This window comes from Apium graveolens, chromosome 3, assembly GCF_009905375.1.
Source record: "Apium graveolens cultivar Ventura chromosome 3, ASM990537v1, whole genome shotgun sequence".
Taxonomy (NCBI): domain Eukaryota; kingdom Viridiplantae; phylum Streptophyta; class Magnoliopsida; order Apiales; family Apiaceae; genus Apium; species Apium graveolens.
The window spans coordinates 23,563,591-23,635,679 of NC_133649.1; the positions used below are offsets into that span (position 1 = coordinate 23,563,591).

The 72,089-nt window shown below is 37.0% G+C and overlaps 1 protein-coding gene and 1 non-coding gene across 2 annotated transcripts; one reads left to right on the forward strand and one right to left on the reverse strand.

Annotated features, from left to right (window-relative positions):
- Window positions 1-33,433: 33,433 nt before the first annotated feature.
- Window positions 33,434-33,540, reverse strand: LOC141716509 (small nucleolar RNA R71). The gene has a single exon (XR_012573216.1). It is a non-coding gene; the product is annotated as a small nucleolar RNA R71 (small nucleolar RNA).
- Window positions 33,541-48,908: 15,368 nt separating this feature from the next.
- Window positions 48,909-53,586, forward strand: LOC141711996 (homeobox-leucine zipper protein HDG11). The gene is made up of 10 exons (XM_074514743.1): window positions 48,909-49,467; window positions 50,026-50,143; window positions 50,243-50,431; window positions 50,599-51,057; window positions 51,176-51,277; window positions 51,359-51,568; window positions 51,662-51,842; window positions 51,939-52,210; window positions 52,292-52,381; window positions 52,721-53,586. Exons 1-10 carry the CDS (start codon window positions 49,346-49,348, stop codon window positions 53,111-53,113), a joined length of 2,136 nt encoding a protein of 711 aa, XP_074370844.1. The 5' UTR covers window positions 48,909-49,345; the 3' UTR covers window positions 53,114-53,586.
- Window positions 53,587-72,089: the final 18,503 nt, after the last annotated feature.

Below are 72,089 nucleotides of genomic sequence, written 5' to 3' on the forward strand. Positions count from 1 at the left end.
ATTCAAATACGGCTTCAGAGTTCTGTTGCTGAAGATTCTCAGGTGGCTCTTCAGCCAGATGGGGATCACCTTGGGGCAGATGGACGCAAGCGGGTTCATCCATATCAACTGCTTCCGCAACCGGTGCCTCCAAGCCGATAGTCAGCAGCTCACCCAGCTCTTCTGGTTCTACTACGACTTCTAAAGGAACCCGAATAGCCCAGTTTTTTAAAACATTGCTCGCCGGGCTGGTCGAGCGGACTGGACGACATCAAATTCCACTAATAAGACCACCTGCATCCACTGGCGCTTAATTAGCGGGACGAAGCTATCCGAGATATCAGTGTGGCTTGAGGTCAACCCTTCAGCGCTCTTGATGTCGAACTTGAGCGACAAGGAGAAGGATTTATATTCGGCCTTAGTCGATGCAAATGTTAACAAGCTTGGTCCTGATGAGTTTCGGGACAAAGACAGGATCCTCAATTTGTGGGGTGGGTGTAACAGTTTTTTTCCTTCATCTTTCTTTTTATCTGCATAACTGCTTTTTATCTTCATTCTACCTTTATGTACTTGTGTACTTAGTAATTGTAGCATTAGCTTGCACTGATCTTTCTTCTATTTTTTTTACATTATTTTCTAGAGAAGCTCTGATTGAGCGTAAAAAGGCCAAGGGGGCCGAGAAGAGGGCCGTCGAGGAGGCGAAGAAGGCCGACGCGGCCGGGAAGAAGGTTGTGTCGGACCCCTCGATGACTGAAGGGGATGGGAAATCCAAGAGGGCGGTCCCACTTCAACAGGCCCCCCAACTTTGGAGGACAGCCATAGGGATGACCTGGAATATATGGGCGAAGGAGCCCCCCAAGCGGCTCTGGAACTAGGACGGGGTCGTTCAGACCTTCGTCCTTAACTGGGTGGTTCTAATGACCGACCACACAGTCTACCCGACAAGGCAAGCTACGAAGGAGGTTGCTTCAGACCTCTGCATGGTCTCCAGCTTCCGTCAAATCGTTCAACCTTTACATCGGCCTCTCCAACCGAAGCCTGCACAGAGCCCAGGTCCTTATTATCCTTTGTAATTTGTATTTATTTTGCTTTACTTGTTTAGTTATTCATCATACTTTACTTCCTTTGGTTATCTGACATATTTTTTGCCTTGTATTTTTTGTAGGCTACCCATTGGGCCGCCGCTGTGAATGACAAGGTTCGGGATATGGATGGACGTATGGCCGGAGTTCAGGAGTTGGAGCGGAGGGTTACCGCGGCCAGGAGGAGCTTTGACGGGTTCAACTGCAGAATTAAACTCTGATCGGCCAAGCTACCTTGCTGCAAAATGATAAGCAGCAGCTAGAGAGGGACCTGGATAGGGCGAAAGGGAGGATCGCCCATAGGAATGGCAAGCTGAAAAAGTCCCGCATGGAGTTTATAAGATAAAGAAGCAGCTGGACCAGACTGAAGAGCGTTGCTTCCAGTTCGGTGTTGATTATATCCTTGGAGAAGGCCCACGGCCTTGGCTGGGACTATAAGCAGTTACTGGATGATAACCTAGAGGACCCCATAGGTCGGGCGGCCGTGGAAGCTCCTAAGGTCTCCTCCGGTGAAGACGAAGAGCTCTCCAATGAGGACCTTCAGTCTTTGATTTTTTAACTTGTAATTTTTATTTATATTTGACACTCTTGTCTTCGGGCTTCGTACTTTACTTGCCTTCGGGATTTTTATACAGTACTTTGTACCTTTCTTCAATATTTTTTGCTTATATTTTCCTCTGTCATGTTTCATTTTGACTCAGCAGTTTTGCATAGTTATTGCATCTTCGGCTTATTTTTAACTTGGCAATTTTATGCAATATTTGTCTTCGGCCCCGAGTGCTAAGGGGGCAAGTTGTTAGCCTGAATAGAAACTTTGGGCCGTTAACACTAAAGAGATACCTTCATTTTGGGTGAAGGAACAAGGAGATGGCCTTCTTTGGGATGTCCCTAGGCGAGTCCTCATTCGTTCCATTGGTCACCAATTATACTAAGAAAAATTTAAGCAACATCTCCCGTGTTAGATTTAACCTGGCAGAGAAAGGGCTCGTTTTTTCGGGATCGCCCCTAGACGAGGCTTCTTCATTCTTAATTTTTACATGTAAAAATTATGTGCAAACCTATAAGTCGAAGACGAAGGGATTGTCTTTTCAGAATCGCCCATAGACAAGACCTTCTTTGTTCCATCAGCGATTATGTGTACTTATCATAAATATAATTTTTTCATAGAAAGAATGAAGGATAATATTTTTCCTAGGGTTGTCCCTAGACATTCTTCGTTCATCCTAGTTGTGTTAAATTTACATTATTATAACCATAGAGCGAAGGACATCATTCCTTTTTTTAGGATTGCCCCTGATAATACTCATTCGCCCTTTAATTTTAAGCAAATCAAACATGGCGGGTGAAGGGTTTATCTTCTTCAGGATCGCCCCTAGAAAATACTCATTCACCCGCTCAATGTATCATAATTTCAAGTAGTAAATTTGTGTGAAGGAAGTGTATTTCATTGATCATTAAGTCATTACACTTTTCATATGGAGTTCAAAATGAAGTACAAGAGAGAAATAAAAGAAATTTTTCTTACTGATAAAATCTCCAAAGGCGACTAGCATGCCAAGTGTTCTTGATGGCTTCTCCGACCAGTGTTTCCAACTTGTAAGTTCCTAGACGAACGACCTCAACTATCTTATAAGATCCTTCTCAGTTTGGCTGAAGCTTCCCTTATTTTGTCAGCATGGACGCAGCTGATTCCCGTAGGACTAAGTCACCAATAGCGTATGACCTTTTCTTAATTTTCGAATCATAGTATTGTGCGGCCTGTAGTAGGTACTTTATGTTTCTTAAGTGAGTAGCTTCCCTCTCTTTCTCTAGCAAGTCTACGTTCACCCTTAGTTCGAAGTTGTTGACTTCCCTATTGTAGACTTCTGTTCGATAGGATTCTAAGCCTACTTCGACCGGAACTAGGGCATCTGTGTCGTATGCCAGTCTAAAGGGAGTTTCCCCGGTGTTTGGCAAGCCCATAAGACCCAGGGTAGCACTTCGGCCTATCTTCCTTTGGCTTCGCCCAATCTCTTCTTACCACTTCGATTGCCCCGTTTCCTTGGGGATGTGCAACTGAACTGAAATTCTGTTGGAATCCGAAGTGATGCAGGAATCTTAAAAATTTATTCCCAACGAACTGTGTTCCATTGTACGAGACACATACCTTTGGGATTCCGAACCTTAGGATGATTTGTTCAAGGAAGATTTTGTTGGCCACTTTTTCGATTATGGCGGATAGTTTCTTGGCTTCGACCCACTTGGTCATGTAGTCGATGTTTGTTAGATATATTTGATAATGTCATGTGTAATATGATTTATGTTTAGTTTTCAGATCTTACCTAACAGGACAAATCAGTACTTAACTGGAAATCAGCACTTATACTGAAGACAGAACTTAAGATATCAGAACTTAAGTCATCAGAACTTAAGTGATCAGAAGATATTTATCAGGAGATAATATCAAGACTTTAGATGACTTTCAAATAAGGAAGGCGGTTGATTGAAAGGAAAGAAGATCGAGACTAAGACAAAAATAAATATGCATGAAGAAGGAATTCTATGAAGAATAGAATACTTGGAAGAAAAGATAACTGGTTGATATATTTTAGGAAGCAGAATTATATTCCATATCAATTAGAATTTATCTTGTAATTGTGTAGTATATAAATACAGGCATAGAGTTTACACTATAAGTGTTAGGATTATCGAAGTTATTATTCTTTGTAACTCTAGCAGCTCTCGTGATAATTTGTTCATCACTGAGAGAGGACAGTTCCATATTGTAACAGAATTTATTGTGTTGAATAAAATCTGTTTTCTGTTACTTGAGTTATTATAATCGATTTGATTGTGCTAAACACTGTATTCAACCCCCTTCTACAGTGTGTGTGTGACCTAACAAGTGGTATCAGAGCTACCTGTTAACACAAAAACAGTTTAAGATCTAAAAACAATCATGTCTGAAGAAGAAACTCTAACCAAGCCCACAAAACTGAAGAACCTCCAAAAACCATAACCCATAGTCGATATGAGACTATAAGAGTTCCCATGCTGAAACCTTCTGAGTATTCCATATGGAAAGTGAAGATGGCTATGTTTCTGGAAGCTACAGATCCAGAATATCTCGACAGGATTTATTAAGGACCACATATGCCAACCAAACTCTCCGTGGAAGTTGCAGGTCAGCCAGCAAAGTCTGTACCAAAGGAGAAAAGTGATTACACTGCTGAAGATATCTCATCGATTGCAAAGGATGCAAAGGTAAGACACTTGCTGCATAGTACCATTGATAATGTCATGTCAAACAGGGTAATTCAATGAAAGACTGCAAAAGAGATATGGGATGCTTTAGAAATAAGGTGTCAGGAAACTGATTCAATCAAGAAGAACATGAAGACGATACTCACTCAAGAATATAAGCACTTTGACTCAAAGCCTGATGAGTCATTAACTGATTTATATAACAGATTTGTCAAACTCTTGAACGATTTATCACTAGTTGACAAAAAGTATGATATTGAAGATTCAAATCTTAAATTCATGTTAGCACTTCCTGAAAGATGGGATTTGAAGTCCACAATAATAAGAGACAACTATAATCTTGACGAAAAAAATCTTGATGAAATTTATGGGATGCTCAAGACTCATGAACTTGAGATGGAACAAAGAAGCAAGAGGAATGGAAGAAAGTTAAGGATAGTTACTTTTGTGGCTGAGGAGGAAATTCCCAAAGAAGCTGCCTCAAAGAAAGGCAAGGGCAAGGCTCTCATCACAAAGTCTGATACTGAGTCATCAAGTTCTGATAGTGATGATGACTTAGAAACTGAAAGTATATCTGAGATAGACCTTGATGAAGAGATGATGAAGCTGTGTGCTCTTATGGTGAAAGGAATCACAAAGATTGCATACAGGAAATTCAGAAGAGGAAAGAAGTTTTCCAGGAAAGGTTCAAGTTCTGAAAAGAAAAGTTTCAGAAAATCTGAAGGCAAAGGAGGAAAGTCTGACAGAGGAGATTACTCAAATGTTAAATGCTACAACTGTGGTGAGAAAGGCCACATATCTCCAGATTGCAGAAAAGGGAAAAGTGACAAAGGCAAGGCTCTTGTCACAAAGAAGAAAAGCTAGTCAAATGCTTCAGATTCTGAGGATGAGGAAAACTATGCCTTAATGGCAAATGCTGATAGCAGTTCTGATACTGCTGACTTAAAGGTACCTCAAACTACTTATGCCTTTCATAATGATGATATTACTGAGTTGAGAAGATATCTTAAAACCATGTTCATTATTTATAAAGATCAAACTTTAACATGTGAAAGATTAACTTCTGAAAATCTTGCTTATAAAAAGAGGAATGATTATTTAGAAAAAGAGTTAGTCATGTTCCATCAAACTCAAAAAGATAGAGATGATGCCTTTTATGTTAGGGAAGAAGTGTTAAAAATGAATGAATCTCTAAAAAACTGAGTTAGAAAAGGAAAGAGAGATTATTAGGACTTGGACTAACTCTGGTAAAGCAACTCAGGATATTCTTAGTAGTGGAAAATGTAAAGAGGGCTTAGGTAATGGAGATGATAAGAACAGTAAGGGAACTGTAGAAACTGAGCCTATAGTTGTTAAACAAAAACCAAAGGTAAATCATGTAAGTTTGTAACTGCAAAGTCTGATATTGAGAAATCAGAAGTTAAGGAGAAAGTAACTTCTGACAAACCTAAACAGGATAAGCCAACTGAAGTTAACATAGGCTTAATGACTAAGAAGCAGCTTAAGCATAAGCTGAAAGATGTTAAGAATGTAAATAAGGTAAAGCCACCTAGGAAAAATAGGAATGGAAAGGAAGGTGTAAACAAAAGTAACAATTATAAGCCTGTTCCTAATGCTCCTAGAAAAACATGTCATAACTGTGGAAATTCTAACCATCTGGCTTCTTTTTGCAGGAAGAATAAGAATATAAACTCCTTACCTTCAAAATCAGGAGTTAAGAGTCAGTTTGTTAGATATAAGCCACAAAATCCTTGTTTTCATTGTGGTAGTTATGGTATTCCATTTATACTTGTAAGGAATATCATAGTTTGTACTATGATTATTATCAAATAAAACCTTCTATAAAGAAAGTTAGCATTATTCCTTCTAGTATAAGTTCTGATGCAAAGTCTGATATTGCAAATTCTGATAAGAAAACTGTTAACATAAACTCTGATGCTAAATCAGCTGCAAATGTTAACAAACTTAAAAAGGCCAAAGGATCCAAGCAAGTCTGGGTCCTTAAAACTAATCATTAGTGGTCTTTGTGATTGCAGGGCAACAGGAAGAACATCCTAGTTCTGGACAGTGGATGTTCAGGACATATGACTGAAAATAAAGCCCTGCTATCAGACTTTGTGGAGAAAGCTGGCCCAGGTGTTTCTTATGGAGATGGCAATATTGGAAAAACTCTGGGATATGGCAATATCAATCTTGGGAATGCCATTATTAAAAAAGTAGCTCTGATCTCAGGACTTAAACACAATCTGTTGAGTGTTAGTCAAATCTGTGACAGAGGTTATCATGTGGATTTCTTTGAAGAACACTGTGAAGTTGTAAGCAAATCTACAGGCAAAGTTGTTCTGAAAGGATACAGGCATGGTAACATTTATGAAGCCAAACTTTCAACAAGTACTGATGATTCTGCAATCTGTCTGTTAAGTAGAGCATCAATTGAAGAAAGCTGGGATTGGCACAAGAAACTCTCTCATTTAAATTTTAACAATATAAATGAACTAGTCAAGAAAGATCTTATGAGAGGACTGCCAAAATCAGTATTTGCTCCTGATGGCCTTTCTGATTCATGTCAGAAGGCAAAATAAAGAAAATCTTCATTCAAGAGCAAGACTGAATCATCAATTCTTGAGCCTTATCACCTACTACATGTTGATCTATTTGGTTCAGTTAATGTCATGTCTATTGCAAAGAAGAAATAGGATATGGTCATAGTGGATGAGTTCACCAGATACACATGGGTGTATTTCTTGCACACAAAAAGTGAAACTGCATCTATCTTGATTGATCATGTCAAGCAACTGGATAAATTGGTCAAAGATTCTGTGAAGATCATAAGAAGTGATAATGGCACTGAGTTCAAGAATTTGATCATGGAAGAGTTCTGCAAAGACCAAGGAATCAAGCAGGAATTTTCTGCTCCTGGAACTCCTCAGCAAAATGGAGTTGTTGAAAGAAAGAATAGAACTCTTATTGAAGCTGCACGAACTATGCTTGATGAAGCAAAGTTGCCAACCTACTTTTGGGCTGAAGCTGTGCAGACTGCTTGTTTTACTCAGAATGCAACACTTATCAACAAGCATGGAAAAACACCACATGAGATGGTGAAGAAAAAGAAGCCAAATCTGATGTATTTTCATGTATTTGGATGTCAGTGTTTTGTTCTTAAGACTCACCCCGAACAGCTATCCAAATTTGATCTAAAAGCTGATGAAGGAATTTTTGTTGGATATCCACTTTCTACAAAAGCCTTCAAAGTCTATAATTTAAGAACAAGGGTTGTCATGGAATCTATCAATGTCTCTTTTGATGATAAGAAGATTACTGGACTTGAAGATTTCAATGATCATGATCAGCTGAGATTCAAAAATGAAGTTTTTAATTCTGATTCTGTAAATCATGACAATCTAAATCCTGATACTGCAAACTCTGATGGATTAAACTCTGATTTTATTGAAACTGTGGTGACTACGCCTAAGGAAAATGCACCTGTGCAGGGGGAGCATACTGAAGATCCAATCACATCTCAAGAAGCATCAGAACCTACAACAGGCTCTTCAAGTTCTGATGGGCCAAATTCTGATAATTCTGGAAACTCATGTTCTGATATTTCCGGAAACTCAAATAATGAAGGATCCAAATCAGAGAGCATAATTTCAGGGGGAGCATCAGAAAATATTGATGAAGACAGCATGGATCATGAGGGAGCATCTAGTTCTAGAGAGAACCTTCCATCTGCAAGGAAGTGGACTAAAGCACATACACCTGACTTAATTATTGGAAATCCTGATGCAGGTGTCAGAACTAAAACAGCTACATCAAATGAATGTATTTATCATTCTTTTCTTTCTCAGACTGAACCAAAGAAAGTGGGAGAAGCTCTTCAAGATGCTGATTGGGTGCAAGCAATGCAGGAAGAGTTGAATGAATTTAAAAGAAATAAAGTCTGGACCCTAGTGCCAAGACCAAGGAACAGGTCTGTTGTTGGTACAAAATGGGTGTTCGGAAACAAAACTGACAGTGATGGCATAATTACAAAGAACAAAGCAAAGATGGTTGTAAAAGGATACTCTCAACAGGAGGGAATTGATTATGATGAAACATTTGCATCAGTTGCTAGATTGGAAGCCATAAGGATATTTTTGGCTTATGCTGCTCACAAGAAGTTTAAAGTCTTTCAAATGGATGTGAAAAGTGCTTTTCTCAATGAAGAATTGGAAGAAGAGGTATATGTTGAACAACCTCCAGGCTTTGTAGATCCCAAATTTCCCAATCATGTCTACAGGCTTGATAAAGCACTTTATGGCCTTAAGCAAGCTCCAAGAGCATGGTATGAGACATTAGCTCAGTTTCTTCTGGAAAGTGGATTTAACAGAGGAACTATTGACAAAACATTGTTCTACCTCAACCATGGAAAGGACTTACTTTTGGTGCAAATATATGTTGATGATATCATTTTTAGTTCTACAAATGACAGACTTTGTAAGAAGTTTGCCAAGCTGATGCAGTCAAGATATCAAATGAGTATGATGGGAGAACTTAACTATTTTCTGGGCCTTCAAATCAAGCAGAATGAAGAAGGAACTTTTATTTGTCAATCTAAGTACACCAGAAATTTGTTAAAGAAATTTGGAATACAGGATTGTTCAAGTGCATCCACTCCTATGGCCACTGCAACAAAATTGGATAAAGATGCTGGTAAATCAGTAGATATTACTGATTACAGAGGTATGATTGGCTCTCTACTCTATCTAACTGCAAGTAGACCTGATATCATGTATGCTACCTGTCTTAGTGCAAGATTTCAAGCAGATCCAAGAGAACCTCACTTAACAGCTGTGAAAAGAATTTTCAAGTACCTTAAGGGTACAGCTGATCTGGGATTGTGGTATCCTAGAGAATCAGACTTTAATCTAATAGGTTACTCAGATGCAGATTTTACAGGATGCAAAATTGACAGGAAAAGCACAAGTGGAAGCTGCCAATTTCTTGGAGGCAGATTGGTTTCTTGGTTTAGCAAGAAACAGAAGTCAATTTCCACATCAACTGCAGAAGCAGAATACATTACTGCAGGAAGCTGTTGTGCACAGATTCTTTGGATAAAGAATCAGTTACTGGATTATGGGTTAGAATTTTCTAAAATCCCTATTTACTGTGATAATCAAAGTGCTATTGCTATGACAGGTAATCCAGTTCAACACTCAATGACAAAGCACATCAGCATAAGGTACCACTTCATAAGGGAACATGTGAATGAAGGTACAGTGGAATTGCATTTTGTTCCCACAGATCAACAACTAGCAGATATCTTCATAAAACCACTGTGTGAAGCTACTTTTACAAGATTGGTAAATGAACTGGAATGGTTTCAGGTTCTTTCTCTAAATCTGCTTAGTTTATGTTCTGATACATCAGACTTTATGATCAGTGTTTACAGATATTACATCTTTGTGTATTCTGTGCTTAATTAGAAATCTTCTAAGTGCTGATTGTTGTCTGATGTGAATTTCTAAACTCTGATAGTGATATGAATGTTTTTGTGACTATTCAATCCAATGAGGATAACTGTGCTAGATGCTGAACTTGTAGTCTTTAATATACTAAAGATCCCATGTTTGAAGTAATTGTTTATGTGGAAATCTTTTAACACAAGCAAATTCTGATATTGAGCTTAGTTAAGTTTACATTGTGTATCTTATTACTAAGTCAAAAACTAGAATAGTGCTTTTTATCTGTTAAATTCTGATGTTAATAAATCTGGTGGATGAACTAAGTGTTGATAAGCCTCACTTATCAAAAGAAAAAGAAAAAGAAAAGAAAAGAAATAAAAATCAGGTACTCCTTTGAGATCTAGAGTAAAAATATGGAAGGGAAGACCCAAGTGCATTGCTGGTATTAAGTAGTATGCATTAGAAAAGCAAAATAAAATTTTCTTGGTGACTTTTTACACTCTATGATTACTGGAGAAATACTCTGATAACAGCATAAATTCTAATAAGCAGTCGTGACTCACTTACACTGAGAAGCTACTGTAAAATAGAATTTCAAAAGATGCATAAAATGAGCACAAAACAGTTGAGGTGGACTCATGCATGAACTCATTCTAAAGTAGACTTCAGAATAATGACAGATTTTGAGCAAAATTCTTAGTTATGCCTTATTTTTAAGATGTACTGAAGTGAATCAGACTTTACTCTTTGTCTGATATTTAGCTTAATGCACACACTTACACTCCATATGAATGATGAAAATTACTGTGGTGATCAATGTTGTTTTAGATGAACAGTCTATGTGTCAGGTTGCATAAATTCTGAGGACAAATTTTAATGGAAGTTCTGATGATTAAGTTCTGATGAAACCATATCAGTATTTGTGTGAAGAATTACAGGAATACACATTCACTTTTCAAGTTAAGGAGCCATATTCTGATGACTTTTAAATCCTGATAATAATCAAGTTTTGATGCTGACGTGGCAGTATTTATTTACTTATTTATTTTTGGTCATTACCTGAACGATAATATTTTTACAGAATATTGGTTATTGTGCGATAAAACAGTCATAATCATTATAGGTTAGTGGTTAGCGTGTATGTCTTGAAAACCTGCACGCGCACAATAATTATTATTATATCCCGTGCCCATTAACTCTGGCTTTAGATCTTTTACTGACTGTTATTATTACACTTTAGTCTAGGGAGTCGAGGGATCATTATTTTTACTTGTTATGTTTAACCAGTCCTCGCGTCCCTTAGTATTCCATTGCCTATTTAAATGATTGATCATTCATCAGTAAAACCACATCTGTTCATTTTTCTAAACAATGACACATTTCAGTTGGTTTTACTCTTATGGCATAGAAACTGTGACCATTTTTTGAAATGGAATTCCGACTCCATATCCTATCAACAATATTCCATTTGTCATCTGGATTCAACTTCCAGAGAACATTAAAAATGATATGTTGTCTTTCCAAAGAGAAGCTCATCTTCGTATTCTTAAACAGCAGGAGCAAATCATTCGTCTTGCTGTTCTCTTTGTTGAAAGTAGGAAGAAGAATTAATTATTATCCATCCGTTTCTCTTCACCGTCAGCTTTGTCAGGCTTCTTAGCTTAGGACTAAGGCTGTTGATGTTAGGAATTGTAGAATAGGACTATCTTGTAATTTTTGCACGTAACTGCTAAATTTCATCGAATGTAATCATCTGATATATCAATGAAATTTTCATTAATTGTAAGATTTGTTCTTTGTTTCTCAAATTATATGATTGTGCATGTTTAATTGTAATTTATTAATCTTTACTTCATCGATTTTTAATTTTATTTTGTGATGAATGTTTTGATTAAATTCTGTTGCTTTGAGGAAACAACTGAGGAATAGGTTCCAATATCAGAACCTGTTGTTGTAGAAGCTGAGAAGGTTTCTTCTCAGAAAGATACTGTAACTGGGAGTTCTAGGCCCCTCAAAAGGCTTAGAAAGTTAAATTCTGATGATAAAGCTCCTACAGTGTCTCCACCTTTGAAGAAGTTTAAGAAACAGAGAGCTCACAGGGACATAATTGAGTCAGATTCAGATGTAGTGGAAGCAGCTGAGGAAGGGGATCGGGAATCTCTGATCTCAACAGAACCAGTTGTTATTGAATCACTTCCTTCTGCACAACCAGAAACTGCACAACCATAAACTGCTCAAGCTAAAATACCTACACTTCCTATGTCACCTATAGTTGATCCAGTACATACTGAAGAACCAGGTACAAGTGCTGAAATTGATATTCATAACTTGATTGTGCCGGAGGTTTTGTACTTGGAAGCTCCACCAATTCAACTCACTCCACCAACAACATCAATTTTGGATGTTGATCAGAACCTGGCTGCAGATCAGAATTTAGAGGATGATGTTGAAGCCTCTATAGCCTCACATACTGCTGTTTTACCAGAGGATGCTGATACTGCAGGATCTACAAGTTCTGATATTGCCAATGAAGAAATTACTGGTGAAGCTGCTGCCAATTTAGATGCTGATGCAGCTGGTCCATCAGGACATGCACCTCAACAAACTGTTCATAAATCTGATTTAGTCAAGAAGTTTGTTACAGGGGAAGCACCAGTACCTTGGAGTGAAACTCCTAGAGGAAAGGAGTGGACTAAGGAATGGAACACAGTTAGTTTTGTTCCTTCTGAAAAGATTCTTGTTGAGCATCTTGCAAAAGCTGATGAAATGTTGATAAATGATGATTTCAAGGCATAGCTGAGAGTTACTGCATTGAGTACAAGCCACCTTCAAGGTCAACACTCAATAACTCATGACAAGGTGAACAAAATTCAGGAAGCTCTAATCCAGCAAGATATGAATGTGAAACTTGAAAAGAACAGATTTTTCAAGCCAGCCTTTGACAGAATTGCCTACATTGAGAAAACTCAGGAGAAGCAACAAACTCAAATTGAAGAAATTCTGAAGAATCAAACTTATCACCAAAGTCAACTCAATGAGATCCAATCCTCAGTGGAATTGCTTATCTCTCTTCTTTTACCTGCAGATGCCAAAAAGGGGGAGAAAGTGATTAAGTCCAAATGCAAATCTATTCAGACACTGAAAGGAAAGGATGATGGAAATGATGACCAGGGAAACTATGATAAGGATAGAGGTCAAGGCAAAGGGTTTTCATCAAGTAAAGCTAGAATTACAAGTCAAGGAACAAGTTCTCATACTGGGAGAAGAATAAGTTCTGATACTGGTAAAAGGATAAGTTCTGGTGAACATCTGGAACTTGATGAAGAAATTTCAAGGGAGTTATTTCTTAAAGAAAATCCAGGAATGGACTTTGAGAGTCTAAAGGAAGAAGAAGCTAGACTTAAAGCAGAAGGTGTCAAGACAAAATCTAAAGCTTCTGTTGTTGAAAGAAAATTTCCGAAACCTAAGGGTATTGTGATAAAGGAAAGAACAAATTTTGAGGCAATCAAAGCCAAATCACAAATGGAAATTGATCCAAGGTTCAAGGGCAAAGAAAAAGTTGATGAACCTGTAAAGGTTTATATGCCAGTCATGGATGAAGAAATAACTGATGATGAAGAAGATACTAGTCTTACTCTGATTTCAAAGAAGATTTCTCAAACAACCTCTGACATGGCTCATGTTGTTTAGAGTCAAGATGTAGTAAGTTCTGATATGACAGTGAAGCAAGCAACCTCTGACTTAGGTCAAGTTGGCTTGATATCAGAAGATAAGGAAAAGGAAACCTTTGACATTGCTCATGTTAAACCTTCAAAGATACTCCTACCAGGATTCACCAAAGCTAAACAGGCTCAACCTTTGAAGACTGCAACTAGTGGTTTTGAAGCAAGAGTTGTTACAGGAAAGGAAGTAAGAGATAAATTTGGATTGGGTAGTTCTGATGAAAGAAGAGTACATAACACTACCGATGTAACAACTTCCTTAAGTGAACCAGGTATTGGAGAAATTCCTGAAAGATTGAATCGACTTGAATCTGTACAAATGGTTTACCATACCTTCTTGAAAGAGCATATCTTGTTATATTTTATGACAGATGGAAGGGTATACCAAATTAGGCAGAATGCTATACCACTGAAGTATTTTGAAGAACTAGAACATGTTCTATTTCTACTTCAAGTGAAAGACAGATTAACAGATAGTGTTGCTGGATATTTAAATTCTCAAATTTAAAGACAGAAGAAGCTTTATTCTGTAAAGTATGACAACACATACTGTCCCAAGTACAGAGATCACAAAGGGGATATTGTCGATATGAAGCCTAACTCTGCTAAGATTATAACTACTTTTCTGGGTTATAAAGTTGTGGAATTCAATCTAGAGTCTGACAAGGCATATCTGATTAGACTAGATCAGGAGATAAGAAAAGCTAAGATAAATGATCTCAGAGCACCTATTTTTCAAACTGGAGAAGATACAGCTGAATTGATAAATGCTAAAAGGAGGATGGTTAATGAACTTGAATATGCTGAGAGATGTTTGTTGAAGAACTATCTAAGGACAACTCCTAATATCAAGGAGATCATAAATTGAAATTGAAGCCAAGTCAAAGATCTATAATTGCTTAAATTCTGAAGTGTATGCAGACTGAAGTTGTTATCAGAAGTTAAAGATGGTAAAGCTGAAAGGATTGTAAGTTGTAGTTATCTAGTCAAATTCTCATGCATTTGTACTTAATGTTTTTGACATCATCAAAAATCTGTTGAACTTGTATATTATGCTAATTTACAAGTTGGGGGAGATTGTTAGATATATTTGATAATGTCATGTGTAATATGATTTATGTTTAGTTTTCAGATCTTACCTAACAGGACAAATCAGTACTTAACTGGAAATCAGTACTTATACTGAAGACATAACTTAAGATATCAGAACTTAAGTTATCAGAACTTAAGTGATCAGAAGATATTTATCAGGAGATAATATCAGGACTTAAGATGACTTTCAGATAAGGCAGGCGGCTGATTGAAAGGAAAGAAGATCGAGACTAAGACAGAAATAAATATGCATGAAGAAGGAATTCTATGAAGAATAGAATACTTGGAAGAAAAGATAACTGGTTGATATATTTTAGGAAGCAGAATTATATTCCATATCAACTAGAATTTATCTTGTAACTGTGTAGTATATAAACACAGGCATAGAGTTTACACTATAAGTGTTACGATTATCGAAGTTATTATTCTTTGTAACTCTAGCAGCTCTCGTGATAATTTATTCATCACTGAGAGAGGACAGTTCCATATTGTAACAGAATTTATTGTGTTGAATAAAATCTATTTTCTGTTACTTGAGTTCTTATAATCGATTTGATTGTGCTAAACACTGTATTCAACCCCCTTCTACAGTGTGTGTGACCTAACAATGGTGATGATGCAGTATTTTGCCTGTCTTGTGCTAGTAGGAAGAATTCCAACGATATCTATTATTAGTGTTTGTGCCCTAGAGAAAACAATATGATGTTTTAGTTTAAGACAATAGGATTATTAATGTTTATGTTCTATCGATTATTCTCTTTATAATTTATTAATTCTTAATTTAGTGCGATAAAAATGTTAGATTAATAAATGTCCTTGGAATATGATATGCAATTCTATATCTCTAAGTACGTGACTTAGAAATGAGATTATGAGAATAGTATCAATATTCCTAAAGATCCCTAGTCGAGTATTATTATTAAGGGATAATAATAATGCATTAAGACTGGTGTGTTTGTTGACTGATGATCACATCTCATTGATCATAGGTATGATGATACTAAAGTCAAAAACACAGGCAGATGTATATGTACATGGTGTTGGACAGACCCAATGTGAGATTCTACATGTTTGTTGTGTCATAAGTAATTCTCACAGTGATAATGATGTAATGGTCCTTAGACCTGAAGTCATTATATTTCTTTACGAGAATTAATATACAATGATTCCATTAAAACTTATCGTTGATCGGGTAATGATAAAAGTGGACATTGGGTATATTATAAATCGTATGAGAAATATGAATGATCTAGATGGGATTTAACCCTCCTATTTTAGGAGTGAGATTATTGGCCTCTTGTGTGAGCTAGACTATGAAATGCGTGGTCACGCTCAAATGTTGATTTGATATGATAGTCTACTCATTGATCAAGGAAACTTGGATTGAACTATGATGAGGATGACACATTACATGCCTCTAGTTTAATCTATAATATTTGGTTAAAGGGATTATATTATATTGTACATTATTCACAAAAGGTTTAATCGATCACCGATTCAATTATTATTACTTGGGTAGCAATGATGTATTACTAGATGCCGCTCATTATTTACGATTTTAAATTAGATTTAAAATTTGTTGCCAACGTAATAATAACCTATAGGATCACACACTAAGAATGTTTGAAGGATTATTTAATTTAAATTGGATTTAAATTATATTAAAATAATTCGAATTATTTATAATATTAATTAAGTATGACTTAATTAATTAGATAAATATTGATATTCGAATTTACTAATATTAATTATGAAATTTATTTGTTAAATAATTAAGTGAGACTTAATTATAATATAAATAGGAATTTTGAATTAATAATAACTCCTAATTAGTTAAGAGTTATAATTCATTTTTCTACTCTCTATATAATATCTCTTGTGTGACTGATTTTTGGTGTGTGCAAGACTTTTACTAAAACCCTAGCCACCAAGAGAGAAGATGGAGAGAGCAAGAAGAAACGAGTTTGTGCTAGTACACATCCAATCCTTGAGTTCAAGCATTCGTGTGGATACCGATAGAGCGTAGATCGCGAGAGCGGGATGCGTGGTGATTGAACAATCTTTGGATCTCCATTAGTCAACTAATTGGTAAAGCTTCTTAAGGTAAAAAATCTGATCTACGAATTAAATATATGTTTTTCGCATGGATCCTGCGGTGGGTTTCTAAAATTCTGATTTTTTACATTTTTAATTATTGTTTCCGTTGCGTTTATGTGCTCGAAACCAACAATGACATCAGAGCTACTTGCGAAAAGTGTTTAATTCATTTATGTGTTTACTGGTTTTATGATCATAACATGTATATAATATTCCATGACTGTTATGTATGCGATTTTGTATGTTTTACATATTGTTATGTTTATATATACGTATGTATATATATGTTTTGAATATATGATATTCATGAGATTTGTATAATCATATGATGATTATATAATCTGTATATATACTGATATATACATGTTTTGTATTTGTTCTTATTATAAGAATCGTATTTGATACGATTCTGAATCGCATGCACCGAATTTGCTGAAATCTGTGTCTAGTGTCCGATTTTGGCGAACGAATACACTATTTTATATGGAATCGAGCGTCTGAACGTAACCGATAGCTAAAGCTATCATCGAATGATCTGTAAGGCATTTGACGTCGTTTAGGCCCTGTAATTTGCGATTTAATGTTATCAGATTTAATTTTGAATTTTCTGATTTTTTTCAGTATTTGGTTTTTATGATTAGATCATGATATGTTAAGATCAGATTATGTGTTTTAACATGTTATTTTGTGTTAATTGAGCATGGTGGATGGTTATGGCTTATGACCTTAGGTTAATGGTTTTGGTTTATTAAATACGGCTTGCATGTCTTTAATCTTGTAATTATTAAATCTCGAATGTAACTCGAGTTCTTCTTGTAAGTTCATTAGATTAGTTTTCATATTTCATTCTTGTAATGTACATGAAGATATGAAGATTTGAAGATCAAGGGTAATCCCACACGGAGGCCATCCAAGGAAGCAATACAAGAAAGAAGACATGTAATAGTTAGCCTATATTTATTTTCCACCTTAGATTGACCTAGATCTTTGTCATTAGCATGATAAAGATCACATAGGATGAAGCCATAACCAACCACGTTTATTTATTGCACTTTACATATATATGCGCATATGTTGAATGTATGTGTAGAGTAGTTTATAAAGATGCATGCTTAATTAGATTAAGGATGTATGTATTAGATACGACACCCATGCCATGTTTGCTAAACAAGATATAATCTGTAACAATTCAAGATTTTAAAATGAACAAACGATTATGAGATTCTCGTGTTTATGAAACATGGAATAAAATACAAATTTTCTTTGTTTCTAACATGGGCGATTTTGTCAAAAGCGAGTTCATTGAACTTGTAAGGTTGTGGGTTTTAAGAGAGACCGTTGTGACTCCCTCACTACCTGGAAATCAAACTGTTGACGAATATTGATTTGAAGTATTTTATTCAAGGAAAAATTGGGAATTTCTTTATGATGGGATCATGATCATTTTAAAATTAACAAAACCCTAAAGTTAATATTAAGTTGATCAGATGCCTTTCAATGAGTCCAATGCGTTAACCCCTAGATCGACCAGGAGTGGGTTCTCCAAAGTGAAGTACTCCCATCTATCGTGGGTGATGTGTTGAAGAATATTAATACTTTTTGACTATTGGGTTTGACTTAACTAATTTACCACAATAGGATTGTGAACTTAGAGGCATAGAGTTTGGCAAGATTTATTAGATAAATGTGAACAAATGTTGTTCCACCAAGCTATCCAAGAGTTATATAGTTGATATAATTGACAAATGTTGTCTACCTAAATAAATAATCATGTTTTAAGAGAAAAGCCAAAGCTAACCTAAAGCATGGTGAAATATGGATCTTGGCTCACTAGAAAGGATATAGAAGATATTTTTTTCGAATTAATAGTTAGTGCTATTGATTTGATAAAAATAGTGGAAGATATATATATTGTGAATATATATATGAATAATCACTTGAACATAATTTAATGATCATCTGTAGACTAAGTCATTTTATGCACTTTAATATTATAGATATCAAATGACAAATAACACAAATTACTTCTCTATCTAATAGTCCTTGATAAGGACAAGCTGACATGAAATAATTTCCTCGATTGACATAGGAACTTGAGGATTGTCTTCGGGTTCAAGGATGTCACTCAAACCCCTCCCTTTTTCTTCTAGCTGAGAATGAAACATGTGTTGAACGAAATGCTTACCAGAAGTAAATTGATTATGCAACTGATGTTTCATGTCTCATGAGTGCTGAGCTTTAGAAGCAACAAGAGCATAATGATGCTTATGATATGATTGAGCACCTTTAAAGGAAGTTTGAAGGATAGGCTCGTCAGAATGATTTGACAATAATAAGGCACCATACTTTTGCATTAATGGGAGAATCATACCCGGTTGGACCACATGTTCTAAAGGTGATAGGCATATGTACCTTGATATTTTGGGTTTCAAGAATGGTCTAGAGACTCAGCTTGATTTGATCAAACGATCTTTGAACAACTTCTATTCTCAGTTTGTTAAGAACAAAAGGAATGAGATAGACAGAACACTCGCTGAGTTGTTAAGCATGTTTAGAACTGCTGAAAATAACACAATAAAGGCATGAATTACATCCATATTGATGATGTACACATGGAATACAAATGGGAAAGGAAAGTGGACAGACAAGGTGAATATTTGATCTTATTCGGAGCCAAACCAAAGTCCAATCCCAAAGGGCTTTTGAAGCCTAATAGTGGTGTTGCTAAAGGAGATGATTGTCATTTCTGTGGTAACTAGATGAATGGAAGTCAAATTGTCGAGCTTATTTGGAAGATCTAAAGAAGAAGACTAGCAATGGTCAAGCTTCAGGTATACGGTTAGAATTGGAGCAAAAGTTGTTGCTCTAGTTGAAGGAACTCGATACCTAATTTTGCCCATAAGGCGAGATTGAGAACTTGATAAATTGTTATTACGTGCATGCCTTTAGCGGATACATTAAGTCAATTTATTGTCAGGAAAAGAAAGGTTTTCATTTTAATTAAATAAATAATAGTTGTTTATTCTATTTCAATGATAAGAATTATAATGTTGCACAATTAGTTAACAATTTATATGTTCTAAGTTGACTTAAATCAAATATTACCTCTTGCATTGTCGTTAAGCCATATTAATGAGAAACGCATTTCTGAGTTACATATAGATAAATACTTGGATAAGTTTGATTTTGAATTATACGGAAGATGCGAACTTTGTCTCATTGGCAAAATGACTAAAGTTTCTTTTACCTGATCAGCTGAAAGGGCCACCGAACGATTATGACTTATACATAATGATGTATGTGGTCGAATGCATATGATGGCAAGGGGTGGCTTATACTACTTCATAACATTTACTGATGATTTCAGTAGATATTGATATGTGGTTCTTATGAAGAATAAATCCGATTCTTTTGAAATGTTCAAAGAATATAAGGCCGAAGTAGAAAAGCAAATAAGGGAAAAGTATAAAAGTTTTACGATCAGATCGTGGAGGAGAATACTTAAACCTCAATTTCAAGAGTTTCTTAAAGGAGTGTGACAGTGTATCATAACTTACTCCTTTTGGAACACCTCAATAGAATAGAGATTCTGAGAGGAGAAAATATACCTTGTTGGACATAGTGCGATCGATGATGAGTCAAGCGGATCTTCTATTCAGTTTCTAGGGTTATGCTTTAGAAACGGCTACATATACACTTAACCAAGTTCCGACTCAAGCGGTTCAAAATACTCCGTATGAGATATAGAGTGATAAATGCCATAGCATGTCATTTATGAAAATTCAGGGACGTGAAGCATTTGTAAAATGTTTAGCCTCTGACAAGCTTGGACCAAAATTAGATATATGCTATTTTATGGGATATCCAAGTGAGACTAGGGTATAGTTTTATAATCCTTTCGAGAACAAAGTGTTTGTTGCTCGGGCCGCTATATTTTTTGAGGGAGAACTACTTTCTAAGAAAATCAGTGGGGGGATAATACATCTCGATGAAGATCGAGAACCACATGATAACATTGAACCAGAGTTGGAATAAGATCAGGATGTATATCAAAATATTGAAAGTAATCATGTTTAGGAAATACAGATTATTCGTAGATCTAGTAGGATTCACCATGAGTTCGGGAGAAATTATGGATTTCTTTTGACTCAAGATGGTGATGTGATGCTTACGGATAAGGATAAGCCTCACACCTACCAAGATGCTATAAATAGTCCAGACTCCGAGAGATGGCTGGAGGCCAAAAAATCCGCGATGAAATCCATGTATCAAAATAAAGTATTGACTTTAGTTGATCCACTCGAAGAGGTAAAATCTATTGGGTGTAAGTGGGTTTTCTAGAAGAAAACTGACATGGATGGTAAAATACAGACCTATAAGGTGCGACTAGTGGCAAAAAGTTTCAAACAAATTCATGGTATAGAGTATGATAAGACTTTTTCACTACTTGCTATGGTCAAGTACATCGGGATTTTGTTCGCAATAGTTGCTTACTTTGACTATGAGATTTGGAAAATGGATGTCAAAACTGCTTTCTTATATGGGAGCCTTGAAGAGGATGTATATATGATACAACCTGAGGGTTTTGTCATTTCAAAGTTTGCTAAGATTGAAGCAAGCCTCAAGGAGAATGAATATTCAATTTGATAAAATGGTCAAAGTGTTTAGCTTTATTCAAAATGAAGATGAACCATGTGTTTGAAAGAAGGTTAGTGGGAGCCATGTGATATTCCTAGTATTTATATGTAGATGACATATAACAAATAAGGAATGGCATACCTTCTCTACAGGCTGTTAAGACTTGGTTGAGAAATAGTTTCTCGGTGAAAGACTTAGGCGATGCTACCTATATATTAGGAATCAAGATCTATAGAGATAGATTGAAAAGATTAATCGACCTAGTCTGAGTTCATACATTGATAATGTATTACATCATTTTATGATGCAAGAGACAAAGAAAGGATATGTTTTGATGTCTCATAGGATAGTGATCTCAAAAGATAATTGCCCCTAAATCATTAGATGATAAAGGCCGCTTGAGAAAGTTCTAGATACGTCAGCAATTTGATCTATAATGTGTACAATGATATGTATTTATCCTGATGTTTCGTATGCTTTGAGCATGACGATCAGATACCAGTCTAATCCAGGTGAGGGTCACTTGATAGTTTTCAAGAATATTCTTAAGAACTTAAAGATGACTAAAGATTTATTTTTGGTGTATAGATAAGATAGGGAACTGGTTGTAAAGGGTTACACTGATACTAGTTTCTGTACCTAATTTTTGAACAGACAAGGATGATTACGAGTTTATGTTTGTTTTGTGTTTTGCCTTAATATAATTAATGTTAGCTTGAATAGTTCACAGCAAGAACATTGATGATTCTATGAAAGCCGAATATATTAATATTTTTTAAAACAGCCATGGAGACTGTTTAGGCATGTCCTTAGGCATTATCGCCTTATTAATGAGATTAATGATTAAGGAGATATAAATGTAAAGTGCATAGTAATGATAGTGTTGCAGACCCACTGACTAAGGCTTTGTCGCAGCAGAAGTACGATGGTCATACTAGTTCCATGAGTATTAGATATATGGGTGATTGGCTCTAGTGCAAGTGGGAGATTGTTAGTGTTTGTGCCCTAGACACAACACTATGATGCTTTACTTTAAGACATTAGGATTATTAATGTTTATGTTCTATCGATTATTCTCTTTATAATTTATTAATTCTTAATTTACTGCGATATAAATGTTAGATTAATAAATGTCCTTGGAATATGATATGCAATTCTATATTTCTAAGTACGTGACTTAGAAATGAGATTATGAGAATAGTATCTGATAGGGAATAAATTAATCCTGATTACGTAATTAATTACACATGATTTGGGCTACAAGGCCCAATAAGAAGATGTATGACATTCAGACCAAAAAGGTTAACACATTGATCAGGCCTGATGGACCAGATCAGGCCTGATGGAACAAAGAAGGCCCAAAACCCTGAATATTAATTAATTTCGTAATTAATTAATAAGGGATATGTCAGCTGATAAGATGAGTCCTAGTGGAGAAATAAATCCTTGTAGATTGGCCTCCAAGGAACCTAGTGGGATAAGGAATCAGCTTCCTACCTCTTAGGACTCCAAAGTCTATTCTAATTCTGAGACTTGTCCACCAAGTCTCCTAACCCAAGTCCAATTCAAGGACTCCCAACATCTATATAAGGGGCCTCACCCCACACATTAGAACTACATTTTTGACTTGATCCTTGGCAATCAGCAAGGTACATAGGCATCTTGTTAAGGCAGATTGAGTCACGAAACACAAGAGCAGTTAAATCGAGCCTCGAAGCTCACGTTCCTTAGTGATAAACACAACAATTATTATACCTTAGTTTTTGATCCATAACATTTGGGGTTGTCTGTGGGAAAGCACAACAACAACCATGGCGAGAACACGGAGAACAAGCAGCGTCCTTGAAGGAGAAACACCCGTGGGGACAACCCAAACGATTTCGTCAACCGTGGAGGTACCTCCGCATTCAACCTATGTCGTCACTCAAGGAGGAGCCCAGGTAGGGGGAACTGAACCTCAACCTCAAGGGACGATTCCCCCGGCTCTTCAAGGTACGAATCCCAAACTTCAACAACTACATACACCTGTGAATTCTTGACCCATTGGGTACGAGTATTCAACTGTTGTAACCACTAACCCCCCTTATGGGATGCCCCTTTACCCCGAGGTTAGAGGAAGTGGACATGCTGGACGGAGTGAAGCACGGGGGCCCAAGAAGGAGACGTGCTGGCAAAGAGCCGATGGCTGATGGTAACCAATGTCCTAGGAGCACCCGAGGGGTGAATCCCCAAGAAGTGCAGTAGAGAATCAAGGCCTATTAGGCTGAGATTCAAAGGCTGAAGCGCGACTTGGAGGTGCACCAGGTTCCCAGGCCCCCATTACCACCTAGGGGGAGGAATCCTCCTCCAATCATAGAGCTGGATGGTCCATCACAAAGAAGGGTTGTAGTCCCAAGAGCTGATCCAAGCAATCTTCTTCCCCTTGGAGATCCTGATGATCCTACTCCACCATTCACTAAAGGGATAATGAATGCACACATCTCAAGGAAGTTCAAGATGCCCACTATCAAAGCTTATGATGGCACGGGAGATTGTGCTAATCATGTCAGGACATTCTCCAGTGCACTGTTATTGCAGCCCGTGAATGACGTTATTAAGTGTCGGGCCTTTCCTCAAATCCTGTCGGGTATGGCTCAAAGATGGTATAGTCGTTTGCCCCCGAACTCTATTGGGTCCTTCAGAGAATTAAGTCAAGCTTTTATTAAGCAGTTCATCAGCGGGAGAGTGCATGAGAAAAGTTCAGCATCCCTCATGAGCATTATGTAGGGAGCGAAGGAATCCTTGAGAGACTACCTGAATCGTTTCACGAAGGAGGCTTTAAAAGTCCCGGACCTTGATGACAAGGTAGCCATGATAGCACTGCAACAGGGAACTAGGGATGAGTTCTTCAAGATGTCCTTGGCCAAGCGCCCCCCTGAAAGCATGTTGCAGCTCCAAGATAGGGTCGGGAAGTACATCAAGGTGAAAGAGAGCATGAGGAAGACCGTAGTGAGCAACGAGCCCGCTGGAGGCAAGAAGCGGAAAACTAATCTGGAATATATCGCTAAGGACAAGTATCCTAGAACTGAGCAAAATCCTGATTCAACTCCTAAGAAGGGAGGACCTGGGCAAAAGTTCGCTGAATATGCTAAGCTGAATGCTCCTAGAAGCCAGATCCTGATGAAAATCGAGAAAGACCAAGATATTCGTTGGCCTAAACCCTTGAAGGCAGATCCTGCCAAGCTAGAAAAGAGTAAATATTGTAGGTTTCACAAAGATGTAGGTCACGACACCGATGAGTGTAGGCAACTGAAAGATGAAATAGAGTTCCTCATTTAGAAAGGAAGATTGAACAAGTACACTGGGGAAGGAAGAGATAGGAATAAAAATGTAAGAAAGAACTTTAAAGATCGTAGGAGGGACCAAGACAATCAAGAGCGGAATCCCCAACCTAGGGGATCGGCGATAAATACGATCTTTGGAGGACCACGACCCCGAGGGTCTGTGATAAACACAATCTTTGGAGGACCAACTGCTGCTGGATTATCCAGGAACTCCAGGAAAGCTTATACTAGAGAGGTTATGCATATTGTTGGAGAACCCCCGAAGAGGGCCAGGACAGGAGTAACAATGACTTTTGATGATTCTGATCTAGAGGGTGTGAAATTTCCTCATGACGACCCGCTGGTTATAACACCTATAATAGGAAATAGCCCGGTTAAGAGGGTCCTTGTGGATAATGGTGCTTCGGTGGATATTTTGCTCCATGACACCTTTTTAAGGATGGGTTATAATGACTCCCAATTGACCCCAATTGACATGCCGATATATGGATTTGCAGGAGTGGAGTACCCCGTGGAAGGAATAATCAAGTTGCCAACCACCATTGGTCAAGAACCAAGGTAAGTGACGCAGATATTGGACTTTGTGGTGGTGAAGGCTAGTTCAACTTACAACGCTATCATGGGAAGAACTGGGATACACTCCTTTAAGGTAGTCCCTTCTTCCTACCATTCAGTTATGAAGTTTCCCACCCGGAATGGGATTGGAGAAGAGAGGGGAGATCAAAAAATGGCTAGAAGTTGCTATGTGGCCTCACTGAAGGCAGATGGAGTTGGGGGGCAAGTTCTGCCTATTGAAGATCTGGATATTCGAGAAAATGATGAGAAAAGAGGGAAGCCAGCTGAAGACTTGGTTTTGATTCCTTTAGCTCCTGAGGATCCTGAGAAAGTGACTTTCATTGGAGCCACACTAAAGGAGCCCCTTAGAGGGAAATTGGTGAAATTTTTGCAAGAAAATAGTGATGTGTTTTCATGTTCGGCAGCTGGTATGCCAGGCATAGACCCGGAACTAATTACTCACAAGCTAAAATAAAGGCAATCCTGGACATGGAACCACCAAACACTATCAAAGATGTTCAAAAGCTCACTAGAAGGGTTGCTGCATTGGGACGATTCATCTCAAAATCTGGAGACAAGTGTTTGTCGTTCTTCAAGTCCTTAAAGAAGGTTAAGGATTTTGTATGGAGTGAGGAAAGCCAGAAGGCATTCGAGGAATTAAAGAAATATATGGCTCAAGCCCCGTTGTTGGCCAAGCCAGCTTTGAATGAAGTTTTATACTTGTACTTGGCCGTTTCAGAGAGTACCTTGAGCGCTGTATTAGTTAAGGAGGAACTGAAAATCCAGAAACCCGTATACTATGTCAGCAAAATTCTGCATGGAGCTGAGTTGAATTATTCAACTATTGAGAAGTTTGCTTTAGCCTTGGTGATGGCTTCAAGAAAGTTACGTCCTTATTTTCAGGCTCATCAAATTGAGGTGCTAACAAATCAACCCCTGAGAAATATCATTCATAGTCCCAAGGATAGTGGGAGGTTGGTCAAGTGGGCAATAGAACTGGGAGAATTCGACATCAAGTATAAGCCATGAACGGCAATAAAAGCCCAAGCACTGGCTGACTTCGTGGTGGAACGTACCATACCCAACCAAGAAGTCGGGGCAGGAAGATACCATACCTCAAGACAAGGAAGATGATAAGGAGAAGGAATATTGGGTTATCTATTTTGATGGAGCATCAAAAACAAATTCAAGTGGAGCAGGCTTGGTTTTATAAAGCCCCGATGGGTTCTTGATTGAATATGCTATGAAGTTAGACTTCTCAACCACAAATAATGAGGCAGAATATGAAGCTATGATAGCTGGTCTTGGCTTAGCAGGGACACTTAGAGTCAAGAACTTAAAAGTCTGTGGAGACTCGAAGCTGGTCATATCCCAGTTAAAGGGAGAGTTTGAGGCAAGGGATGATATGATGGCTAAGTATGTCCGCCTAGTAAGGGCTGTGATGACCCAATTCGATGAATGCCATATTGAGCACATTCTGAGGGAGGAAAATGCTAAGGAAGATGCATTATCGAAGTTTGCTTCATCTGAGATAGAGGAAAGTTCAGGAAGTGTATACTTCGGCATTCTGAAGACACGGAGCATTGATGTCAAGCTTGTAGCTCTTATAGGTCTGGGGACGTCATGGATAGATCCCACTAAGACTCATATTCAAACCGGTTGGTTGCCAAATGATGTTACTGAAGCACGGAAGTTGGCTATTCGAGCACTAAGATACTCTTTGATAGATGGGATTTTGTATAAAAGATCTTATGTGATTCCTTACTTAAGGTGTCTCAGGCCCGATGAGGCACGCTTGGCTCTTAAAGAAGTACATGAAGGTATTTGTGGGCAACACTTGGGGGGCAGAGCACTAGCTCATAAAATAACCCGTTTAGGCTTCTATTGGCCAGAAATGATGGTTGATGCCAAAGAGTATGTGAAGAAGTGTGACCGCTGTCAGAAGCATGCACATGACATTAGATAACCCCCCGAGATGCAGACCTCCATCAACTCACCTATCCCCTTTGCTATGTGGGGAATGGATATACTTGGGCCTTTCCCCATGGCCACGACACAAAAGTAGTTCCTGATTGTAGCCATTGATTATTTTATAAAGTGGATTGAAGCCAAGCCTTTGGCCAAAATCACAACTAAGCAGGTTGCACAATTCCTGTGGGAAAATATCATGTGCCGGTATGGAATTCCCCGCATCCTAGTCACTGACAATAGAACACAGTTCAACAATGAGGAATTCAAGAAGTATTGTGATGAGAATGAAATTGAATTGCGATTCACCTCTGTGGCTCACCCACAAGCCAATGGGCAAGAGGAAGTGGCGAATCAAATAATCCTGGATGGACTAAAGAAGAGGATTGAGGAGTCGAGGAATAACTGGGTGGATGAAATACTCCCAATACTATGGGCCTATAGGACTACCTGTAGAGTCACGACTGAAGCAACTCCCTTCATGTTAGCATATGGGACAGAAGCAGTTGTTCTCGTAGAGATATTACATTCCTCCCCCAGGATATAAGCTTTCAATGCTGAGGAAAATGAGGAAGGGCAAAGGTTAGCCCTGGATCTAATTGATGAAGTGTGACATGAAGCACATGCGAAGATATGGTAATATCAGAAAAAGGCTTTGTTCTACTACAACCTAAGGGTTAAAGAAAGGTTCTTCAAACAGGGTGACTTAGTCTTGAGGAAGCTGGAAGCTTCTGGTGTAGGGCAGAAAGGGAAGCTTGCCCCAAATTAGGAAGGGCCTATAAGGTCAAGAGTGTTCAGGGAAGAGGAACCTACAAGCTTGAGACTATGGATGGTTTTGAAGTCTTGAGAACTTGGCATGCACAAAACCTGAAGATTTACTATGTGTGAAACGGTTGAGCACGATTCTCACTTGTCAAGATGACAAGTAGGTTGAAAAGCACCTTGAAGCTTTGCTTGCTTAGGATTTATATATTTTAGTTTTGTTTTGAGGTTTATTAAGACTGGTGTAAGGGATGAATCCTATCAATTTGTGAAATTCAGAAAGTTTTCAAAATATGTTCCAGTAACAAGACAAGTAAATTAAATGCATAAGATGAAAGCATAAAGTTCAATAGATAAAACTAGTTCGAATAAATAATACAAAGTCTGATAAACAAAGTCTCGAAGACAAGATAAAATAGATAAGCCACGCAGGGCTGGAAAAGCTCTAAGGAGCAGAGGTGCCCCCGGCATCCATATCATCATCTCCTCTGTTCTCGCTGGAAGTCTCTGTCATCTCGGAGGAGGAAGAGCTATCATCCGCAGCAGGCCTGGAAGATGACTCGGGAAGAGGAAGAAGCAGGTCCTGAGGGATACGATCCGAGAGAACTACTCGGGTACGAAACCTCTGCAGCAAAGCCTCTTCATCAGCAGACATGGTCCGCCGGGTTAATATCAGGACAGGTCTCGTTCACGGTCCCAAGGGCCGTGTCCCATCCAGTCCTAAAAAACCCAGGGAAGACTGAGTCATCCCTCACCCTCATGGACTAGGTAAACTCCTCCGAGTCCAAGTAGTTATCAATCGCCTTATCTTTCTCAGCCCGTAGCACAACCAGCTCAGCGTTTGACTCCCCGAGCTCCTCCTCCTTACGCTTCAGCTTCCGCTCCAAAGCGGCGTACTTCTTATGCTGCTTCTTGAGGGCATTATCCGCTTTATCTGAAGCCCTCTTCCAGGATTCAGCTTGCCTCACAGCGCCTTGAAAGTAGACGTTAGACTGAAATGAAACAATAAATAGAAATGTTAGGCAAGTGAATGCTACAAGAAAAAAAAGTAAACGTAAGAAATAGTCATACCGAGGCTAAGGACTGAGCTCCCATGAGCTTTATCCTTTCCAAGTCAGGAGTAGCCACCACGTCGGTGAAGTCCTTGGGAGTTACCCCGTGGTAAGACCAATCCCAGGCGTGCTTCGTAAAATCCAACCATGGTATCCCCTCGGCGGAATCCACAAAGAGGCTGAAAGGCGCCCGTAGTAGCAGAAACAGGAGCAGCAGTAGTGATAGGGGCATTGTGGCCCTCAGCTCCCTCAGCTGGAACCTCCACCATGGGCTCCTTGTGCTTCCGTAGGAAGCTAGGCTCCGTAGCCTTTCCTCGAGTATCCAAACCCGCAAGGCGAGCCTTCTTCATCCTGGCAGTCTCTTCAACAAGAGGCACATTATCCTCGTTGATTTCCTTAGCAGCTGCAAAACAAGAGAAAAAACAAAATAAGTGGTGTCAATAATGCATGAAAGAAAGTAAATAAGAGAAGGGAAGAAAAATACCCTGTTGAGAAATAGAGGATAGCCCCACGTGGATGAGGGAGAACTCCTCTAAAAGAGTCCAGCTGATAGTGGCACCATCATCCCGAGTAAGCTCATCATAGATGATAGTTTCCTCGAGGGTTAAGTGAATGGATTTGAGGCTACCATCACTAACCTTCCCGAAGGAAGATCTGAAGAGGGTGCCCCAAACACCATTCTCCCACCTTAACCCGACAAAACTATTCCTCCAATTTTGGTTATTATCGGGAATTGAGGCGTTGTTAAAAATGTGCTTACACTTGGGCTTTTGTTTAACGTAGACCCAACCACAATTACCAGAAGAACTGTTGTAACATTGAAAAACCTTCCTAAAAACAGCTACAGATAAGGGAAAATCTCCCCTAAGACAACAAACCATGAAACATAAAATGTTCCTCCAAGCGTTTGGAGGAAGCTAACATGGGTTAATTTGTAAATCAGCTAGGAGGTGAGGAATGAAGGGATGAAAAGGGAACCTAAGCCCAGCATCAAGGGCATCTGTGTAAATAAAAAGAGTATCGGGTTTTCAGTGGCAAGTACGGTCACCACCAGAAACTGGAACTAACCTAAGGGGAAGACGAACATTGTAACGTGCATTTAACTTATCGTGATCTATATTGTGCCAAGTATTGCAATGATTAAAAGAATCGAGATGTGCAGTGGAGGGATATTCGTCCCCCTAGTATTAATCATATCTATCAAAGAAATGTAAGAAGAGCGGATCTCGACATCCTTACCTCGTTTTGAAGCCGAGGTAATCTTGGCCGCTCTTTCAGCACCTTTGTCTGCCATTAATGGAGGTTGAAGGAAACCTTGAAACCTTGGATGGAAAAGGAGGCCGGGAAAGGCTAAGGAAGTAGCCGGAAAATTCTTAAGGAGAAGAGTGTTGAGAGAGGAGAGGGAGTTTGAAGAATTGTGTAAGAGTGAAATGAGAAGTGTGAGGGGGTCACACTCCCACCTCACTCTTATATAGGCACTTGGAAGGTAAAAATGGGCCTAGAAAAGCCCATTTGGGCCCAAAGTCAAGAAAAATCTGGAATTTTCTACAAGGTGTTGGAAGAATTTTGTTTAAACATATATATTTGAAAACATTCTGGAAAAATCCTGAAAAATCTAAAAACATTTGGGAAAAATTCCATGAAAAGCTAAGAAATTCTAGAAAAATCTGGAATTTGGATGTAAATGGAGGCCCGGCCCAAATCTCATTGGGTCTAGGAATAAATCTAGCCCAGGTAAGGGCCTAAATATTCAAATTAAAGCCCTATACTAGGGTCCAAAACTTGAAAGAAAATATATATGGATATTATCCTCAAAAGTTAGGGAAAACGAAAGGCCCAGTTGAAAAAGCCCAGTAAAGGAATCCACAAAAAATAGCCCAGGTAAAAAGGCCCGGGAATGAGGCCCATTATGTTTAAATAGGGTTAAGTTAGGCCCATGAGCCAAAAGCCCAGTTGAAAAAATGGGCACAAGTAAGCCCAGAAAAAATGGGCCAAAAATATGTGAAAATCCTAATTCTATTTTCGACCATAATCTATGTAGAAATCCTGGTCGAATAGATAAGGTCGAAAATCACTTCGATCAGGGCTGAAAAGGAAGCACAAATCGATCAAAACCTGACCCAGATCGACCAGAAATCACATAGAGATTCTGGTCGAAGTGCTTGAGGTCGAGAAAACCACGACCATGATCCAAAAAGGGTTGAGTTCGGTCAGAAAAACAAAAGAAATCCTGACCAAAAGGGTCAGGAATCCTCGTCAAAAGCTTCTAGTCGAAAAAATCTTCGACCAAGGTAAGGAAGAAGCATAAATCGGTCAAAATCATAAAATCCTGACCGAAAGGAATTGAAATCCTGCTCGAAAAATATATATAAAAATATATAGGGTGAAAATCTTGGCCGAAATTTGACCAGGATTCCTGCTCGAAATGATCATGCTCGATGATAAGTGGATTTTATATCCACTTGAAATGCTTTATTACAAGCTTAAATTGGTGTTTTGGACTCAAGTTGTTGGTATTTTGATGTGTTTTTGTGTTATTGCATTTCAGGTATCAGTTATATGAAGAAATGAGCTTTTAAAGGAAATATGATAAAAAGTGATCAGAATTGGAAGCCAAGGCCATTGTCAAGTTGTAGAGAATCTCAATAGCTTCGCGTGGGTAGTTGAATCGCCTAATTCTGACGAGTAGAACTCAAGTTATGGCCAAAACAAGATTGATCAGAATTTTTTCCAGAAGCTGTCTGAGCGCCCGCTCAGGAGAGCTGAGCGGCCGCCCAGAGAGCTGAGCGGCCGCCCAGAGAGCTGAGCGCCCGCTCAGGAGAGCTAAGCGGCCGCTCAGGGCGCGGCTGGTCGCTGATTTCGCTGAAAAGGCCTTTTTTGAGTGGAATTTGACAATTTAAAGGGTCCAGGTCCACTAGGGGCGTATATATACTTAAAAAAGGGTTTTCATCATCCAGGAAGATTGGGATACCAAGGAGAAGACCTAGAAGCACAGAACAACTCTGAAAAAGAAGATCTTGTTTTCAACTTGTGATTCTTTGAATTAGTTTTAACTTTGGATGCTCGTTTTCGTTCTTGTTGAACCTAGATCTCATTTATTCGTACTTTGATTATTATTCAGTTTATTAAGACCTTGTTTTATACCATGATTTCATTGGAACCCATGGTGATGATGAGTTCAATTATGGGCTAATCGTTGTCATGGGGTTCTAGTGGATTTACTTATGGATTTCAATAGTTAATTGTTTCGATATCTTGGTGTATGGTGATTGATTGATATCCTAGTATTGGTTGTGCTTATTCGACTTATGTGCGTAGCTAACATATAAGATAGCGTGTTAATCTCTATTGAAGCGACAGTGAATATAGAGGTTTAGAACTTGCCATGCTAGCATAGGTTCATGTATGTGTATGCATGATTCGTAGGTAACTCTAACCGTTTTACTTGCCCTATGTAATCATTATGGATAACTTATGCTTAAACCGTTATGTTGTCAAATTCTATAGACATATAGGGTCTCAATATAATTGGTGCCTATTCAGCTTCTATCTCTTTTGTGGATGTCTGGTAGAATGGTACTCGTGCAACAAAAGTTGGCGTTTATCAGTTTCGTGTTATCTGATTAGTGTCATCACCATCACATGCTAAGGTTAAGAATAATAAGGCTATTGAATGAAGTAGTACTGAAGTTAGAATCCCATGTTTGTCATATATATTAATTCAACCATTCTTGTTCTCTTAGTTATAATTGTTAGTATAATCTCTTAGTTTAATCAAAACCCAATTTGTTATTTGTCTTAGCATTGAGCGATAACCATACATTGTTGCATAGGTGCATAAATTAAACTTAACCTAAACCAGTCTCTGTGAGAACGAATCTGATTTATATCTTATACTACTTGCGAACGCGTATACTTGCGTGAATATTAGCGCGTGTTTTCGCCCTAACAAGTTTTTGGCGCCGCTGCCGGGGACTCGGTGTTAATTTTTAGTTTATATGCTTGTCATTAGTGGTCATTAAAGTTCACTGACTCGGATTCTTTTACTTTCACAGTTTATTTGTTTGTGTTTCAGGTATTCATTATAATGGGAGATCCAACAACACGAACAAAAGCCTTGATGGATTTTTCTCAACCCAAGATCAATGACATTCAATCTAGCATTGTCAGGCCAGCTATCACAGCTAAGTCCTTTGAGATCAAGCCTGGCATAATTCAATGGGTGCAGAATTCAATCCAGTTTGGGGTTCTTCAACGGAAGATCCCAATATGCACATTAGGGATTTTATTAAGATATGCGACACCTTCAAGTTCAAAGGTGTTTCTGAAGATGCTATAAAGCTGAGATTGTTCCCATTCTCTCTGAGGGACAAGGCTAAGAGCTGGTTACACTCTCTACCAGCTGGTTCGATTGCTACTTGGGAAGATCTTGTTCAAAAGTTTCTCACTAAATTCTTCCCTATGGCGAAGACAGCTGCATTCAGAAACGCTATTACTCAATTTGCGCAGCAAATGGGAGAATCTTTATATGAAGCTTGGGAGCGCTATAAGGAGATGCTTAGGAAGTGTCCTCATCATGGAATTCCTGATTGGATGATCATCACTTATTTTTACAATGGGTTGGGAGCACAGTCCAGACCCATGCTCGATGCAGCATCAGGCGGAGCATTATGGGCAAAGAGCTATAAGGAAGCTTATGATCTAATTGAACTGATGGCTGCTAATGAATATCAGTATCCAACCCAGAGATGTCCACAGGGCAAGGTAGCAGGAGTTCTTGAGGTGGATATAGCTACGACTATCACTACTCAACTAAAGGCGTCTATGAAGATCGATTATCTGGCTAACTATGGTGTTAAACAGATAATTAGTGTTTGTGAGCTGTGTGCCGGTCCGCATGCGACGGAGCAATGTGCTATATCTAGTGACTCGGCTCAGTTTGTGAGCAACTTTCAGAGATCGCAGCAACCAGTTCCAGACACTTATCATCCTAACAACTGGAATCATCCTAACTTTAGCTGGAGCAACAATCAGAATGCGATGCAACAGCCGTTCCAGCAGTTTGGAAATAAGCTATTCAACCCTCCTGGTTTTCAGCAACAAATTGCACCAAAACAACAACTCCAAATTCAATAACAAAATCATGATGCATGTCTATCTTCGAATGAAAAATCTGAATTGGAGGAGTTGCGGCTTATGTGCAAAAACCAGGCTCTTATATGCCAAAGCCAGGCTATTTCTATCAAGACTCTGGAGAACCAAATAGGGAAAATTACCAATGCCTTATTGAATCGGCCACCAGGAATGCTTCTTAGTGATACAGAAGCCAATCCAGGCAAGAGGGAAGTTGAAGAACAGGTTAACGCCATCACCTTAAGGTCTGGAAAGGTTGCAAGCCCCCAAATTCAGCAAGACGAAGAGCCTGAAAAGTCTCAAGTTCCAGAATCTGAAGTTTTGGCTGAAGAATATGTGCAGAAGGAAGTAGAGGTGGAACCAAGGAAGACTACTATGGAACACACTCCTCCTGAGGGTGATACAGGGGAGAAACAGATCTATCATCCACCTCATTTTCCTAAGAGGTTGTAGAAGAAAAAGCTGGATAAGCAATTTGGGAAGTTTCTGGAGGTGTTCAAGAAACTTCATATCAACATACCTTTCGCTGAAGCTCTTGAACAGATGACTAGCTATGTGAGGTTTATGAAAGGTATTCTCTTTCAGAAAGTGAAGCTCGATGACTTAGAGACCGTTGCTCTAACGGAGGAATGCAGTGTTGTGCTGCAACATAAGTTGCCTCTGAAGCTTAAAGATCCTGGAAGCTTCACTATTCCTTGCACCATCGGAAACTTATCGTTCGACAAGTGTTTATGTGATTTAGGAGCTAGCATCAATCTGATGCCCTTATCTATCTTCAAGAAGCTTGGTCTGCCTGATCCGAAACCAACATACATGACATTGCAACTAGTTGATCGTTCCATCGCTTATCCACGAGGTATAGTGGAGGATGTCTTGGTCAAGGTGGATAAACTCTTCTTCCCTGCTGACTTTGTAATTCTTGATTTCGAGGAAGATAAGAAGATTCCCATTATCTTGGGAAGACCATTCTTGGCTACAGGCCGAACTATGATCGATGTGCAAAAAGGAGAGCTTACGATGAAGGTTCATGATCAGAAGGTCACTTTTAATGTGTTCAAGGCAATAAAGTTACCCACCGAAAAAGAAGAGTGCTTTAAAATAGAGCGGGTTGACTCAGTTTTTGAAGATAAAGGAGGAGTAGAGCAACTGCAGGTTTTGAATGCACCTCCGTGGGAGAAGAAGTTGGATATGCCATTCGATTCTCTTGGGTTAGCAGAGCTAAAAATTTCTCAGGAGCGTCTCGAGCCGTTTATTGAAGATGCTCCCACACTTGAGCTCAACCCACTACCCGATCACTTGAGTTATGCATTCTTAGGTGCACCACATGATAAGGGCTTGGGATATATTTTTGATGACGTAGAGAGTGGCTGGACGGATCTTCCAGTGCCTACAGAGGATTCTTCTCATGCGCCACAGACAGTTGATAGGACTGGTGTTGGGGATGCGCGGTATAGAAGATTGACTAGGCGTATAGAGGCCATGCATGACATTCACCGTCATTTTGCTACAGATTTGACACAGGCTTTAGGTACTGTTGTCCGAGACACTGGTGGCGAGGTTGATTGGCCACCTGATCCTCCACCCGACGAGGGTGACTCTCCCGCTAATTAGGTATGCCTGAAATCCTTATTATTACCTTCAATGAGGATATTGAAAATTTTAAGTTTGGGGGTGATGATGTAAGGATTAGTAGTGTGTGTCCATATAGATTCATACAGATTCATGTTGCATATTTAGTTGTGGTTCATTCATATTTTTATATGATTGTTCATTTAGGACAAATTTGTTTATTTTTATGTGATTTCATATAGTTGCATTTGCATGCATATTTAGCATGATCCCTTAAGATGAACTATGATATTTGATAAGTTGATGTTGATTTGAGTGCGGTGATGACGAATAGAGGGATGTTTAAGTCCTAATGAATTGATTTGCATGCCAGAAACAAATATTTTCACAAGTCTTATAGGGTTGCTTTTGATCTAGATCATGATCATACTTGTTTGTTGTTGAGATTTAATCACTTGGTTATATTTAGAATTTGTGATATTCTCATAATGACGTAAAAACACTGATTTTTTTTATTTGGAGAAAAACTTGGATTTCATTGCTAGTTTTTGTAAGGCTAGGCGTCAAATGGCTAGTAGCCGGCTCATATTTTTATGAGTAGTCTAGGGTTGAATAAGATGGAGCGAAACGCACTCATTCAGAAATTGTTGAAAAAGAAAAAAGAAAAAAAAAGTATGTGTTTATGCATAATTGATCAAGAGTGAGCTCTTTAATACTCGAGTTATTAAGTTCTAGGGGACTTTGTGCCTAGTGACCTAAGGCTTATATAGTCTGGGATCCGCTAACCTAACGCTCGCTACATGGGTATTATTGCATAAGTTTTTTTGGACCTCATTCATTGCACGGTCAAATAAGCATATTTGCTATGTGTTCAATAATAGTGTGAATCCTTGTATAACTCTAGTAGAAAGGAGGTGTTGTGAGTCATAATGCGTTTATTGTCTATTCTGTTTATAAACTTCTGATTGTTTCGATGATAGATAAGTTATGGTTATTGATCTAGTATCGAGAGATATCTGTTAAGCATTCCACACACGCACATTTCTGGTTTGTGAGTTGGTTTGTGGGATTTATTCGAGCTCTATTTAAAGTCATTACATTCTTAGAGGCATTGGCTTATTCATTTGGTTATGGTTATTCTAAGGGGATCGATTGCATTATCATTTAGTTGCATTCACGTAGTTGCATTCATGCATTAGGTTTGTTTTGTAGTTTTGAGTCTGTTTATGCTTGAGGACAAGTATCGATTCAAGTTTGGGGGTGTGATAAGTGGATTTTATATCCACTTGCAATGCTTTATTACAAGCTTAAATTGGTGTTTTGGACTCAAGTTGTTGGTATTTTGATTTGTTTTTGAGTTATTGCATTTGAGGTATCAGTTATATGAAGAAATGAGCTTTTAAAGGAAATATGATAAAAAGTGCTCAGAATTGGAATCCAGGGCCATTGTCAAGTTGTAGAGAATCTCAATAGCTTCGTGTGGGTAGTTGAATCGCCTAATTCTGACGAGTAGAACTCAAGTTATGGCCAAAACAAGATTCATCAGAATTTTTTTCAGAAGTTGTCTGAGCGCCCGCTCAGGAGAGCTGAGCGGCAGCCCAGAGAGCTGAGCGCCCGCTCAGGAGAGCTGAGCGCCCGCTTGATAAGGAGAGCTGGTCGCTGATTTCGCTGAAAAGTCCTTTTTTGAGTGGAATTTGACGATTTTAAGGGTCCAGGTCCACTACGGGCGTATATATACTTAAAGAAAAGGGTTTTCATCATCCGGGAAGATTAGGATACCAAGGAGAAGACCTAGAAGCACAGAACAACTCCGAAAAAGAAGATCTAGTTTTCAACTTGTGATTCTTTGAATTAGTTATAACTTTGGATGCTCATTTTCGTTCTTGTTGAACCTAGATCTTGTTTATTCGTACTTTGATTATTATTCAGTTTATTAAGACCTTGTTTTATACCATGCTTTCATTGGAATCCATGGTGACGATGAGTTCAATTATGGGCTAATCGTTGTCATGGGGTTCTAGTGGATTTACTTATGGATTTCAATAGTTAATTGTTTCGATATCTTGGTGTGTGGTGATTGATTGATATCCTAGTATTGGTTGTGCATATTCGACTTATGTGCGTAGCTAACATATAAGATAGCGTGTTAATCTCTATTGAAGCGACAGTGAATATAGAGATTTAGAACTTGCCATGCTAGCATAGGTTCATGTATGTGTATGCATGATTCGTAGGTAACTCTAACCGTTTTACTTGCCCTATGTAATCATTATGGATAACTTATGCTTAAATCGTTATGTTGTCAAATTCTATAGACATATAGGGTCTCAATATAATTGGTGCCTATTCAGCTTCTATCTCTTTTGTGGATGTCTGGTAGAATGGTACTCGTGCAACAAAAGTTGGCGTTTATCAGCTTCGTGTTATCTGATTAGTGTCATCACCATCACATGCTAAGGTTAAGAACAATAAGGCTATTGAATGAAGTAGTACTGAAGTTAGAATCCCATGTTTGTCATATATATTAATTCAACCATTCTTGTTCTCTTAGTTATAATTGTTAGTATAATCTCTTAGTTTAATCAAAACCCAATTTGTTATTTGTCTTAGCATTGAGCGATAACCATACATTGTTGCATAGGTGCATAAATTGAACTTAACCTAAACCAGTCTCTGTGGGAACCAATCTGATTTATATCTTATACTACTTACGAACGCGTATACTTGCGTGAATATTAGCGCGTGTTTTCGCCCTAACACCCGAAAACCTGTCTACCAGGGCAATTAGAGGGCTAATTCGACCATGATCCTGGTCGAACAGGATTCCTGGTCGAACCAGGTATAAAAAAAGAAGAAAAGAAAGAGAAAGAAAAAGAAAGAAAAAGTAAAAGATGGAAATTCCTTAAAATATTTTCTGAAAAAATAAATATTTTCAGAAAATAAGGGAAAAATCCAGAAAATTAAGGAAAAATTCCAGAATTAAGGGAAAAAATCCTAAAAATTAAGGATAAATCCCAGAATTAAGGGAAAAATCCATAAAAATAAGGAAAAATCCCATAATTAAGGGAAAAATCCAGAAAATTAAGGAAAAATCCCAGAATTAAGGGAAAAATTCCTGGAAATTAAGGATAAATCCCAGAATTAAGGGAAAAACCATAAAATTAAGGAAAAATCCCAGAATTAAGGGAAAAATTCCTGGAAATTAAGGATAAATCCCATAATTAAGGGAAAAATCTAGAATATCAAGGAAAAATCCCAGAATTAAGGGGAAAATCTCATAATTCAGGGAAAATTCCTGAAAATTAAGATAATTCCTAAATAATAGGGATTAAAGTAAATCGCTGTAAATATGTAGGTCGCTCAACACTTTACGCAAAACGATACCCTGTAAGGGAACGAATGAACTTAACTTCTGCGAAACCTAGTCACTGTTTCCCAAAAGTTGGGGGCAAATGATAGGGAATAAATAAATCTTGATTACGTAATTAATTACACATGATTTGGGCTACAAGGCCCAATAAGAAGATGTTTGACATTCAGACCAAAAATGTTAACACATTGATCAGGCCTGATGGAACAAAGAAGGTCCAAAACCCTGAATATTAATTAATTTCATAATTAATTAATAAGGGATATGTCAGCTGATAAGTTGAGTCCTAGTGGAGAAATAAATCCTTGTAGATTGGCCTCCAAGGAACCTAGTGGGATAAGGAATCAGCTTCCTACCTCTTAGGACTCCAAAGTCTATTCTAATTCTGAGACTTGTCCACCTAGTCTCCTAACCCAAGTCCAATTCAAGGACTCCCAACATCTATATAAGGGGCCTCACCCCACATTAGAACTACATTTTTGACTTGATCATTGGCAATCAGCAAGGTACGTAGGTATCTTGTTAAGGCAGATTGAGTCACAAAACACAAGAGCAGTCAAATCGAGCCTCGAAGCTCACGTTTCTTAGTGATAAATACAATAATTATTATACCTTAGTTTTTGATCCATAACAGTATCAATATTCCTAAAGGTCCCTAGTCGAGTATTATTATTAAGGGACAATAATAATGCATTAAGACTGGTGTGTTTGTTGATTGATGATCACATCTCATTGATCATAGGTATGATGGTACTAAAGTCAAAAACACAGGCAGATGTATATGTAAATGGTGCTGGACAGACCCAGTGTGAGATATTACATGTATGTTATGTCATAAGTAATTCTCACAGTGATAATGATGTAATGGTCCTTAGACCTGAAGTCATTATATTTATATAAGAGAATTAATATACATTGATTCTATTAAAAGTTATCCTTGACCGGGTAATGATAAAAGCGGACATTGGGTATATTATGAATCGTATGAGAAATATGAATGATCTACATGTGATTTAACCCTCCTATTTTAGGAGTGATATTATTGGCCTCTTGTGTAAGCTAGACTATGAAATACGTGGCCACGCTCAAATGTTGATTTGATATTATAGTCTACTCATTGATCAAAGAAACTTGGATTAAACTATGATGAGGGTGACACATTACATGCCTCTAGTTTAATCTATAATATTTGGTTAAAGGGATTATATTATATTGTACATTATTCACAAAAGGTTTAATCGATCACCGATTCAATTATTATTACATGGGTAGCAATGATGTATTACTAGAGTTCGCTCATTATTTACGATTTTAAATTAGATTTAAAATTCATTGCCAACGTAATAATAACCTATAGGGTCACACACTAAGAATGCTTGAAGGATTATTTAATTTAAATTGGATTTAAATTGGATTTAAATTATATTAAAGTAATTCAAATTATTTATAATATTAATTAAGTATGACTTAATTAATTAGATAAATATTGATATTCGAATTTACTAATATTAATTATGAAATTTATTTGTTAAATATTAAGTGAGACTTAATTATAATATAAATAGGAATTTCGAATTAATAATAACTACTAATTAGTTAAGAGTTATAATTCGTTTTTCTACTCTCTATATAATATCTCTTGTATGACTGATTTTTGGTGCGTTCAAGACTTTTACTAAAACCTTAGCCACCAAGAGATAAGATGGAGAGAGCAAGAAGAAATGAGTTTGTGCTAGTAGACATCCAATCCTTGAGTTCAAGCATTCGTGTGGATATCGATAGAGCGTAGATCATGAGAGCGGGATGCATGATGATTGAACAAGCTTTGAATCTCCATTAGTCAACTAATTGGTAAAGCTTTTTAAGGTAAACAATCTGATCTACGAATTAAATATATATTTTTCGCATGGATCCTGCGGTGGGTTTCGATAATTCTGATTTTTTACATTTTTAATTATTGTTTCTGTTGCGTTTATGTGCTCGAAACCCATCATCTACGACCCACATGGAGAAGGGTATGGAGCTCAGAACCGAGACCATTTTCTCTGGAGGCTGCTTCGGCACTATGGCGAATAATTGACATTATCTACATTTCTTTACATATTCTTTCGCATCAGCTAGCAAAGTCGGCCAAAAGAACCCTTACAGAAGGATCTTAAAGGCAAGAGACTGACCGGCCAGATGTTCTCCGTAAGTTCCTTCATGCACCGTCTCCAAGGCCTGTTGTTGCTCATTGGGATTCAAGCACCTTATGAGGGGCTGACTGACCGAAGGACGATACATCCTTCTACCATAACAGTGTAGCTTGATGCCTTGTGCTTTACTGTTAGAGCATCACTTCGGTCCAAGGGGATGATTCCTTTTTCCAGAAAATTCCGAATTGGGGTCATCAAATCGGTGCCTTGGTGTATTTCAAGGCAGTCCTTCCTTTCAATCGAAGGCGTCTTGGCTTCGGTGAGATAGATATAACCAGTCAGGCTCTGTGTCTCAGCTGAAGCTAGCCTGGATAGGGCGTCTACTCGACTGTTGTTCTCCCTGCCTATCTGACTTAGTTCAAAAGTTTCAAATGGCAGAGATGAATCTTTTACCTTAGCAGCATTAGTCTTCGTACGGGGGTCCCTTTACTCATATTCCCTTGAAAAGTGCTTGACCACCAGCATAGAGTCGCTAAATGCCCTTAAGTGTTTCACTTCAAAGGTCCGGGCGAACTTCATTCTAGCTAAAAGAGCTTCATATTCTGCTTCATTGGTAAGGGGAAAGTTGAACAGAATTGCTTGGCATATTTTAAACCCGTCCAGACTAGACAAGATTAAACCAGCTCCGCATTTCTTTTCGACGATCAAACCATCCACAAAAAGTTTCCATTTTCCCGGGATCCGAATGAGTTGTTCCTCAGGTGCGAGGTCCTTCGACCCCGAGAACGTGCATTTGACCATAAATTTTCCCAGTGCTTGAGCTTTGATTGCCGTTTAGGGGATGAAATCGAGGTCATATTCTCCCAACTCTATGGACCAAGCTACAACCCTTCCCGAAGCTTCTGGCCTTGTCAGAATTTTCTTCAATGGCTGGTCAGTGACGATCGGAATTATTCGGTCTTGAAAATAATGTCGCAATATTTGGGAGGCCATGACCAATCCATATGCGAATTTTTCGGCATTTGGGTACCTTGTTTCTGCGTCCTTAAGCATATGGGACACGTAAAAGACAGGATATTGATTCCCCTCATGGTTTTTCACTAGCACCGCCCCAAGTGTTCGGTCGGACATAACTAGGTAGAGCTGAAGAGTTTCCTTCGGATCAGGTTTCATTAAGAGTGGGGCCTTGATGAGATATTCCTTTACTTCTTCAAATGTCTTTTGACACTCGGGTCCCCACTCAAAATTCTTCGACCCCTTGAGCACGGCGAAGAAAGGGCGTGCTTTCTCGGCTAACCTAGAGATGAATCGCCGAAGGGCTGCTAATCGACCGGTCAGTTTCTGGATGTCCCGTATGCACTTTGGAGCTTCCATATTGATAACAACTTTGATTTTCTCCGGATTTGCCTCTATTCCTCGGGCACTGACCATGTAGCCCAGCAACTTTCCACTTGCCACTCTGAATGTACACTTATTCGGACTAATCCTAATGTTATTCCTTTGGAGAGTCTCGAAGCACTCTTTCAGGTCTTCGGCATGATCTTGGAATAGGGATTTCACGATCATATCATCCACATAAGCTTCCATGTTTTGGCCTATCTGTTCCTTGAACATTTTGTTCACCATTCGCTGAAATATGGCTCCAGCATTCTTATGTCCGAAGGCCATTTTAATATATGCATAGGTTTCCTTCGGAGTTATGAACGTTATCTTGGGAACATCTTTGTCGTTCATATAAATTTGGTGAAAACCAGAAAAAGCATCAAGAAAATTAAGTACCTAGTATCTGGTCGTGGCATCTATTAACTGGTCGATGCTGGGTGGGGGTAGTGGTCCTTTGGACAAGCCTTGTTGAGATCCGTGTAGTCCACGCACATTCTCCACTTTCTGTTGGATTTCTTGACGACCAACGCATGAGCCAACCAGTCAAGATACTCAATTTCCTCAATAAATTTGGCTTCCAACAGTTTTTCCACTTCGGCTTCAATGACCTTCTGCCGTTCGGCGACAAAAGTCCTTTTCTTCTACTTGACCGTTTTGGCCTCGGGATGTACATTAAGGCAATGATTAGCCGTCTTGGGATCTAAACCGGGCATGTCCTCCGGGCCCTAGGCGAACACATCATGGTATTGCCGAATAACTGCAATAACCTTTTCCTTCAGATCCTTCTCCATATTTCTTCCAATCCGAACTATTCTACCCAAATGCCCAATATATAACTCAACTTCTTCAACTTCGGCGGCTGGCTCGGCGATCGGACTTGAGAGATCCGCCCCAAATTTTTCCAGTTCAATATTCAGGGTCTCTCGGCTCTCACTTGGTTCAGTTTCTGCCCTTTTTCTTTTTCCAGTTTCATCTGGTTTTTCGTAGGCCTATTTTTTTCTAAGTCTTCCAGAATGATTATTCGGGCGGTCTTCTGATCACCCCTCATCTCCCCTACCCATTTTTCAGTTAGAAATTTAAGCTTGAGGTGGGGTATGGATTCCACCACCTCGAAGGTGGACAAGAAAGGCCTTCCCATGATAGCATTGTAGGGACTCTCAATCCGAACCACATAAAATTTCACTGGCTTCTCAATAGTATATGGCAATTTTACCAAAAGGATGGGAAGAGTGATCATACCTTCAAACTGTATTGGATGTCCTTCGAAGGCATAGAGAGGTGCTTCATTGCATGATTTCAATTGTTCGCCCGCCAAGTTCATCTTACAGTAAGTTTTGTGGAACAGGATGTTGGCCAAGCTGCCAGTATCTATAAGCACGTTCCAAATTTTATTCTGCCCGATGTGAGGATTGATGATAAGGGGGTCTTCATGCGGACGAATGACATCATCATAGTCTTTGGTGCTAAAGGTCATGGGTATGTGGGGCTTTTAGTGGCCGAACTAGTAGAGGTTGTATACTTGCATGACGTACCTCTTCTTCGCCGTCTTACAATCTCTATCCAGCACACTACTCCATAATTGTCTTCACTTTGCCCCATATCATGTCCCTTCGTTCAGGCTCTTCGGCTTTCGGCTCTTCCTGATTGTCTTTTGGCCCCGTTCTATCTCTTAGATCTCGGACTAACTGATTGAGTTCGCCTTATTTGATCATTCGTTCAATAAGCTTCTTGAGGTGGTATCACTCATCTGTGTTATGCCCCTTATCTCTGTGGTAATCACAGTACTTGTCGGGATTTTTCTTGTGATTTGGGACCTTCATCTTGGCTGGTCGAACGAACCTAGGCTTCCCTTTGATCTTGTATAGAATTTTGGAGATTGGTGCATTCAAAGGGGTGGATACAACCAAATCTCTATCTCGTCATTTGGCCCCATGATCGGTTTCCTTTCTTCCTTCTTTTCTACTATCCCTTCGGTCACCCCCAAATCTTGATCCTTCATATCTCTCTATTCGCTTCGAATGGTCATCCCTTCCGGAATCTTCGTAACCCCTGATATTTTCCATCTTTCTCCGAATATTCTCTCCCCTCACATAGATATAATTGAGGGATTTGAAGGGACAATCGTAAAGTGGGGAGCGAAGTTTTTTACCCTTATAGGGGTCCAGCCCCGCCGTAAGGAAGCCCTTCGCCTTGAATTTGTCCAGGTTGGTGACCATTCCCAAGCTCTGCATTCGTCATTTGCCTGCAGTGTACCAGGGCTTCAGTGTCCTTCGCCTTTCGGTACAGATGGGAGTAGTACTTTAAGAATTTTCTCTTCAACTGCTCATACGACCCGATGGACCTTAGCTTGAGGGACTTGTACCACATCGAGGCTGAGCCCTTCAGGTAGGTTTTGAACATTTTGCAAAGCATGATGTCATTATGACCCATCCCCATCATCAAAAGCTCGTACTTTTCACAGCGGTCCTCCAGATCGCCATTTCTATTGAACTCACTCATCTTCAGGAATTGTCTTTCCTCGCCCGGAGGAGGTCGGTACTGCTCAATTTCTTCGGTCACAATCGATTCTCGGTCGACCCTCCTATCGCCGAACATGGCCTTTTCCCGGACGAGTGAGTCTGATTCGGGATCCATCAAATTCTTCATCTGGATCAGAGGAGTAACGTTGTTTCGGTCGCTTTCTCCTGGGGTGCGAATCAGAGTCAGACTCATCTTCTTTGTCATACTCCCTTCGCTCTTTCCTTGACTCGGTAGTTACTACGGGCTCATCGCCCAGCAATGCCTCGCGAAGTGCCTTCTCCTGAAACTCAATCTCTTCTCTTTGGAGCTGTAAGGCTTTTAGCCGCAGTGCATAAGCCTTCATTCGTTTCGCCCTGGCTTCGGTCACCTTTTCGGCCTGATAATCTTTTGCCTTGCCCTTCTCCGCGGCTAGTTTTTCTGCACGGATCTTGAGAAGCAAAGTTTCCTCCACGAGAGTTAACTTGATGACTCATTCGGCGTCAACCAAGGAGGACGTTTGTCCCCCTTCGTGAGGAGTGAAACCAGGTGGTGGTGATTGTTTATGGACTGTGTTCGTCATCTTCTCAGTATCTCGTTTATAATTCTCGTATTTCCCATAAACGACGCCAAATGTTACACCCAGATTCCTTCGATAGGCATGAACAACCTTCGGTCTAACAGGAACAACCTTCAGTTATGACCTGAAAAGGAAGTGTGCGAGGCATTTTCCCCCCGATTCACCTCCAGTGTGAGAATAAGTGATATGGATGTAGAGTAGGTTTTCGAAATACAAGGAAGTAGAGAGAGTATGAGAGTATATGATTAGAATTGTCTTTGCCTTACTTTCCCAGGGGTATTTATACTCAAACTCATCATAAATGTTCGTCTGTTACATCTTGAGTAAAGGCGAACGGGAGGAGTGAAATGAGGACATTATGATTGGGGAGATTCCAACGGTAGGAGGAGCGATGGGCCTCGGCTTGTAAAACTGTATAGGCCTCCGATCCATAAACACGTCGGCCCAATAATATGATCGTCCAATTGACCTTCATTTATGGGGTCTTAATGGGCACATAGCTAAGAGGGAAGGACTCGTATTTTATGAACTAATTCTGTTTAATACATCCAATTTTAAACTCAGTAACAAAAAAAAATTAATAACCTTGACTAGAGCTTTGACTAATTTTTTTGCGCAATTTGGCGAGTGACCAAGTCCAACCAATTAGATGTTTCAACTTACAGCTCGACTCTCGCAGCTGGTCCTCGTGTTCCGAGTCTACTTCACAGAATTTATACGGACATAATGTATTAATAGCGGGGCAATTTGGTAATTCCAAACACCATGGTCGCCGGAAAATAGCAACTCCGGAAAAATTCAAGAAAATTGAATGCCATTCAGCCTTAAAAGCTTCCTAACTGTACACCTGACTAAGTTATAATCACATACTACGTGAATTGTACAAAATTTAATTATGTGGTACAAAAGTAATTATCTAGTGGGAGAAATCGTAGCAATAGTAATCCCTCTAATGGTGTTTCAGAATTTAAATGGATGTCTCCTTGTAATTACCCATTAAGGCTTCGTATCCGTACATCAAAATACTGTACGCACATCGTGTATGCATGGACCCTCATTCCTCATGCATGCGTAAATATGTTAACATGGTTTCATGGTTGGTAATGGTAACGTTTACACCTCCCGTCCTACTTAATTCTTAATATTACAAATATTTAATATTCTCTTTCTATATATTAAAGGGCAACCAAGGATAAATTTAGCTCATTTTAATGGCTGTGAAATTACAAGTTTACCCTTTTATTTTCAAAAATCACACAAATGACACTCATATATAATTTAAGCAAAAATAAGAAAAATTTATGCATAAACCAAGATTTAAACCCTTGATCTTCTATTGTTAAATAGATATCGGATTGTTAAGTTGATGTCGGTACCATTATCCTACATATCTCATTAAGTTCTATGTGAAAATTTTATTAGATAAATCATATTAACTCTTTTTATCACAATATTTTTTATTATTTTAACTTTTGAGTAAATAAAATGTTGTTTTATATTATTTATGTAACTCCTTTTTTTAGTTTTCGTAGTTTAATTTATAATTATATCTCCTTCTATATATTAAAATAGAATTTGTGACAAATTGAACTATTTTAATGGCGTTAAAATTACAATTTTACCCTTTTATAATGAAAAATTATAAAAATGCGATTTCTCGCACAATTTTTGTTTTGTTAAAATTAGGTATATCATTGTATCCACTAACAATCAAACCCCAAATCTACTGATCAAAGATTTCATATCACCACCATTGTGCTACATAACATCCTTACTTATATGATAAACCACATCCTCTCTTTTTATTAAATTCTTCTTTTATTACTTTATTTTTTGAGTAAATAAAATTTTGTTTATATTATTTAAGTGTCTCCTTTTTATTTAGTTTTTGTAGTTTCATTATAAAATTTAAAAAATGTCACCACCTCATATTTGTTTCCAATTTATTTCACTCACTTCACATTTATAAATTCTCTTAGTCTATATATATATATATATTAATATATTTTATTAAATAAATTTTTATAAAAGCAATAATTAAAAAATTATAATAATTTTAAAATAATATATAAATTTTTTGATCAATTTTTTACATCATAATATAATACACACTTTTAATTTGTCATTCATTTATATTATAAATCAATTTTAATATGATTTGTTATCAATGTTTTATATATTACGAATTATTAGGCAATTTTTTATTTAAAAAATATAATAAAAATATAAAATTATTATTTTTATTTATTCCCTGCATCCCCGTGGGAATCCCCGTTCCGACAGGGATCAGTAATGAAAATAATTCCCGTTTAAGGTTCAAGGTGCGTTCGAGAATCGAAGGCGGAGATTGTACTCCATGACCCCAAAGTGACACAATGCATATCCCTAAAAACAAACTTCAAATATTTTTGTTATAATGATATAGTTTTTAATTTTTATTAACATATAACTTATAATAAATATCTAATCTCAAAATTCTCGGGATAAGTTAAAATCGAACACTACGATAAAAAATAAGTTTTCACCGCTTAAGTTATCCAATACCGCTTTTATAATATGTATGGAATGAAAAAGAAGTAAGACAATCCAGTAAAAAGTTAAAATAATCATTTATTGTATTAAAAATTATTTTTATATAAATACAAATTCGTTCTAAATAATATTTCAACATATATGAAGGTCCTTGCCTTACACGGGTTTTTACGCTAGTTGGACATTATAATGAGTCTGAGGAAAGAAAATTGGTTTGAAGCAATGTGATTTACTATAATTATTATTATATATATATATATATTATTTTAAAAATATTAAAAAATGAATGAATTTTTTTGAGAAGAATAAATTATTAAAAAATAATATAATGGAAGGAGTAACATTGTCATTTTTCATTTGACACTGATTTCTAAAAACGGAAAGGATCTGATTTTATCATTAAAAATTGAACATTATTTTCAAATTAATTATTTTTATAACTAATAATATATATTTTATTTTTTAATAAATATAACTTTTAGCGTTAAAAAATGAGTTCCTATTATAAAATAAAATTCTGAAGGTGAGCGAAGGTGGAAATTAGAAGTTCTCTTAATCAATTGAGGTTATCTAACCATGCTTAAATGCTGGGATTCAATCAAGTTAGAATTGATTATGAATTTCCGAATATTCAAGTTTAATTTTGAAATAAAGTGAGCGTATACGTTAAATTACGTACAAGGGGATAATGGCTCTCTTACCAAGCTCATTTCTAAAACAACGGAAACTCTTTAATTACTCACCTTCCCCCCTCTCCTACCCCATATGATTTGCCTTGCTTTAATTCTTACTACTGCACCCTCTCTTACACTCACATCTCTCATCTCTCTCCTTTATTCTCTCTCTGCGTATTTACATACTCTCCCCACGCTCTATCAACGTACCAAATCTGATCAATTCATGGTGGAATAATATTATTTTCCGGCCGTTATGATATCAAATCAAATATTAGCCAAATCTAAATATCTCCTAATTTATTTTACCATTAACACCATGCCTTAACTCTTATTCGAATCTTTTTTTCTTTTTCTTTTTTATTTCTTCTACTTTCTTTTCTGTGTTGTTTTTATATCATGGGATTACGAGTGTTTGCCAAACACAAGTACTACAACTATTTTTACTGTCACTGTCTTCACCAGGAGAACACCACCAGTACTCACCGGAAACTTTTATTAAACTAACACTTTGTTATGGAGTTTGGTAGTGGAGCAGGAGGTGGCTCCGGCGATGACAACCATGATGTCTTGGATCCTCACCGGAGAAAGAAACGTTATCATCGTCATACTGCTAATCAGATTCAGAAGCTCGAAGGGTATATATATATATTTATAAAACTCCTTTTTAGTAGTTTTTTCTGTCAAATTTTTTTTTTTTTTAGTATATATAGTTCCACTGTGGTTCATGATTATGTTTTCCAAATTTTTTGTATGAAATTGTTAGAACTTGAATATAGCTAGTAAGTTTTAAATATTGATTACATTGATTAAACATAATTCTTACATATGTACATGTTTTAGGTGTTTAGGAGTAAGTACTTACTAATTTTGATCTTAAACCCTACCGAGGGTGCAATGTCCCTATCATCACTTCTAGGGTTCGAAACTTTGAATTCTGTTAGGATGGGGGGTGTGATAGGGTAAAATTATAAAGTAAAATTCATTTCGTTTTTTTCCTATATATAGCAAAAAGATTTATAGTTCTAAAATTCGTTATGAAGCATGATGCATATAATTTTTATACCTCCAATAGTGGAAGACATTGAGTGTGACATGTCAAATGTTACTTTCATAAGGAAACTGTTTTGTTTTTTTTTTTTTTTGGATTTACTAAGGTTGCTTTTATTTTTGGTAATGTATTCATGGCTATGAAGAATTTTTAAAGAGTTTCCGCATCCGGATGAGAAGATGAGAATGCAATTAAGCAGAGAGTTGGGTCTATCTCCTCGTCAGATTAAATTTTGGTTTCAAAATCGGAGAACTCAAATGAAGGTTCTTGATACATTTTGAATCTTTGATTTTGTTGGTGTCTGTTTTATGATTTTGCTCCGCTGTTTGTGGTATATATAAATGTTAACTGTATCGATTTAGGCACAACATGAGCGAGCTGATAATTGTGCACTTCGTGCTGAAAATGATAAGATACGATGTGAAAACATAGCAATTAGAGAGGCACTGAAGAATGTAATATGCCCTTCTTGTGGCGGGCCTCCTATTGGAGAAGATCCTTATTTTGATGAACAAAAATTGCACATGGAGAATTTGCATCTAAAAGAAGAGGTAAATTGTTTCTTGTTTTGGTTCTCAAATATCTAAACATTTTTATATGAAGTCTATCATATTGTTTCCAAATCCTAAAACATGTGTGATACCTGAATAAGTAGATTTACCTGATGAATTTTGCTATCAAAGTTCAACTAACATTGAGGTTTTGGCATAATCTGTAGCTTGACAGAGTTTCAAGTGTTGCTGCAAAGTACATTGGGAGACCTATTTCTCAACTCCCACCAATTCAACCTATTCATATATCTTCATTAGACTTATCTATGGGAAGTTTCGGAATTCAAGGAATGACTGGTCCATCACTTGATCTTGATTTACTCCCAGGCAGTTCATTGAACATTCCGTATCAGACATTGAGCATGACAGATATGGATAAGTCACTTATGACTGATATTGCTCGTAATGCAATGGAAGAATTGATCAGGCTGTTGCAAAGCAATGAGACATTCTGGATGAAGTCCATGGCTGATGGAAAAGAAGTACTTAATCTTGAAAGTTATGAGAGAATATTTCCAAGAGTTAATAGCCACTTGAAGAATCCAAATGTACGTGTTGAGGCTTCAAGGGATTCTGGTGTTGTGATCATGAATGGTTTGGCATTGGTTAATTTGTTCTTAGACTCGGTTCGTTCTTCCTGTTATTATTTTGCTGTTTCTATAATTTAGTATTCCTTAAACAATTGGATAAAACCTAACATGTTTATTTTTATACATCTATGTTGTTTTTGTTTTTAATTTTTAGAACAAATGGGTTGAGCTATTTCCCACGGTGGTCTCAAGGGCAGCAACAATCGCAGTAATATCATCTGGAATGATAGGCAGCCAAAGCGGTTCACTACAACTTGTAAGGACCAACAGTTCATGTTATTATATTAATTAGTTATAGCAAAAAAATATTAACTTTTGAACCTTGATAATATGGCAGATGTACCAAGAGTTGCAAGTGCTGTCGCCATTAGTACCAACTCGGCAATGTTATTTCCTTAGATTCTGTCAGCAAATCGAGGAAGGTTCATGGGCAATAGTTGATGTTTCTTATGATCTTCCTCAAGATAACTTGTTTACTTCTCCATGCCGAGTACACCGGATGCCTTCTGGATGCTTAATTCAAGACATGCCTAATGGCTACTCGAAGGTCATTATAATCTCATCTGTTCTAATATTATCGAAGATTAATTTGTGACTGCACTTTTCCAACTTAAATAGATTCAATTTTTTATATATATAGATTACTTGGATAGAACACATGGAAGTTGAAGATAAAGTTCCAATTCATAGGCTTTATAAAGAGCACATTAACAGTGGCTTGGGTTTTGGTGCTGAAAGATGGATTTCTACTCTTCAAAGATCATGTGAAAGAATTGCTTGTTCAATGGTCACCGGAACAACAACTCGTGATGTTGGAGGAGGTAGTGGCTCGTACTTCCTTCTTTATAAATACATATCTTTATCAGGAATTTTAACTAAATATTTGATATGTTGAACAAATTATTTCCTTTTTGTAGTTATAACATCTCCATACGGAAAAAGAAGCATGATGAAACTTGCTCAAAGAATGGTAAACAACTTTTGTTCTATCATTAATCTGCCTAACAGTCAGCAATGGACTGCATTATCTGGGACGGCAAATGAGTTTGAAGTTCGAGCCAATCTCCACAGATTTGCAAATCTTGGTCAGCCTCATGGAATGGTCCTTAGCGCAGCCGCCACTATTTGGCTGCCACTTCCTCCTCAAATTGTTTTCAATTTCTTCAGAGATGAAAGAACTCGACCTCAGGTACAAGTTTAACCCTTTGTAGTTCAGTACTTCCCATTCTGTTTAATTTTTCTTGTAAAATTTTGATATCCCCTTGCGTAGTGGGATGTTCTCTCGGATCACAATCCTGTCCAAGAAGTTGCTCATATTGCTAATGGATCTCATTCAGGGAACTGTATCTCTGTTCTTCGGGTATGATCAATTAGTTTAAGCAATATTTGTCACTTAATTTCCTATTAAATTTCTTACCACTGCGTTTAACTTGTTACAATTTTGAACTTAGCAACACCATAAATGTGTAGTTCACATAATAGAATGAGGGTCCATTTTGAACATCAATGTGGACAGCTATACAATTGTGTAGTTTTAGGTGTAGTGAAAATATACTTATATAAGATCTATATGATTGTTCCTTTCCGGTATGCAAGATAAATTTAGCCAGACCGAATATTTATGCATCGCAATGTTGTCATTACTTATACTGTCAAATTCTGAATACGTTTCAAGAAACTTTTATTAAATGATCACCAGGCTTTCAATACTAGCCAGAGCAACATGTTGGTACTTCAAGAAAGCTGCATAGACTCTTCCGGTTCATTAGTTGTGTACAGCCCTGTAGACCTACCTGCCATAAACATAGCCATGAGTGGTGAAGACACTTCCTACATTCCTCTTCTACCATCAGGATTCACAATTTCTCCAGACGGTCGGACTAGTACACTACAACAAACAGTTCATGAGGGAGCTTCAAGTAGTAGTTCCACGACAACGACAGGGTCACTTTTGACAATTGTGATACAGATTATGGTAAGTCATATGGCGTCAACAACAACGAAAATGAGCCAAGAGTCGGTGAACACGGTTAATAACCTTATCGGAAACACTGTACAGCAAATTAAAGTTGCCTTGAATAGCTCTACTTGAAATTAATCACCTCCTGGTTCAAGAAAATTTAATATTTAGTGGGGAGTTGAGTTTGGTTAGTTGAGGGCTCTCAATGCACTATCATCAATAGCTATGAAGTTCATCACTTATTGCTGCATGCATGCTTTTCTGCTACAACTGCTGGAGTTGTTTTCTCATTTTCTTTTTGTTACTGAAACTTCATTACCATTTTCAACTACTTCATAGTCTCATTTAATTTTATTTTATTTTAGTTTATGATTTTCTTTACTAGGAGAACTTTAGTTAATTTCTTTTTTCGAATATGGAATTCGTGGTTTGCAAAAGGGAGTCAAGAACGAACCATAGATGAGAGATTGTAGCTAGCTGTGTGAATTCATGTAATGTCTGTGCTGAATAGTTGTTATCATGTGCTTCATTTTTCCTAAACACAGCAAGGATAATGTATGGTTCGGGTATTGACTTCTGTTCATGGACTCTGTATTCTACTTTAATATATGCATGGAATTTTCAATTTTCTCCCCCTTTCTCCGGTGACACATGTGTATAATGCATGTACATAATTTGTGTGTATAGTTACAGACTTAAAGGAATGTTCTCAAGGTGGTCCAAGTTTCATATTTCACAAATAAAGGCCCTGTTTGTAAAACAAGGGCAAAAAAGATAAATTTTACGGTGAATTACAGAATTGGTGATGATAAGGACCACCTTAGACTAATTGTAAATTCGTTAGCTACCACTCCGTCCCCATGCCCACAATCCCCATACTATGCAGATACTGACACATACATAGAATTGTTATGCTGTATATGTCACGGTAATTGTACGTTTTACTCGTAGCAAACAATTTAGGTCAATATTAAATATTAGTGAACATATTTTACTTTGAACATGTTCAATGGTATTGTTTAAAATCTTTAATAATTATTCAAAATTTACCCAACGTAAGAATTATCTTTCAATGGGGTTGGATATAAAGATCGGTTATATTTTAAAAATAGTATGTAATAATTAATTTAAGTTGTTATAGATAGAAAATATTATTTCTTTATGATAAAAAATGATGTGTAACTTTGTTATAGGTCTCTAGAGGTTCACTGAATATAACCAGCATTATTAGGTTTGATAAAAAATGTTAACTGACATAATTTCTGTAATATATTTATGGAATGCAAACTAGATTTTTAGTTAAGGGTTTCTCGTTATTGGAGATAATTTTATACTCATAAATACTCCTCCAAATCATTTAATTTGAGTAGATTTTGAGCAAAATTATAATTATAATATACAATTTATTAATTCAAAAGTTCATTACAAGAATAACTATTACAAAATACAAAAACGTAAATACTAGCGACAAACTAAACATCGAGCACGAGTGTTGTTGGGAGAAATTCGTAACAACACGAATACGGAGGTTGCTGGAATCATGGAGCAAATTATGTTGATTTGAGGCTATTTTCATGAACAACGCGAAAAACATGGGATGAAAATTGATGGATGGTATAGCTGATCTTGTTCAATGATTCTTAGAATGCTAGAGGAATAATGTTTATTATCTCTTCTTTCAAACTGTAGATTATCCGTAGACAAGAGGCCTACGTACTCTTTTATAGGGGTTCAAGCTACACGTAGTTCTTGGAGGACAAGTTACCCAGATGGGCTTGGGTTTGGTCCGGTCCATCAAAGCCCAGGTTCATTGACCGTTGTATAGTTCGTAAAAAGCCCATATTATTCCATGGCCTAAGCCCAATTAGGCTATAATAGGTTGTCATGGCATTTAGCGGAGATATCTCGTTGATGAGGCATGAGAACACCTAGAGGCCTCACATGCGATCCTTATAGAGTCTGGTCATGTGATGTGGACCCAGAAATATGTAAGTAGTGCTGACCTCGAAGAGGTCCTTTCAAGCGTAATATAGTCCTGCTAGATTTCTATGATGTGCCCCAATAGAGTCATGTAGTCATAAAGTGTTGTAATAATATTCCTTGTGCAGTTGACATGTGATCGTGGACTCTCACTTGTCTCTTTAAGTCTCTTAAAAATATGAGGTGAAAACTCCCCTCCTGTTAATATGGGGACATGTTACCCCTCATAGTGATATGGCGGTAGGCCACCCCTCCTAGTAATATGGAGTCATGCATGATATGAGGAGAGAACTCCCCTCTTAGTGATCTGAGAAGACGACTCCCCTCTTAGTAGTATGAGGAGAGGACTCCCCTCTTAGTATATAAGGAGAGGACTCCCCTCTTAATAGTATGAGAAGAGGATTCCCCTCTTAGTAGTATGAGGAGAGGACTCCCCTTTTGTTGAGAGGTGGACTTGATCCCTATCTTGTTGAGAGGTGGACATGACTCCCTTCCCGATTGAGAGGTGGACATGAATCCCTTCCCGATTGAGAGGTGGACAAGACTCCAGTCTTGTTGAGAGGTGCACATGACCCCCTTACTGCTGGAGAGGCGGATAAGACTCACCTCCTAGTAAGAGGAGGGCATGACTCACTTTCTTGTAAGAGATGGACATGCCCCCTTCGTGTTGGAGAGGCATACATGACTCACCTCCTAGTAAGAGATGGGCAGAGTTACCTCCTAGTTAAAGGTGGACATGTGCCATTTCCTAGTAAGAGATAAACATGACTATTCTCCTTTATATATTCCCACGTGTCATCATGCGAAATCTTGGTCAACATGCGGTATATGGTCCCGATCCATATACAAATTAGGAGAGCTCTCCCATATTCCTGAGCTTGTTTATTTAGCCCAATATTATTAATAATTTCTGTAATATATTTATGGAATGCCAACTAGATTTTTTACTTAAGGGTTTCTCTTTATTGGAGATAATTTTATACTCATAAATACTCCTCCAAATCATTTAATTTGAGTAGATTTTAAACCCCGCTATGTTACAAGTTTGAGCAAAATTATAATTATAATATACAATTTATTAATTCAAAAGTTCATTACAAGAATAACTATTACAAATACAAAAATGTAAATAATAGCGACAAACTAAACGTCGAGCACGAGTATTTTGGATTTCTCAATTTGTAATTGTCATATTGTGCGTCTACATATAACCCCACAACCTTGGATTCGAACCTTAGAGCATTTCCAAAACTATATGTTAGGTATAATATCTATGTGGTAATGAAATATACCTAATATGTAAAATATGGTTTACTCCAACGGTCATGTTGGGAATAATTTTAGATTACGTGAAAAGGGCAGTCTACATTTGTTGACTCTCCTCCCATCATCTAAAATAATTCACGTCATTTTCATCCTTAAATTTTTTTGTAAATCTAACCTAAACCTATTCACGTGCTCTTTTTATTTTTTTAAAATATAACATACTACTTCAAATTATTTTTAAATATTATTTAGTTGTTAACAAAAATTTTAAAATCTTATATAATAAACTATGTTTTAATTACATATTTTAGAATTCATATAAGTAATGTTTGTTAATTTTATTTTTTTTATTTTTAAATACGTTATATATTTATAATTATAATATTTTTTTATTTATAACATTTACTTAAAATATTTACATAAATATGAAAATATAAAAATATTATCATTGAATATCTTTTTATTAAATACATGTTTTATTTTCAATTGTATTGATTAAAACTAACTTAAATTTATTTTAATTGTATGTTTAAAATTTAAAAACAATATTTTTTGAATATAGCTAATGATTATAAGTAACACCACTGCAGCACAAATCCTTACAGGTTCAACAAAATTTTAGATAATGACCTTTTAACTAAAAGGTTTACATGTTAGCCTTGGAGATACTCTTATAACATATCAAAGAATTTAACATTCAGCATGCAAAATTCAGTTAACAACGAACTTGTTCAATATCTTTTTATTAAATACATGTTTTATTTTGAATTGTACTGATTAAAACTAACTTAAATTTATTTTAATTTTATGTTTAAAATTAAAAAATAATATATTTTTAATATAGCTAATGATTATAACTAACACCACGGCAACACAAATCCTTACAGGTTCAACAAACTTTTAGATAAATACCTTTTAGTTAACAGGTTTACATGTTAGTCTTGGAGATGCTCTTATAACAAATCAAAGAATTTTCTTTAACATTCAGCATACAAAATTTAGTTAACAACGAACTTGTTCATGGCCTAGAATATATAAGCCTTTTCGAACTGAAAATTTTGGACATCTCCGTTTTAATTAGTTGAGCAGCTACAATACTTGGGACAATGATAAGACTATTATTCTTTATTAAAATTACTTTCAATAATAATGCAACACGAGCAGAATGAAACATAATCAATCATACAAATAGTAAACAATCTTTATCTAAGTACTCCATGCGCAATAAATGCATGATTCAAGACCGGGAGCAGGTTGTATTTATAAGTAAAAGTGAAGTGTTGATCATCATGTTTGATAAATCGAGATCAAACTCAATTTGATTATTTTTCAATTGATATCCTCTTATCCCAATTGATATTTTCGGGTTGGAATTGTGGCGTGCATCAACAAATGCAAGGCACAACACCTTCTTATTTACTGACATCAATACATCATTGAATTACCACCAAAAAGACCTCCACTGCTGATAGTCTGGAAACATTAGATCTATAAACGGGACTATAAGTCTTGTTCGGCTTTTAGCTGTAGTTTCCAAGATGAAACATACTCCTAATGGTGCCACGGATGCTACTTTTTTCAGCTTTCTAAGTGTTTCAGCTTTCGTAAAGTGGTTTAGGATTTTATTTTATTATTGTGATGGTGGCTCTCTATCTGGAAATAAGTATAGTCTCTTTCCAGCTTTTATTCCAATAAAATATCTGAAATATCCTTATTTTTATTTGATTTTTAATTTTTTTTAAGACTTGACGACACAAACTTAATGGAGCGTGACGGGCACCACCATATCAAAAGGTGGAACATAATATTGGCCACCAAGTTATTATTTTTGAATCACAACCAACATTTTTCTAATTTAGAACAACGTTAGCCACATATATGCATTTAATTCAATAACATATATACATATAAGAGAATACAATATTCAATATGATATACATTTTCATATTCTTATTTATTGGTGAGATTGCCAAAATGTATGAACAAAAGACTTGATAACTCAACACAAGAACGGGACATGTAAATAATACTGCATCTACACAAGAAATCGGAAAAAATTAAAGATAAGGCAAATACAAAGAATCAAAATAATCGAAAAAAATTTGAAGTCTGCCTACAGGTCACAGAAAAAAGTTCATTAATATTTTTATGCCCAAGTGAAGAATAAGGTATAAAGACAAAGTTTAAAGAAGACAAATACAGTCTTAAAGTTATACTTACTGAAAAAAGCTCATTTATATGTTCAAGAGTCAGTGAAGAACAGTGAATGGAGTATTTAAGATTGTAGTGGTAATGAAGATGTTTTCTGATTTCCGAAAAATATTCCGGTGAAAGTACGTTATTTATTGATATTCAGTGTTTCAAGCAATGCAATTTCTGCTAACTTAACAATAAAATCAAGGTAATAATACGAGGGCTCGAAAGCCGAACTAGTTGCCTGTGAATCAGACCATTGCACTAGATGTTAGTTATCCGTGAAAGGAAATTGAGTATTATCTCTAGGAAGATTGTTAAGTGAGGATTCGTATTAAAAATAAAGTCATGTAAATTATACGAAGACTCGAAGATCTGAAGATTGTAAGAGGAACAACTTAGAAGATTACAAAGATCAAGGTTAAGGATTTAAGGACAAGACGACATCAGTGGATCTCAATTACAAGAACATTCCTAATAATTCTTGTTGGCTCCAAGACCTAAATTGACAAGTAAACTCTTTCTTATAGATTTTTATACCTCGCTCGCTATCAAGAACTCAAGGGATACAAATCAAAATGCCATGACACCATGATTCTTGTTCCATGTCACCATGTGGCTCCGACACCATTTGTACTAGATCTTAATAGCTCCAAGACCTAAAATTTAAAGTAAAATCTTGCTTGAAGATGCTTACACCTCGGTCGCCATCAAGATCTCAATAAATGCAAGATTAAATGCCCAATCGCCATGATTCTTGGCTCCTATCTCCTCCTGGCTCCCTAGCTTGATTTCTATCGACACTTAAAGAGTTAAAGGCCACAAAATTCATCAAGTACAAGCATATATCGACACTGTAAGTCATATGTCATAGACCTATTTGTATATTCGAGGATTCAACTCAACTCAAATAAGAATGTAATAAGTAAATAGTAGATCTACCGTCAGAGAGATCTCGCAAAGTAATATCTGTCAAAGGATTCAGAGACAAGGTTCATCTACAGACTTGAGGAGGTAATTCACTGGAAGAAGTTCAAGAAGTTGATCATGCCTCAGTGATATAAATCAAGATCGTGGATTTAATCAAGTGACAGAGATCTCGTCAGGGTATCAATAAATTACAAGGATTTAATCTGAAGAAAATCAAAGTGTCAAAGTCAAGACATGAAGAAACGTCACGGAAGTTAGTCACTCATGAACCAGACAGTACATCGAGTGTCAACGTTGAAGTGGTGGAATTGATTCATAATTTTCAGTGATTTTCAGAAGATTTGCAGAAGAATGGTTGCTGCTCAAGACTAGAATTAATTCTCTATTAATTAATTAAGTCATCTAATTTAATTAAGAAAATAAATTATATCTGCGAAGAATAATTTATTTATTAATTGAATTAATTGATTAATTAATTCTGAATTAATTCTAGGAATTTTAGGAATTTTCAGAAGTTTAATTGGATTAAATTCAAGCATTAAATCAGCAAGACAATTGAAAATGAACTAGCATGACAATCAGGATTGTCATACCGATTGTCATGCTAGGCCATTTTAGATTGTCTCACCGAAAGTTACTCTAGGAGGGTGATTGTCTTGCTAGTTCATTCTGATTGTCTTGCTAGTTCATTCAGATTGTCTTGCTAGTTCATTCAATTGTCCTACCGAAAGTCATACAAGCTTAAAGGATTGTCATTCCAATTCAATTAACTCAGCTGTTGATAAATAGAAGCAGAAGACTTTTCTTTAAACAACTCAATCATTTTTTATTCAAGAACAAGAGACAGCAGCCGCCTTGAAATATAACATCCTTCATCTGCTTTATTCAAGATCATAATTTCTAGATTGTAATGTTAAATCTAATCCACTAGAAATCTTTATCTTGTTCTTGTATATCAATCTAGCGGATTAAAATCCCTAGAACTTAATCTCAAATCGCGTTTAGCATTTGATTCTAATTATTGCAAAAATAGAAAAAGTTCATGTCGAATTTATTCTAGATTTGTGATAATTGATTTGAGATTAATACCTTGTAATCGATACAGTTGTTGTAACACATTTCAAGTTTAATAATATTTTTATTTAACTTGAATTTTGTTTCACATTTTTTATTCCGCATTTTATTCGATTATTCGGTACTGTTTGTATTCAACCCCCCCTTCTACAAACACATTGGGACCCAACAATTGGTATCAGAGCCTTCTGATTAACGAACAAATCAAGATCCTAGACTTTTGTGATTTTTCAACTCTTTGAATTTTTATTCATTCAAAAATTCATAATGACTTCACATAAAGTTGGAACCGTTAAAATTCCACAATTTGATAAAGAGAATTATATCATGTGGAAGAAGAAGATGCTATTATTTTTACAAGTTGCTAATCCCAAATATTCAAACTTGTTAAAGAAGGGTATAAAAACTCCGATGATTATTGAACCGGAGGTAATAATAGATGGTGTGGTGACTACTGAAGCTAGAACCTATCCAAAAGAGCCTGAAGATTTTACTCCTGCTGAGAAGGAAGAAGCCTCCTTGGATGCCAGCCTTCAATTAATATTAATTGATTCCCTTGATCCCTTGATGAACAGACATGTGATGAACTGTAAAAATTCCAAACACATGTGGGAAACTATTGAGGTGATTAATGAAGGCACAGAGGAAGTTAGGGAGAACAAGTTGGAAATCCTAACCTCTGAATATGAACATTTCAAATCAAATCCAGGAGAAGGAATTACTGAAGTGTTTGAGAGGTACAATGCGTTGATCAACAACCTGAACATCAATGGAAAGTATTATTCAATCAGGGAGGTCAACAAAAAGTTCCTTTTAACACTGCCAGCTCATCTTGAACATAGAATCACTGCCATTAGAGAAGCTAGAGATCTGAGTGAGATTTCTTTGGACAGGCTCTATGGAGTGTTAAAAACCTATGAGTTGGAGCAGATTCAACAGAAGGAAGTCTACGGGAATGATAGAATGGTCAGCACATCTACTGCACTTGTAGCTGAAGGTCAACAACAACAACAATCTCAACAGTTAGAAAGAATGGTACAGTTTTCCAAGGGTGAGGAAAATGAGTTAGTAGCAGAATATGATCCTCCTACTACAAATCAATCAAGTGATGATTTTTATTCCTTGGAAGAGCTGGAGCAATTGGAAGATGAATCAATGGCCCAAATTGTCAAGAGATTCTCCCATGTCAGATTCAGGAGGAATCCCAAGCTTAAGTACAAGTCCAACTACAACAAATTCCAGAAAGGTGGATCTTCATCCTCTAACACCAGCAGTGGTGGGTACAAAACAGGGATGGTTGATCGAAGCACCATTAGATGCTATAACTGTAATGAGTTGGGACACTTTGCCACAGAATGTAGGAAGCCAAAGCAAGTAAGAAAGAACTCTGAAAGGGCTTATCTGGCAAAGGGAAGAAGCTGGGATGATACTGACAGTGAAGATGAAGATGAAGGAAATCTTGCTCTTATGGCTATTGATGGAAAAGCTTCATCGTCAAGAATAGAGGTAAAACTTTCTGATGCTGAAATGGTTTATCATCTAAGAGGTAACTTAGATTGTGCACGTCGTGATAATGAACTGTTAAGTTTACAGATCACAGACCTTGAGAAAGAGGTCAATGAATTAAGACTTGTGCACATTAATCAAGACAAATTAAAAGAACAGGTATCTTTTCTAGAGAATAGAGTTGACTGTTATAGAAAACTCGAAACTATTCTCAAAGACAAGATCACCGGTCTTGAGACTAAGGTTAGAGCCTACTTCAATTCTTGTTCGAAGGCTAAAGAGTTCTACAGTAAGCAAGCTGTTAATCAAACATCTGGAATAGGTTATGATTACAATGCTGCTATTGGAGAATTAGGCATAAACTCCCCTCCCCATGTTTGTGCTAAAGGGAGGGAAGTACCACATGTGCTTAAGGGTGTTAATGAACCCCTCTATAAAGCATCAATTGCTGAACCATTTGATGCGACCTCTTCTGTTATTCAAGAAGAAATACGTACTGAGGATCATGCTTATGAGAAGATTGTTTCCAAGTCAAGTGAGTCGAAAGTTCCAGTCAAAGTTGTGAAAGCAACTGAGACTAACTCAGACACACATGAGTTGGATAACAATAATGCCATGTCTACCATGCATAAATTGCCTGATGTTAATCACTCTCATAAAGCATGTGGTGTTGCTAATTGTATGTCTTGTGCTTTTAATATGATGTATGCTTATTTTAATGGTAAGTATGTGTCTAATGATAAGACTACTCCTCGTCAGCATGTGAATAACAAGAAGCATGATAGGTCTAAGACTGCTAGTCCTTCTAAGGCTAGAAAGGAGACATTTGTGCCTAAGCTTAAACAGAAATTTGTTAAGGCTATTTACAAGGTCAAATGTTCAGTCATTGAGAAAGTTGAGACAATTAAAATTAAAAATGTTGTTTTGCCTGACAAAGGACAGTTCTACAAGTATGCCGGGCCCAACCAAGTTTGGGTTCCGAAGAAGGTCTAATCCATTTGAAGTGCAGGGCAGTATACAGGTGTAACCGGTAGTGTGGATTCTTGACAAGTGGATCATCAAGACATATGACCGGAGATAGAGCCCTGCTATCAGATGTGGATTGAGAAAGCTGGCCCCCTGGTTACCTTTGGAGATAACAGCAAAGGTTTATCTGAGGGATATGGCTGTTTGCAAGCTGGGAATGTTATCATTATAATTTTGTATATTGTGCTAGGTTATTATCAGGAAGCAGTATCTAACATATAGCACCAGTGACGAGACTTGAGAATATTACGACATATCAGGCACCTGCTGCACATTACACTTGGAATTGTACTCTAGTAAGATGTGTACAAGTGTACTCCTGATTGGTGAGTTAAAAGAAGAAGTCAGTGCACCACAGTTCATGGACTTTGCAGCTGCAGATCTATTGGACTATGCAATCTCTTCTTCACAATCTCACTTCAGGTTGGTATGAACTAGTATACTGCTCAAGCAATCGTCAAGGACATGGTATGGCACTCTAACAGAAGTTATAATTTTATATGAATAAGTAGAGTCGTCATATTAATAACTATCTTATCACTAAGCACAATCATATTGTTTTATATGTGCAGTGGTATATTGGTTATGCAACATAACAATTAGTATCTAAAGTACTTGACAAGTATCGGTCAATGATATCTTGTTAACATTATGTTGCAGATATTTGTAAGCTTTTGACATGAATGAGAATTACTTAGACTTTACCCTAAGTGATCAATGTTTTATCAAAAACTCATTCATATTGAAAAACAAAAATCAAACTTCTTTCTACATTAGTGATTTCTTATTTCATGTAAAATCTTTTGAAATCACTATTGTAAATCATTTTCTCTCTATTACCATATATTCTGTGTTACAGGTTCAGTCTCCAATGACTTTCTTTCATTGACAGTCATGAGGTTGAAAACCCACAACGTCTATCCCAGACTGTAAAGACAAACACAAAAACAGAACCAACCAACACTCTCTTACCACTAAATGTAGTATGAATGAGCGTGAGGGAGATAGTGCCTAGTGCACCACATAAGGAAGGTTCTGTAGTCAACCCAGTAGCTCTGTCTCCTACATAGATGAGTAGTATTTAAACCGAGACAACTGCTAGCCCCCATACATCTTCTCAAAAAGATGTAATGGCTGAAAAGGCACAAAAACAGTTACTAGATTCATTCTCTCAACAGGGTGCGTCTATTGAATTTTGCCTGTCGGCCAAGGTATCCGATGTAGTGTCACCACTTCAAACATAATCAATTCTTGATACACAAGGAGAGGTTACACACACAAAGGATGAGTTGACGGAAACAAGAGTTTCGACCATTTTAAGGTCAGATTCAATTGTTCAAGGTTCGTTAGTGGACCAATTGCCTTTACAGGTGTTAGGAGAGGATACTGATCCAAAAGCCATATGTCAGTGGTCAGTATCTACCTCCCCAGGCTTAAATCCCCTGGATGCATCTGCGGATAGTGGATCTGACATAGGTGCAGATCGGCAACTTGTTGACAATGATTCAGATATTACCTGATGAGTCACAAGGAAATGTCTTCACAGACATTAGAAGGGAACCTTGATCTTTATGCTAAATTCTTTGGATCATTGTTTACCTTCCCAGAATTCAAATCTGGAACCCTAAAAGGGAAACTAGCAACTTGTAGATTATGACTCAGATTCATCTGACGAGTTTAACAAGGATGGGGATTTGTGAACTCCCATTGCACCACCTGTGACCTCCTTAAGGATGGCTAAGGTGATTTTCCTTGCAGGTACAGCTGATTTTTGGAGCTATGAGAGGAGTGATACACTTGTGAGAATGAGTGTAAACACGAGTGGAGAGAAGAGTGAAACACATGTGAGGTACACTAAAACACAATCACACACTCACAGTGAGAAAGAAAGAGAAACTACTTGTTATTTCTTTTCCAACCAAGTGAAATATGAGAACTCCTTCAGACGACGGCATACATTCCTTCTTTAAGGGGGAGATAGAAGCTTAAGTAATAGTTTGGAGGATTCCTCAACTAAGGGGGAGAAATAGCAGGGAGTAAGAAAAAGATCCTACTTGTACACTACACCACACCATTGTTGTTTCTAACTACGGATCCTATTGTACGGGAGAGGTGGTAAACACAAGGTGATTTTCTGATAAGGGAAGAAGCTGTTAGGGGAGTACCATTGGTTTTTATCTGCGGATCCTATTGTACGGGAGAGGTGGTAAAACGAAGGTGATCTTCGTTAATCAGTTGATTCTCATAGGGGGAGAAGCAAGAGATATGGGCTTCTCAACAGGAAATGTGGTTGTACAAATGAAGATGGAACTACTTGAAGATATGTTCAGTCTAGAGGAACATCTACTTGGAATCTGGAAAATGTTAAATCTCATCCAGAACTTTTCTACTATTTACTTTGCATGTATATTTATATCTTTTTCTTATTTGTTAGTTGAGTTATCCTCTAGGTATTTGTGTGTTATTGTCTAACAAACAAATAGGGGGAGATTGTAAGTCATATGTCATAGACCTATTTGTATATTCGAGGATTCAACTCAACTCAAATAAGAATGTAATAAGTAAATAGTAGATCTACCGTCAGAGAGATCTCGCAAAGTAATATCTGTCAAAGGATTCAGAGACAAGGTTCATCTACAGACTTGAGGAGGTAATTCACTGGAAGAAGTTCAAGAAGTTGATCATGCCTCAGTGATATAAATCAAGATCGTGGATTTAATCAAGTGACAGAGATCTCGTCAGGGTATCAATAAATTACAAGGATTTAATCTGAAGAAAATCAAAGTGTCAAAGTCAAGACATGAAGAAACGTCACGGAAGTTAGTCACTCATGAACCAGACAGTACATCGAGTGTCAACGTTGAAGTGGTGGAATTGATTCATAATTTTCAGTGATTTTCAGAAGATTTGCAGAAGAATGGTTGCTGCTCAAGACTAGAATTAATTCTCTATTAATTAATTAAGTCATCTAATTTAATTAAGAAAATAAATTATATCTGCGAAGAATAATTTATTTATTAATTGAATTAATTGATTAATTAATTCTGAATTAATTCTAGGAATTTTAGGAATTTTCAGAAGTTTAATTGGATTAAATTCAAGCATTAAATCAGCAAGACAATTGAAAATGAACTAGCATGACAATCAGGATTGTCATACCGATTGTCATGCTAGGCCATTTTAGATTGTCTCACCGAAAGTTACTCTAGGAGGGTGATTGTCTTGCTAGTTCATTCTGATTGTCTTGCTAGTTCATTCAGATTGTCTTGCTAGTTCATTCAATTGTCCTACCGAAAGTCATACAAGCTTAAAGGATTGTCATTCCAATTCAATTAACTCAGCTGTTGATAAATAGAAGCAGAAGACTTTTCTTTAAACAACTCAATCATTTTTTATTCAAGAACAAGAGACAGCAGCCGCCTTGAAATATAACATCCTTCATCTGCTTTATTCAAGATCATAATTTCTAGATTGTAATGTTAAATCTAATCCACTAGAAATCTTTATCTTGTTCTTGTATATCAATCTAGCGGATTAAAATCCCTAGAACTTAATCTCAAATCGCGTTTAGCATTTGATTCTAATTATTGCAAAAATAGAAAAAGTTCATGTCGAATTTATTCTAGATTTGTGATAATTGATTTGAGATTAATACCTTGTAATCGATACAGTTGTTGTAACACATTTCAAGTTTAATAATATTTTTATTTAACTTGAATTTTGTTTCACATTTTTTATTCCGCATTTTATTCGATTATTCGGTACTGTTTGTATTCAACCCCCCCTTCTACAAACACATTGGGACCCAACAGACACATAAGAAGGCTAGGTCGACACATAGTGGTATGAGGAGCCTTAGGTCGACACATGGCTTAAAAATAAGAATTTTTTTTAAGGCAAATTGAACATGTAGACACATTAGCATTCCTCTGCACCTCAGTCGACACTTAAGATTAAAGGAATAGATTTTTATAAGGCAAATTCCTATCTGTTGACACATATAAAGGGAAGTGTCGATACACGGCCTCTTGACTTCATTTTGGTCGACACATAGCTTCCTCTCTCTCTATATATATATATGTGTGTGTGTGTGTGTGTATCTTATTTCAACATATAGCCCTTATACAAAGGCTATGTCGATATATGCACATGATTGGTCACACTTAGCGTTTCTTACATCTTCATGCATCAATTTTATTGGTTAAAATAAATTTGAATACTTGGCTTTCATTTCGCCACGTATAAAAATTGGTTTCAAGTTTACACAAAAGAAGCAAAGGCATTCATTGAGTAGTAACAATTGATTTTGGCTTCTGTTCATCTTCTCTCCCACAAAGCTGATGAAACAAGAAACAAAGAGCAAAAAAGAAGTGCAAGTTTATTGATTATCCATTAAATTTCTCATCGGAGAAATGTTATAATATTCGATTTAACTCCTGTATATTCTTAGGGGCATTATAAACTTAATCCGATAATTAGATCCTTAGACATATAAAAGTTATATCTTTGTATATAATTTAATTTGTTGATCTTTATAGTAGCTAAGAATATTATTATTTTTGGATTGTAGCCGGTCGATTTATTCACCGGAGTGTAGCAACCCCTCGATGATTTATATATGAATATATATATATATATATATATATTTCCACAAAATCTTGTGTTCTTAATTTTAATGACCTAAACGCTATTCACCTAAAGAACACGGAACCACTAACCGGACATTAAGTTATTTATCCGCAAAAGATTCAAAAATTTTTATTTTAGTATCATATTCAAACCCCCTTCTACGATACTTCAGGACCTAATATTATTTTTATTCAACATGATACAATAATCAAATAAACAACAAAAACTTGAAACCCATAATTCTTACCATGATCACTGAAAATCTCATGATAATGGTCCTAAATTTTCACAAAACACTCAAGATAACCCGATAATTCGATCCTAAATTCTTATTCATAAGTCATGAAATAAATCAGAGTTTCAAAATTCTCATCTAAACACCACATATATACAATAATATATTACTTTAAAATATATAATCACTTAACCCAAGTTTTAACAATCAAATTATACACACGTCATACATAGTTTGAAAAAAAATATTAAAAAAATTAATCGTAATATACGTCTACACTTGTTATGGGTAAAAAAACTAAAGTGTATTTAATGCCAGGGTTCGCGAGGTCAAGGTCCTGGATTGACTGATCTCGTGTTTTGTGACTCGATTCTGCCTTCACAAGATTCCTGTGTACCTTGCACTTAGCCAGGATCAAGTCAAAAAAATAGTTCAGATATGTGGGGAGAGTCTCCTTATATAGGCATGGAAAGCCTTGAGTTAGATTAGGGTTAGGAGACTTGATGGACAAGTCTCAGACTTAGAATGAACTTTGGAATCCTAAAATGCAAGAAATTGATTCCTTATTTCTTGAGGTTTCTTGGAGGCCAATCTCCAAAGAATTATATCATCAATTAATACTATTTAACAACTGATTTTGCCCAAATTTACTAATTACAAAAATAATTATTATTTAGGGTTTCAGGCCTCATTAAATGGGCTTTACTTGTAGATCAAATTAGGTATAATTAATATGATATTAATTACGAAATTAAGGTTTATTTTATTCCCTACCATTTACCCCCAACTTCTAGGTTACCGTGCAAGATTTTGTAGAAGTTAAGTTACTTTATGCCCTTGCAGAGTATCGTTTTTAGCGTAAAGTGTTGAGCAACCTACACATTTACAACGTTTGCCTTTTTGAGGCTTCAATATATTTTTCGGGACTTAAATGATATCCCATACTCATTTTTATACTTATCCCTATATTTTAGGAATTTCCTGGTATTTGTTTTATTTTTTGAGGATATTTTTTAACCTCGGGTATTTCTTACAATTTTTTTAGAATTTTTTCAGAAAATATTAATCAGAAATTATTCCTGATTTTTCCATTTTTTAAAATAATTTCGATAAGGATCTTCCCTCTGACCAGGAATCCTGACCGAATTATGGGCTGATTTTCCCCGGTCGTTGGTTTTTCGGCCAGGATTTCATTCGGTCAGGATCATGGTCGAACTATTCACAATTTCGATCAAGATTATTCACTTGATTTCTGGTCGAAGTTTCTTACCCATTTATATTCGACCAAATTCTGTCAGAATTATGGTCCATTTTGCTCTAATCATGGGATTTTGGACTAGGATTCCATTCGACCAGGATCCTGGTTGAATTATGCTTCCTTTTGATCAGGATTTATTCTGTTGATCAAAGATTTTGATCGAATTAAGGACCCATTTGTCCTGGTCGTGGATTTTTCGACCAGGAATCTATTCAATCAGGATCATGGTTGAAAAATGCTTAAATTCGATCACAAATTCCACCCTTATTTTCCTGGTCAAATTTTTACCCAATTTTGATTACAAATTCCCACACTTGTTTTCCTGGTCGAATTTTCGCCCAATTTTGATCAGGATGGCCTGATTTTATGGTCAATTTTTTCTTGTCAACCTGACTCTGACCGAATTATGGACTGCTTTGTCCTGGTCGTGGATTTTTTGACCAGAAATCCTTTCTATCAGAATTCTGGTCATCTCCCAATTGATTTTAATCATAATTTTAGAGTTTGACTTAGAATCTCTGACCGGACTATGGATCAATTCTTTCTTATCGTGGAAATTTTGATCAAGAATCCATTCGGGCGGGATTCTAGTCGTTTTAAGTTCAATTTCTATTGGAAATTTTCTCTGAGTCCGCTTTTCTTTCATAGATTGGACCTCAACACAGGCTTTGTAAAACTGTCTTGGGCCCAGTCCCATCTGGGCTAATTATTGGACCATTCATACCTTTATCTATTTATTATTATTTTACACATATACATAGATATTTTACTATTCATTTATTATTATTATTTTTAGAACATTCTGCAAACCCCTAGAATTTGGGCTTCTTTAATGGGCCTGGGCTTCATACCGGTAATAGTCGGTTCACATCCCCCTTTTACAGGCCCAATGACCAGTTGTGACCTATATAAGAGTGGAGTGGGAATGAGTTCTTTCTTACTTCTCACTTCTCAATTCTCATTTCTCACTTCCAAATTTTCTCTCTACCTTCTCAGGCATTTTTCGGTGGTCAGCCAAGCCTTCTACGACCTCCCTCCCACCATTTTCTGGGTTTGTTCTCGAAGATCTTTAAATATTCATCTTCTCCGTTCAACTTCTCCATATTTCAAGCTCTCTTTCATCTTCATCCATGGCGGACAAAAGTGCTAAGCGGGCTGCCAAAATCGTTTCGGGTTCTAAGAGAGGTAACGAAATTCAAATCTGTTCTTCTTATATATATCTTTTAGATATGATCAACTCTAGGGGAGATGAATACCCTTCTGATGCCCACTTAAACTCATTTGATCATTGCAACAAGTGGTGTAATGTAACTAAGATTGATGAACTTAACACTACCTATAATGTATGTCCATCCCTTGCCATTGGTAGAACGACACTCTTTTTTTTATGTAGATGCCATAACAGCTGGGCTTAGGTTCCCTTCTCATGAATTTATTCCTAGGTTGTTAGCTAATTTATAAGTTAACCCTTGTCAACTTCCCCCAATGCTTGGAGGAATATTCTTTGTTTCATGGTACTGTATTTTAGGCAAAGTTTCCCCCTTTTCTGTAGTGGTATTTAGAAAAATTTTCCAATGCTATAATAGTGCCCAGACCTCCTGTGGTTGGTTTTACATAAGGTAAAGGACCAAATGCCTACAAATTTTCAACAGTGCCTCAATTCCTGATAAAAACCAGCAGTGAAAGAATTCTTTTGTTGGATTGAATGGGAAGGTGGTGAATGGGGCACCTTATATAGATCTTCCTTTGGTAAAGTCAGCGATGGTAGTCCCCAAAACCATTCACCTAACAGCTAAAGAGAACCTCATATATAATGAGCTAATTAAAGATAATGGCAAAACTACGAGTTAAACTCTATTAGAAGAGTTTTCCTTGGTCCATGTTGTTAGGAATATGTTGTGTACTTGATGATATGTTAAATAAAACACTTAGTAGATTCAATTTAGTGATTTTGTAGCTTTTAACAAATGATCATTTCAACATCCGTTGAAAGGGAAGCTTATGTATTAATAAGTTTAGTAGCACATTTCTGTATATTGTAATGCCTTAGAGAACTCGATGTTGTAGAATGTTTTAAGTCATGTTGACTACTAGATTGATATGCAAGATAGGTTGCCTAATTATAAATATCAGATAGCTTGTAATCTTGTTTAAATGAAATAGAGTTAACTGCTATGAAGATAGTCTCAACAGATGTCCCACAAGGCTTCAACGGATGATCAACTAAAGCTTCAACGGATGATCAACCAGACTCTCAACGGATGATCCAAAAAAGTCTCAATGGATGATCCCACAGAGTTCCAACGGATGGACAAATTCAAAAGAGCAGTTGATAGTGACTTGACAATCACATGCGTTGATTGTATGTAAATAGAATGTGGCGGCCTACTTACAGGTTTTAGAGAACAAAGAAGCATTTCCATTTTCATGCTAAACTGAAGTTATTCAAAGATGCTGGATTGAGAAATGAAGAAGCATGAAATTAAACTACAAATACTTTGTCTTATCTGTTTGTCTTTTTAATCATGTAACTTGGTGATATATAAACCAAGAGTAGCAAGTAGAACAAGATATCCAAGTTAGTAAACAATTACCAGAGAAATAGATAAAGCTATATTTGTACAGAATTTCTCTGTACTTGTAAGCAGCTGTTGCAAACATTGCATCACAAAGTTTTCAAATTAATATATATATCTCTGGTGGAAGATTTCAATTCATCAAAAAGTTTTTAAATACTTGTATTTGATTACTTTGTGTTTGATTTCTTCAATACTTTCATTCCGCACTTTAGCTAAATCAAACACAGTTATATATTTATAGTAGAACAGTTCTTAGAATTTAAAAAGTATCCAGAATTATATTCAACCCCCCTTCTGTAATTGTTTGTTAGATTGTTTGGGAATAACAATTGGTATTAGAGCAAGCTCTTGAAGTACAAAGAGTTTAAAGATCACAATAACTAACAAGATGAACAGAAAAGATGTGGGAGTAAAGATTCCATTTCTGGACAA

What these genes read in the sequence shown, in the direction of transcription:
- LOC141711996 (XM_074514743.1), top strand. Translation starts at nt 49,346, where the DNA reads ATGGAGTTTGGTAGTGGAGCAGGAGGTGGCTCCGGCGATGACAACCAT. An exon ending in TGCCTAATGGCTACTCGAAG is followed by an intron (nt 51,569 to 51,661) that starts GTCATTATAATC and finishes TTATATATATAG; the next exon opens with ATTACTTGGATAGAACACAT. An exon ending in AACTCGTGATGTTGGAGGAG is followed by an intron (nt 51,843 to 51,938) that starts GTAGTGGCTCGT and finishes TCCTTTTTGTAG; the next exon opens with TTATAACATCTCCATACGGA.